We start from the raw sequence: 51,464 nt of genomic DNA on the forward strand, positions 1-51,464 counted from the left end.
TTGCACTCGACAACCTAGCTGCGATCCCGTATCGCCCAAGTACTCTTTGACCTTCGAGTGTGTCCTACAGATCCACTCAGACATTCTACAGACCCTCAGTGAGGCTCATGCAGATGTCAAGACAACTGACATGCTCCGCATGTTTGCCTTTGGCTTCACCAAGAACCGCCAAACATAAACACGAGCCAAACTCGTCTCAGCAACTCTTTGGCAAAAGAAGAGCAAAAGATTCGATTCAAATTCAAATTTCAAACAAAGATAGTCGGCTCGGTGTGGATCAAGCTTACCCACACCGAACCAAGAATGTGACGGCCAACAGCAGTGGCCAAAGTTCCTTACAAATCAACACTCGGCATACCGAGGATAAAGTTTTCTTAAGCATCGTCCGGATTAGCGCCAGGACTGGAGGGCTCCACGAATGTGTCCAGATCGATCCCGTCGGCGATGCGGGTGGCACTCTCAAGGAAGGTTTCCATGAAGTCTTCGAATCGAAGTTTCTTCGTGTTGGCGAACTTCAACGCTTTCAGCTTCTCTTCGCGCACCTCCTTGCAATGCACTCGGACCAGGGACAGAGCAACGTCTGCACCACAGCGAGCCGCAGATTTCTTCCATGACTGCACTCGGTTTGGAACCTCCTCCAGCCGAGTCATCAAGCCTTCCATTTCATGCAGCGACTCATCTTCAGGCCAAAGTTCCTTATCGATCCGGCCGACGACTTCTCTCAGTCGACCGATGAAAGGACCAACTTTGCCCAGGCGAATGTGCGCTCGGAGCAGATCTCGATTGGCGTCCTCCCCGAGTGGAATGTTCTCACGCATCGACCGCTCCACGTCAGCTGCTTCAGCCTCAGCGTCCATGCAAAAATCTGCAAACACAGGACAAGCAAACAATAAGCGCCGAGTGAAATGCTCATACTAACAGCACTCGGAAAAACAGGACTTACCACCCAGACGCGTTATCATCTGCCGAGCCCAGTCAGTGGCGTATTTCTCCTGCGCTATACACCGTTTGTTCAGCACATCCATTTGTCCCATCAGCGCGGACCTTTGTTTCCCCATTTTCTCCACCTCAGCAGTCAAAGCCTTGTTCGCTTCACGGGCCTGCTCCAAATACTTTTCTCGTTCCGCCAGAACATCCTTCATACCAGCCATGGCAACCAGTGCCGCATCCAGCCCACCAGCAAACTGAACCTTTTCAGCCGTGAGAGTCTCATACGCTGTCCCCATCTCGCAAGTTTTCTGCCAGCCAGCGCCAAGAGACGATCATACATATCCAACAATAACAAGTCTAAGTTCTTCAGACCCCTGCCGACACAAGCAGTCGACAGCGGTCTCGGGGACTACACCCAGTGGGTTCACTGAGAGTGACCCCACTGGCATGCAACTCAAACAGGTCCGCCCTATTGAGATACATGACAACACCTACGCCTACGAGGCTAATACTACCCGACCTGAGTAAAATTACTCTCGGGGACTCTTACAGTAGGTGCACTCCGAGTGCCCCAACTGTTAGCAGTCGACCATATTATTTACGGATCTTACCAAGTCAAAGACAATATGCATAAAGACAACTGCCGGTGCAAGCACTCGACAGAAGTCTCGGGGACTACACCCACTGGGTTCACTCAGAGTGAACCCATTGTAAACATCATACGTTATCCGAGCACACCCAGTGGGTTACAAGAGAAAAATAAATACTTACTAGCCCACTTACTCGGATATCGTCCCGCAGCTCCAAGCTTCGCTGGTACACGGATGCGATGGAGTCGTACGCTTTCTTGGCTTCTCCCGCCATCAGCTCCGCCTGCACCATGGCCCCCTTGGCCGCTCCCACCTGATCCTCCGGGAGGCGCTGGACGTTGAACTCGACATTTGACGGGCCTCGCATTGTTGGAAGCTCCTTGGGCATCCCAAGGCCCGCTCCAGTCGGTTCAGCAGCCACCGGCACCGTTTCAGTCGGCGGCACGTTTGCGGCGAGAGCAGTAACTGGTGGAACAACCTCAAGGACAGGCTCCGCAGCTTGCTCAGGTCTCACCTGGTCACCCTCATCGACATAAATCGCCCCTGCTAGACCGAACGACGTGAGATCTCAGAAAAAGAAAGGGGCAAGACCGAAGACAGAATTCGCGATGCGATAATATAAAGCTCTCGGAATCGCTACAACGCACCTGGCTGGGACGAGATGACGTTGTCCGCGTCCATGGGATCATCCTCTTGGCGCGCCGGAGAGGTGACAGAGGTGGCAACCCTGTCGAGTGAAATTCATTCGACCATCAAACATGAGTTCAATCGAATATCAGAAGAAGAACAATGCACTTACGTTGAGGTGACGGGAACAGTGACCCTCATCCGCGGCAAAGCCTTCCGAGGTTTAGATCCGCTCGGTTTGGCCACCTTGGAAGGCTGACCCGCAGGCTCAGCAGCAACGTCCCTGGTCCTCTTGGTGCTCCGAGCACTTGGGACCATGGGAGCAGTGGGCGGAGTAATCGAGGATGCTGGAGGGGCCGAGGAAACTGCAGGTTCATGTCGGCGTTTGGTTCGGTGCTCTGGCAGCGGGGGCGGCGAGTCCTGCTCTTCGTCTTCCTCCTCTTCCTCACTAGACTCTTCCTCCGTTTCCCCACTGTCGGAGACATACTCGGCGCTCTCCACGATGCCCTCCTGGCTGCCCTTCTCCTCCTCCTCGTCCGGGTTCCCGTTCGAGACAGGGGAAAACCAGTTGGTCCACTTCTGCATAGAATACAGTCGGCGACATCAGACGCCAGGCAGAGATTCAAGAAAGCAATAAAACTAAGACAGATACGTGCACTCGACAAATGGTACTCACCTGGTTCGGAGGAGGATTGTCCGCACAGAAAGCCCTCACTCGCCGAGACCCTCTGGGGTTCTCACAGGCGCCTGTGATCTGGAGCACCCACGAAGCCACCTTCTCCTCGGTCACGCCCAAGACGTTGGTCCGAGTGGAGTCTTCGGGCCACGTGTAGTGCCACATGGCGTGGTCGCGAGCCTGCAGTGGTTGTATGCGCCGACCGAGGAAAATCTCCAGCAAAGCTATGCCGGTGACTCCCCTTCTGACGACATCTACGAGTGCGTCGACCAGAGGCTGGATGTCGATCTTCTCCGCCTTCGTGAGCGCGAGCTGCTTAGGCGGAGCGTGTCGATCTAAGCTAAATGGAGGCAACCCTATCGTGGCATTCGGGAAGGCAACGTCCTGGCAGTAGAACCACGTCGACTGCCAGTTCCTAACCGACTCACTCAGCTGAAGGGCAGGATAACTACTCCTACTCTTCTTCTGGAAACCTAAGCCTCCGCAGAGCTAGAGGAGGTGTGTCTTATCATCCGACTGGTGAAGTCGTTTGATAGTTTGGGATCTAGCAGAGAAAATATGTTTGAACAACCCCCAATGGGGAGGACAGCTGATGAAGCACTCGCACACGACTATGAAAGCAGAGAGATGGGCTATAGCATTCGGGGGAAAGTGGTGAAGCTGCGCCCCGAAGTGGTTCATTATGCCTTTGAAGAAAGGATGCGGGGGCAGAGAGAAACCTCGATATACGTGGCTGAGCAGCAGGACGCGCTCCCCCTCCCGAGGCGCCGGCTCGATCTCATTCTCCGCCGGCAGGCTCCACGACTTGTGCACGATCATCCCGTGCTCCACCAGCTACATCAGACCCCCCTCCGTCACCGTGGAGGGGAGGAAGTCCCCCTGGATCCACCCCGCCGGCAACGCTCGCTGCCGCCGCTGAGCAGAAGCCGCCGCCTTCCCCTTCTTCTTCTTCACCTCCAGCTTGCTAGTCTGTCCCTTGGTCATGGCGGAAGCTGCGGGTCCGTGAAGGAGAAGGAAAAGGAGGAAGCTTGGGTGAGCAGGAGAAGGCGAGAGGAGCGGAGCAAGGAAAGGCAAGAGATCCGGCGAGCGTAACGAGAAAACCCTCGCTGTTGAGGTTTAAGTAAGGTTCCGACTGCATCACTGACAGGTGGCCCCGAAATCTTATCCCCCGACCAACCACGGCGATATCAGTGGAGAAGATGAAGGCGCGAGAATCGAGGCGTCAGGCGCTACTCGAGCGCGATGTCGTCATCCCCGCTGAGCGTGCGGTAACCGAAATTTGAGGATCCCGGGAAATCCGCCGCTGTTAGTTGACTGGTCACGTCAGGAGATACCCTGGAAGCACTCGCTTTCCGACAGTTTGTTCCACAAAAACTTCCACTCGGATCGTCGGTCAGAAAAGATAAAATGGATCGAGGCAAGCAACGCCAAAGTCACATCCGTTCCAGTCGGATCCAAACTTCAAGCATCGCTTCGTCGTTCCAACCCCAATCCATTCGGGGACTAATGATGGGGTCATAGTCCTAGGGTAGGGTCATAGGCCTGCCCTGTAGATCCAACCCAAGGACTACCCCTCATAAGGGACAAGGCCCTTAGTCAGTTCCGACTAAACTAAGGAGTTCCCTTAATCCATTCGGTAACAGATCCTCGACCATCCAGTCGGAGATTAGCATTCGGAGCTTATCAAACTAACCAACTGGATTCCACTCTGTGCATCGTAACCCCCCTGGAGGGAAACGGTCATACGTTTCCATGTGCCTTTATTAGCATTTAAGACGTACGTTACCTGTAACGTAGGCATTTATTCGCCACTACTCCACCCCTGTGCACCGAACCGTTGTGGAGGGCAGCGCACTCTATATAGGCCACCCTCCCCCACTGGTGCAGGGGTTAGCAATTCATTGTATTCCATATTCCACTCGACAACAAGCTCCCAGAGCACTGAGACGTAGGGCTATTACCTCCACCGCAGAGGGGCCTGAACTCATACAACCTCGCCGTAGCTAAGGCTCTGCCCATCCTTTCGTACCCTACACATCTACTGTCAGGCTTATACCCACGACAATCACCCTCGCACAAAACATATTGATATTAGGTATCATTTCTTGAGAGACCATGTGCAAAAGGGTGACATTGATATTACCCATGTGGGTACGGACATGCAGCTCGCCGACATTTTCACCAAGCCACTTAGCGTAGCTAGGTTCGGTCAACTTAGGCGTGAACTTGGTATCTTGGAGCTTGATAACATAACTTGAAACCTTGCACACATACACACATTCACATTATGTTTGTGTCTTGATGTGGGCATGCATTTAGGGGGAGTGGGTCATAATTTTGTGTTTTGAGCTTACAAAGTATGCATAAATCCACTTCTATCCACAAGTAGTATATGTAATGCTTGTAGGCAACTATGTTCGTGCTCTTTGTGAGAAACCATGAAAAATCATCATCTCATCATAAAAAATTCCAGAATCAGCCTCTGCCTCCTCCTCTCTCTCGGTCGTCCGACGTGTCTCGGACTTCCGGCGGCTTACCTCATTCCGGACGTCCGACCAGTGTCGGTCGTCCGACGGTAAAATCCTCTCCGGACGTCCGACGCCTGTCGGAGGCCCGACGCATCGGGGCCTATAAATAGCTGGGCGCGAGGCTGGGCTTTGCCCTAGCCCTCATGCGCCCCCTTTTTCCCCTGCAGCCGCCGCCGCCTGCTCCAGGAGCGCTCGCCCGCGCCGCCACTCCCGAGATGTGCCTGATCTCCTCCGCGGATCCTTCTCTTCTTCTTCTTCTTCCTCCGCGGGATCCGTCTACAGGTATCTCCTCCGTTCCCCTCGCGTTTGGTTCCCTCTCTCCCAAGTCCACGTGTTCGTTCGTAAGGTTTGACCATGTTCGTTCCTCATTTGGGGTTTCCATCCGTGTAGGTTGTTGTGCACCATGCCCAAGGTTAAGCATGCCGCCTGGAAGGACGTTGCTGGCTCATCCGCTCGTGCCCCTACTAGCACGGGGTCGGACTCAGAAGGGCAACGTCGTCCCTTCAAATGGACTGTCCGGCGTCCTCCGTCTCCATAGCTCCCCTCGTCGTCTGATGGTGATGGCTCTGACTTCGAGGATGAGCTTGCCGCCGAGGACCTTGCTGACCAGCCCGCCGATCGGAGGTCCATGCCAAAGCCCGGGACTCCAGGGCGTCCTATATGCCACCACCTCCTCCTTCTCAACCCGCAGGTGAAGCTCGTCGCATCTCACTTGAACCCCCTGCTACCTTAGGTCGTGAAGTCACGAACTTCACCACACTTGCCAAGTATTCATACCTCACTTTCCGCCGCGACATTGATCAATTCTCTGTCATACGTGACTCTACGGACTCACGTTTCTGCACACATGTCCAGGCGGACATTTTTACTACAGTCATAGTTCCTAAGGGTCTCTCTGTTCATCACTTCATAGATCTTGAGCATATTCGCATGCACCCGGCGAAATACCCGGGTGCCATTGAGCTTATTGAGGCATCGGGCCTTGCCTCCCCGTTTGCTTTTCATCGCGATTTTAGCGCTGCTGCCATTCACCAGTTCTATGCCACATGCTTCTTTTCTCCAAACCACACTGTTAGCTGGATCACCTCTGACGTTCGCTTCACAGCTTCTTATGATATCTTTGTTGCCGCACTTGGTTTCCCCAACTCCGGCTTCAAAATACATAGGAATGATCCTAACCATGCACCTAAGTCCATTGAGGCGTGTGGGTATCTTGTCAAACCACTCCATGAGCTAGATGCGGATGAACGCATGAAGGATCTTAACCAGGTATACATCCGGCGTTCACCTTACATTATCATCTTTCAGTGTCTTATTCGTACCATCTATCCCAAGATGGGTGATAAGGGCTCTTGCAGTGGGTACTGTATTGACATCATGTCACACTTGTACGAGCACCCCAAAAGCAAAATTAATGTGCCTCACTTTCTCTGGCATGAGATTCGGCTTGCTAGTTTTCAATACAAGCGAGCTTTTCCTCATGCCCCCTTCATCCAGGCTCTAATTAATCATGTTGCTGATTTCTCTGTTGTTGTCACTCACACACATCGCATGTGGGTCATTCCCGCTCACATGGCGGATAACTATGCTCCCAAGAAAACCCCATCCACCACCTCCACTCGCCGCACTGCTGCTCGGTCAGCAACCCCCTCATCTAGTTCCGCTCCTCTCGGTCGCTTTGCCAAATTCATTGGCAAGGCACATTCTCCTATGATGAAGGCCGTCTCTTTCCAGTGTGGTCAAACCCATGATGTGGTTTCTCGCCTAATCTCCTCCAAGAATGCCCTCAAGGCTCGCCTGAGAGACTCGGGCGCTCTTGGTGTGAGTGATGATGAGGCCCTTCCTGATGCTCCTCCTTCTGACTTTGGCTTCCCATATGGTCCTGAGTGGGCTGATTTCCTTGACGAGGCTGGTGGCAGTGGCTTGCCTGACGATGAGGATGATGCTGATGATGATGCCGATGAGCTGTGAGCTTGGTTGATGCTGTTGGTGCCTCCCTTTTTGGTACTTGGTGCCAAAGGCGGAGTAATGTATCGTAGTTTTTAGTCTTTGGAGATTTAGTCTAAATTTTCATGGTTGAGTAATGTAATGGATAAACTCATGTATGGCTACTTATGAATGTTGTGATTGCTATGGATTGCTACGATATCATCATAGGCTATTATGTTTTTGCTCCACTACTTCTATGATGATCTATTGTCTTTCTACGATGATCTATTATCTTTACATGATGATCCATTATATGTTCGATACACACATTAAAAGGGAGCTCCGATATTTTATCATGCACATACTAAGGGGGAGCTCCGTACTAAATCTCTCCAAGGCTATAATGTATGTTAAATATTTTTGAGACCTATGTATATGTTGTCATCAACTACCAAAAAGGGGGAGATTGAAAGTGCATGCTATGCCCCTAATCGACTTTTGGTGTTAAGGACAACACATACATAGGAAACTAATCCTATTTGTTGAGTGTATCTCAGGATGGCAAGTACTTTAGTAGATTGATAATTATGTGCCAAAGGTGGTCTGAGAAGATCGGGATTTATATGTCAAGAAGGCTCGGGATGGAGAAAAGATGATGTAGACTATCCTTTTGAATTTACTATTCTTGAGTATAGGGATCCCGCACTATTAAGAGGGGATCACAGGTTTTGCGGTGAACTTGCTCATACCACACCTTCACTATTCTGCTCAATACCACATATTCTCTACTCTGCTCCTATCTCAAAACAGGTCTAATGCCTCGGATTTCCAGCTCCCTCCGGACATCCGAGGGTCGGTCGACCGACGAGCTTCGGAAATCCGGAGCCCTGCACCAGAAGAACGTGACCTCTATAACTCGGATTTCCGGCTCCCTCCGGACGTCCGAGGACCGGACGTCCGACCCCTTCGGAAATCCGGAGCCCTGCACCAGAAGAACGTGAGCTCTATAACTCGGATTTTCGGCTCCCTCCGGACGTCCGAGGGCCGGACGTCCGCCCCCTTCGGAAATCCGGAACCTTGCACCAGAAGTAGTTGAGTCGAATAACTCGGATTTCCGGCCTTCTCCGGACGTCCGGTCCCTGTTCAACCCATAGTGTTTCCAGACATATCTACAGCTCTGAGACGGCCGACCCCTGTCGGACGTCCGACCCCTTGCGGACGCCCGGACTTCCGTAAACTGCGGGACGTCCGAGCCCTTTGTGACTTAAAGTGTCCCCAACGGCTGTTTTACACTCCCCACTATATATACCCCCCTCCCACTTCGTGAGAGGGTGTCCAACACAGCTAGAACACATCCAAGAACACCTTTCTTCTCACTCACTCTTGTACACCAAATCTTAGATCCCAAGAGCATTTGTGAGTCCCTTTGAGTGTTGTTCCAATCAAAAGATAGATCGTCTCCTTCTCCTCCTTCCTACCAAAGTGATTTGTGATTTGAGCAAGTTTTGAGCAATCCCCGTGATCTTGTTACTCTTGGAGGTTGGAGACTCCTAGGCGGTAGGAGTCTTCGGAGAGGAATCAAACCATTGTGATTTCCCCTGGAAAGTTTGTGAAGGTTTGGAAGCCACCTCAAGGCTTACCACTAGTGGTTGAGAAACGCCTTCGTGGAGTTATCTCAAAGGGAGAATAGGGTGAGCCTTCGTGGCGTTGGTGTGCCTTCGTGGTAACATCCGCCCCTCTAACGGTGACGTAGCTTCCCTCCAAGGAAGTGAACATCGAGATACATCCTTGTCTCTCTTGGAGTTTTGGTTATTCCTAACCCTAACTCTCTACTTGTGTTAATCCTTATTACGTACTTGTATTTGATTATTGTTTACCGCTTGCCTTACTTCACTCTAAATAGCTTACTCCTTGTTGTAGCAATTATTAGGCCTACACTCATATTCCGCACTTTTGCCTAAAATTGCTAAGTAATTATTAAAATTTGGAACTGTACCTATTCACCCCCTCTAGGTCCATCTCGGTCCTTTTCAACTAAAGAGTTGGTCACGGGATCTTGTATTACGGAACGAGTAAAGAGACTTGCTGGTAATGAGATTGAACTAGGTATGGAGATACCGACGATCTAATCTCGGGCAAGTAACATACCGATGGACAAAGGGAACAACATACGGGATTAACTGAATCCTTGGCATAGAGGTTCAACCGATAAAGATCTTCGTAGAATATGTAGGAGTCAATATGGGCATCCAGGTCTCGCTATTGGTTATTGACCGGAGAGTGTCTCAAGCCATGTCTACATAGTTCTCAAACCCGCAGGGTCTGCACACTTAAGGTTCGGTGACTTTTCAGTATAGTTGAGTTATGTGTGTTGGTGATCGAAGGTTTTTCGGAGTCCCGGATGAGATCCCAGACGTCACGAGGAGTTCCGGAATGGTTCGGAGACGAAGATTGATATATAGGAAAGAGGTATACGGGTGCCGGAAAGGTTTGGGGCACTATCGGTAGAGTACCCGGAGTGACAAATGGGTTCCGGGGGTTCATTGGGATGGCCCACCCACACGGGGAGGGGGGCACATAGGACTAAGAGGTGGCGCACCATCCCTGGTGGGCTGGGAGGCCAGGCCCTATGGGCCTATGCGCCCAAAGTGAGGAGGTGGAGAGGAGTCTGAATAGGAGAAGGACTCCTCCTAGCACCGCAACCCCAATTTGGTCATGGCGTGCGGGCCGCACCCCCGCACCCGATTTGGTCATTATGCGTGGCCCCACCCCAATTAGGTCATAGCGCCACCCTTCCCCTCCCTCCTATATACAGTGGGTATAAGCCTGACAGTAGATGTGTAGGGTACGAAAGGATGGGCAGAGCCTTAGCTATGGCGAGGTTGTATGAGTTCAGGCCCCTCTGCGGTGGAGGTAATAGCCCTACGTCTCAGTGCTCTAGGAGCTTGTTGTCGAGTGGAACATGGAATACAATGAATTGCTAACCCCTGCACCAGTGGGGGAGGGTGGCTTATATAGAGTGCGCTGCCCTCCATAACGGTTCGGTGCACAGGGGTGGAGTAGTGGCGAATAAATGCCTACGTTACAGGTAACGTACGTCTTAAATGCTAATAAAGGCACATGGAAACGTATGACCGTTTCCCTCCACGGGGGTTACGATGCACAGAGTGGAATCCAGTCGGTTAGTTTGATAAGCTCCGAATGCTAATCTCCGACTGGATGGTCGAGGATCTGTTACCGACTAGATTAAGGGAACTCCTTAGTTCAGTCGGAACTGACTAAAGGCCTTGTCCCTTATGAGGGGTAGTCCTTGGGTTGGATCTACAAGGCAGGCCAATGGCCCTACCCTAGGACTATGACCCCATCATTAGTCCCCGAATGGATTGGGGTTGGAACGACGAAGCGATGCTTGAAGTTTGGGTCCAACTGGAACGGATGTGACTTTGGCGTTGCTTGCCTCGATCCATTTTATCTTTTCTGACCGGCGATCCGAGTGGAAGTTTTTGTGGAACAAACTATCGGAAACCGAGTGCTTCCAGGGTATCTCCTGACGTGACCAGTCAACTGACAGCGGCGGATTTTCCGGGATCCTCAAATTTCGGTTACCGCGCGCTCAGCGGGGATGACGACATCGCGCTCGAGTAGCGCCTGACGCCTCGATTCTCGCGCCTTCATCTTCTCCACTGATATCGCCGTGGTTGGTCAGGGGATAAGGTTTCGGGGCCACCTGCTAGTGACGCGGTCAGAACCTTACTTAAACCTCAGCGACGAGGGTTTTCTTGTTACGCTCGCCGGATCTCTTGCATTTGCTTTCTCCGCTCCTCTCGCCTTCTCCTACGCACCCATGCTTCCTCCTTTTCCTTCTCCTTCGCGGACCCGCAGCTTCCGCCATGACCAAGGGACAGACTAGCAAGCTGGAGGCGAAGAAGAAGAAGGGGAAGGCGGCGGCTCCTGCTCAGCGGCGGCAGCGAGCGTTGCCGGCGGGGTGGATCCAGGGGGACTTCCTCCCCTCCACGGTGACGGAGGGGGATCTGCTGCAGCTGGTGGAACACGGGATGATCGTGCACAAGTCGTGGAGGCTGACGGCGGAGAATGAGATCGAGCCGGCGCCCCGGGAGGGGGAGCGCGTCCTGCTGCTCAGCCACGTATATCGAGGTTTCTCTCTGCCCCCGCATCCTTTCTTCAAAGGCATAATGAACCACTTCGGGGCGTAGCTTCACCATTTTCCCCCGAATGCTATAGCCCATCTCTCTGCTTTCATAGTCCTGTGCGAGTGCTTCAACGGCTGTCCTCCCCATTGGGGGCTGTTCAAACATATTTTCTCTGCTAGATCCCAAACTATCAAACGACTTCACCAGTCGGATGATAAGACACACCTGCTCCAGCTCTGCGGAGGCTTAGGTTTCCAGAAGAAGAGTAGGAGCAGTTATCCTGCCCTTCAGCTGAGTGAGTCGGTGAGGAACTGGCAGTCGACGTGGTTCTACTGCCATGACGTTGCCTGCCCGAATGCCACGACAGGGTTGCCTCCCTTTAGCTTAGCTCGACCCGCTCCGCCTAAGCAGCTCGCGCTCACGAAGGCGGAGAAGATCGACATCCAGCCTCTGGTCGACGCACTCGTAGATGTCGTCAGAAGGGGAGTCACCGGTATAGATTTGCTGGAGACTTTCCTCGGTCGGCGCATACAACCACTGCAGGCTCGCGACCACGCCATGTGGCACTACACGTGGCCCGAAGACTCCACTCGGACCAATGTCCTGGGTGTGACCGAGGAGAAGGTGGCGTCGTGGGTGCTCCAGATCACAGGCGCCTGTGAGAACCCCAGAGGGTCTCGGCGAGTGAGGGCTTTCTACGCCGACAATCCTCCTCCGAACCAGGTGAGTACCATTTGTCGAGTGCATGTATCTGTCTTAGTTTTATTGCTTTCTTGAATCTCTGCCTGGCGTCTGATGTCGCCGACTGTATTCTATGCAGAAGTGGACCAACTGGTTTTCCCCTGTCTCGAACGGGAACCCGACCGAGGAGGAGGAGGAGGGTAGCCAGGAGGGCAGCGTGGAGAGCGCCGAGTATGTCTCCGACAGTGGGGAAACGGAGGAAGAGTCTAGTGAGGAAGAGGAGGAAGACGAAGAGCAGGACTCGCCGCCCCTGTTGCCAGAGCACCGAACCAAACGCCGACATGAACTTGCAGTTCCCTCGGCCCCTCTAGCATCCTCGAGTGCTCCGCCCACTGCTCCCGTGGTCCCGAGTGCTCGGAGCACCAAGAGGACCAGGGATGTTGTTGCTGAGCCTGCGGGTCAGCCTTCCAAGGTGGCCAAACCGAGCGGATCTAAACCTCGGAAGGCTTTTCCGCGGATGAGGGTCACTATTCCCGTCACCTCAACGTAAGTGCATTGTTCTTCTTCTGATATTCGATTAAACTCCTGTTTGATGGTTGAATGAATTTCACTCGACAGGGTTGCCACCTCTGCCACCTCTCCGGCGCGCCAGGAGGATGATCCCATGGACGCGGACAATGTCGTCTCGTCCCAGCCAGGTGCGTTGTAGCGATTCCGAGAGTTTTATATTATCGCATCGCGAATTCTGTCTTCGGTCTTGCCCCTTTCTTTTTCTGAGATCTCGCGTCGTTCGGTCTGGCAGGGGCGATTTATGTGGATGAGGGTGACCAGGGGAGACCTGAGAAAGCTGCGGAGCCTGTCCTTGAGGTTGTTCCGCGAGTTACTGCTCTCGCCACGGACGTGTCCCCGACTGAGGCGATGCCGCCGACTGAAACGGCGCCGGTGGCTGCTGAACCGACTGGAGCGGGCCTTGGGATGCCCAAGGAGCTTCCAACGATGCCAGGCCCGTCAAATGTCGAGTTCAACGTCCAGCGCCTCCCAGAGGATCAGGTGGGAGCGGCCAAGGGGGCCATGGTGCACGCGGAGCTGATGGCGGGAGAAGCCAAGAAAGCGTACGACTCCATCGCATCCATGTACGAGCGAAGCTTGGAGCTGTGGGACGATATCCGAGTAAGTGGGCTAGTAAGTATTTACTTTTCTCTTGTAACCCACTGGGTGTGCTCGGATACTGTATGATGTTTACAATGGGTTCACTCTGAGTGAACCCAGTGGGTGTAGTCCCCGAGACTTCTGTCGAGTGCTTGCACCGGCAGTTGTCTTTATGCATATTGTCTTTGACTTGGTCAGATCCGTAAATAATATGGTCGACTGCTAACAGTTGGGGCACTCGGAGTGCACCTACTGTAAGAGTCCCCGAGAGTAATTTTACTTAGGTCGGGTAGTATTAGCCTCGTAGGCGTAGGTGTTGTCGTGTATCTCAATAGGGCGGACCTGTTTGAGTTGCATGCCAGTGGGGTCACTCTCAGTGAACCCACTGGGTGTAGTCCCCGAGACCGCTGTCGACTGCTTGCGTCGGCAGGGGTCTGAAGAACTTAGACTTGTTATTGTTGGATATGTCTGATCGTCTCTTGGCGCTGGCTGGCAGAAAACTTGTGAGATGGGGACGGCGTACGAGACTCTCATGGCTGAAAAGGTTCAGTTTGCTCGTGAGCTGAATGCGGCACTGGTTGCCATGGCTGGTATGAAGGATGTTCTGGCGGAACGAGAAAAGTCTTTGGAGCAGGCCCGTGAAGCGAACAAGGCTTTGACTGCTGAGGTAGAGAAAATGGGGAAACAAAGGTCCGCGCTGATGGGACAAATGGATGTGCTAAACAAACGGTGTATAGCACAGGAGAAATACGTCAGTGACTGGGCTCGGCAGATGATAACGCGTCTGGGTGGTAAGTCCTGTTTTTCCGAGTGCTGTTAGTATGAGCATTTCACTCGGCGCTTATTGTTTGCTTGTCCTGTGTTTGCAGATTTTTGCATGGACGCTGAGGCTGAAGCAGCTGACGTGGAGCGGTCGATGCGTGAGAACATTCCACTCGCGGAGGACGCCAATCGAGATCTGCTCCGAGCGCACATTCGCCTGGGCAAAGTTGGTCCTTTCATCGGTCGACTGAGAGAAGTCGTCGGCCGGATCGATAAGGAACTTTGGCCTGAAGATGAGTCGCTGCATGAAATGGAAGGCTTGATGACTCGGCAGGAGGAGGTTCCAAACCGAGTGCGGTCATGGAAGAAATCTGCGGCTCGCTGTGGTGCAGACGTTGCTCTGTCCCTGGTCCGAGTGCATTGCAAGGAGGTGCGCGAAGAGAAGCTGAAAGCGTTGAAGTTCGCCAACACAAAGAAACTTCGATTCAAAGACTTCATGGAAACCTTCCTTGAGAGTGCCACCCGCATCGCCGACGGGATCGATCTGGACACATTCGTGGAGCCCTCCAGTCCTGGCGCTAATCCGGACGACGCTTAAGAAAACTTTATCCTCGGTATGCCGAGTGTTGATTTGTAAGGAACTTTGGCCACTGCTGTTGGCTGTCACATTCTTGGTTCGGTGTGGGTAAGCTTGATCCACACCGAGCCGACTATCTTTGTTTGAAATTTGAATTTGAATCGAATCTTTTGCTCTTCTTTTGCCAAAGAGTTGCTGAGACGAGTTTGGCTCGTGTTTCTGTTTGGCGGTTCTTGGTGAAGCCAAAGGCAAACATGCGGAGCATGTCAGTTGTCTTGACATCTACATGAGCCTCACTGAGGGTCTGTAGAATGTCCGAGTGGATCTATAGGACACACTCGAAGGTCAAAGAGTACTTGGGCGATACGGGATCGCAGCTAGGTTGTCGAGTGCGACTATTATGTCGCACTCGGGGCGAGTTGTTACTCGTGTAGTTGTCAGTTGTTTTGACATCCACATGAGCCTCAATGAGGGTCTGCTACTCATGTAGTTGTCACTTGTTTTGACATCCACATGAGCCTCAATGGGGGTCTGCTACTCATGTAGTTGTCAGTTGTTTCGACATCCACATGAGCCTCAATGAGGTTCTGTTGGGTCCCCGAGTGTATCTGTAGGATACAGCCGAAGGCATCTGAGTGCTTAGGCGATTCGTTATCGCGGCTAAGCCCGTGAGTGTGACGTTAAGTGCACACTCAGAGAAAGTTGATACTTAGGCGATTCTTGATCGCAGCTAAGTCCCTGAGTGCGACGTTTAGTGCACACTCGGAGGAAGTTATTATTTAGGCGATTCTTGATCGCAGCTAAGTCCCCGAGTGCGACGTTTAGTGCACACTCGGAGAAAGTTATTACTTAGGCGATTCTTGATCGCAGCTAAGTCCCCGAGTGCGACGTTTAGTGCACACTCGGAGAAAGGTAGTGCTTAGGCGATTCGTGATCGCAGCTAAGTCCCCGAGTGCGACGTTTTAGTGCACACTCGGAGAAAGTTAGTACTTAGGCGATTCGTGATCGCAGCGAAGTCCCCGAGTGCGATGTTTAGTGCACGCTCGGAGAAAGTTATTACTTAGGCGATTCTTGATCGCAGCTAAGTCCCTGAGTGCGACGTTTAGTGCACACTCGGAGGAAGTTAGAACTTAGGCAATTCTAGATCGCAGCTAAGTTTTTTTTTTGTGACCGGAGTCGGCGACCGCGGAAGAATTTTGAATCTGCAAAAACTCAATCTGCTTTATATTTTTTCACCAATACTTGTTCTTTACATTGCTTCAGTCGACGGTCACGTGTAGAAGCGCTTGAGGAGATCTCCGTTCCATGCTCGCGGCTCGTATGTCTCCCTGACGATGTTGTAGAGTCTGTATGCTCCGTTGTCCATCACCTTGGAGATGATGAAGGGTCCTTCCCAGGCAGGAGCCAACTTGTGAGGTCTTTGCTGATCCACTCGGAGCACCAGGTCTCCTGCTTGGAACGTGCGACTCCTGACTGTCGTGCATGAAAACGCCGTAGATCTTGTTGATAAATGGTTGAGTGAGTCAATGCCATCTCGCGCTCCTCCTCTAGAAGGTCCACTCTGTCTTGCCTTGCTTGTTCTGCTTTAGCTTCGGAGAAGAGTTCGACTCGTGGAGCATTGTGAAGCAAGTCACTCGGAAGGACTGCTTCTGCTCCGTAAACGAGGAAGAACGGTGATCGCCCCGTAGATCTGTTCGGGGTTGTGCGGAGACCCCAAAGCACCGAAGGTAGCTCGGTGACCCATGCGCCAACAGCATGTCCCACCTCTTGCAGGAGTCGGGGCTTCAAACCTTGCAGAATAAGTCCATTCGCCCGCTCTGCTTGTCCATTGGATTGAGGATGCGCCACGGAAGCAAAATCCACTCGGATACCTTGGCTTGCACAGAAACCTTTGAATCTGTCCGAGTCAAAGTTTGTCCCGTTGTCCGTGATTATGCTGTGAGGTACACCGAATCTGGAGATGATGTCCCTGACAAACTTGATGGCTGTTAGGGCGTCGAGCTTCTTGATGGGCTTGGTTTCAATCCATTTCGTGAACTTGTCGACTGCCACCAACAGATGTGTATATCCTCCTTGGCCTGTCCTGAATGGACCGACTGTATCTAATCCCCATACTGCAAACGGCCACACAAGAGGGATTGTCTTCAACGCAGATGTTGGCTTGTGGGACTTGTTGGAGTAGAACTGACAGCCCTCACAACGGTCGACCATATCTTTAGCCATTTCGTTTGCCTGCAGCCAGAAGAAACCAACTCTGAATGCTTTGGCGACGATTCTTCTCGAAGAGGCGTGATGACCGTAGGTTCCCGAGTGAATTTCTTCCAGGATTAGCTGCCCCTCCTCTGGGAGATGCATCGTTCAAGAACGCCTGAAATGCTTTCCTTGTACAACTGGCCATCAACGATAGTGAACGACTTCGACTTGTGGACTATCTGCCTGGCCTGGACTTCGTCTTCTGGCAATTCCTGCCTCAGGATATATGCAATGATCGGCACAGTCCAATCGGGGATGACAGCAAGAATCTCCATGATCAGATCAACCACAGCAGGTACGTCGACTTCAGTCGGATCTGCCGAACTCTTTGGTTGTACTGGTTCCTCTGTGAAAGGATCTTCTATGACTGAGGGAAGGTGGAGGTGCTCGAGGCAGACGTCACTCGGGACTGGTCTCCGAGTGGATCCGAGTTTTGCCAACTCATCAGCTGCTTGGTTCTTCATTCGCGCAACATGGTGGAGTTCTAGACCTTCAAACTTCTTCTCGAGCTTCCTCACTGCATTGTAGTACGTGGTCATGGTGGGGTTCCTGACGTCCCACTCTTTCATCACTTGATTAACCACCAAATCCAAATCGCCCTAGACCATCAGGCGACGGACGCCGAGTGCGATGGCCATACGCAGTCCATAAAGGAGAGCTTCATACTCTGCCTCATTGTTGGAGGAATCAAAGTGTATCTGCAGCACATATTTGAGTTTGTCGCCCTTTGGCGATACGATCACAACGCCAGCGCCGGAGCCATTCAACATCTTGGACCCATGAAAGAACATTGTCCAATGAGCCGAGTAGATGTGGGTCGGTTGCTGTTGCTCTACCCATTCTGCTATGAAGTCAGCCAGGGCTTGAGACTTTATAGCTTTCTTGGCCTCGAACTTGATATTGCAGTACAACATCTCCATTGCCCACTTCGCCACTCGGCCTGATGCATCCCGATTGTGGAGGATTTCCGACAACGGGGCATCGGAAACAACAGACACCGAGTGGTCTTGGAAATAATGGGCTACCTTCTTCGCAGTCATATAAATCCCGTAGATAAGTTTTTGATAGTGGGGATACCTCTGCTTGGAAGGAGTCAGGACTTCGGAGACGTAATACACTGGCCGCTGAACTTTGTATGCTTTGCCTTCTTCTTCTCGTTCGACTTTAAGAATAGTGCCGACGACTTGATTTGTAGCCGCGATATACAGAAGAAGGGGCTCTTTACTGAGCGGAGCAGTAAGAACCGGTTGGGTGGAAAGTAGGACTTTGAGGTCGTCGAATGCGACTTGGGCTTTGTCTGTCCACTCGAAAGTATCTGATTTCTTCATGAGTCGGTACAGAGGAAGTGCTTTCTCGCCGAGTCGACTGATGAACCTGCTCAAAGCCGCTAGGCAACCTGTGAGCCGTTGAACATCGTGTATTCTGACCGGCCTCTCCATTCGGACGATGGTCCCGATCTTTTCGGGGTTGACATCGATCCCTCGTTCGGAAACGAAGAAACCGAGTAACTTTCCGCTGGGAACGCCGAATGAACATTTGGCGGGGTTGAGCTTGATATCGTACCTACGAAAGTTGGCGAATGTTTCTGCCAAGTCAGTCAGCAGGTCGGAACCTTTGCGTGACTTGACTACGATATCATCCATATACGCCTCCACATTCCGACCGATCTGGTCGAGGAGGCATTTTTGGATCATGCGCATAAAGGTAGCTCCTGCATTCTTCAAACCGAATGGCATAGTGATGTAGTAGAAGCACCCGAATGGGGGTGATGAAGGCTGTTTTTAATTCATCGGGGCCATACAAACGGATCTGATGATAGCCCGAGTAGGCATCAAGAAATGACAAACGCTCGCAACTCGCAGTCGAATCGACAATTTGATCGATGCGGGGGAGCGGAAAATGGTCTTTTGGGCAGACCTTATTGAGATGCTTGAAGTCGATGCACATTCGGAGCGACTTGTCCTTCTTGGGCACCATGACAACATTGGCGAGCCACTCGGAGTGGTGAACCTCGCGAATGAAGTTGGCTGCCAGAAGCTTGGCTACCTCTTCTCCGATTGCCTTCCTCTTGTGCGCGGCGGACCGTCGCAGGCGTTCTCGGACAGGCCGAGCGGTGGGATCCACATGCAGTCGTGCTCAGCCAACTCCCTGGGTACACCTGACATGTCAGAGGGTTTCCATGCGAAGATGTCCCAGTTCAAACGGAGGAATTGGGTGAGCTCGGCTTCCTATTTAGGATCGAGGGTGGTGGAGATGTTCGTCGGGGCAGCAGTGTCGTCCGTCGGGTGGATGCTGACCTTCTTCGTCTCTCCCGCCGACTGGAATGCAGACTCCGAAGCTGGCTTCTTCGAGTGCATCAAGTCAGCGGGGTCGACTGTTTTCTTGTACTCGAGCTCGAGGACGGCCATCTGCTGGTCGGCGATTCTTGATCCCTGCTGCAGACACTCTTCGGCCCGCTGTCGATTGCCCGTGATGGTGATCACACCTTTCAGGCATGGCATTTTCAGCTTCAGGTATACGTAACACGGACGGGCCATGAAACGCGCATACGTTGGGCGGCCCAGAATTGCGTGGTAAGTGCTCTGGAAGTCCACCTCTTCGAATGTAAGCTTTTCCTTGCGGAAGTTCTTGTCAGAGCCGAAAACGACGTCCAACGCGATCTGGCCGAGTGACTTGGCCTTCCGTCCAGGGACGACTCCATGGAACTGCATGCTGCTCTCACTGAGTTTGGACATCAGAATGCCCATCCCCTTGAGAGTGTCGGCGTACATGATTTTCAAGCCGTTGCCGCCGTCCATGAGGACTTTGCGCAGTCGGACTCCTTCCACCACCGGGTCGACGACCAGAGCCTGTCTCCCTGGGGTAGGTACGTGTGCTGGATGATCCAACTGGTCAAAGGTGATCGCAGTCTGAGACCATTTGAGGAACTTGGGGTTGGTAGGGGTGGCCATGTTCACCTCCCTGTTCACCAGCTTCAGTCGACTCTTGCTCTCAACGTCAGCAAAAATCATCAGTGTTGCATGGACTTGGGGGAACGGATCCTCCTTATCCTCCTCATCCTGTTCATTGTCCTTTTCACTCGGTTGCCCTTCGCTAAACCCCTGGATCAGGAGGCGACACTGTCGAGTGGTATGCTTCGGATGTATGGGGTTGCCCTCTTCATCCATCTTCGTATGAACCGGACATGGCTGGTCCATGATGGGATTATTGAACTGCTTCTTCTTGGGGGTAAACTGAGCCTTCCCTTTGCCCTTGAACTTGGCATTGGTTACGGCTGCAGCTTCTGCCTGCGGAGTGGACGGAGCTTTCTGCTTCTGCTTCCGAGTGTTACTCCCATCTCCATCGCCGACTGTCTTGTGCTTGCCGCTTCGGATGCGGTCCTCTTCTTCACCATTTGCATAGCGTGCTGCTATCTCCATCATCTTGCTCATGGAGATGTCACCTGTTCGGCCGAACTTTAGGTACAGATCCCTGTACCGCACGCGTGCCTTGAAGGTGCAGACTGCTTGATGCTATGTGACGTTCTCCACCATGTGGTAGAGAGTTGTCCAATGCTGAATGAAATCACGCAGGGGCTCATTCTGCTTCTGGACGCAATGCTGGAGCTCCACGAGGCCCGCAGGGCGCTTGCACGTCCCTTCGAAGGTCCTGATGAACACTCGGGCCAGATCTGCCCAACTGTAGATGCTTGAGGGGGCCAACTGATTCAGCCACGCTCGCGCCGAGCCATCGACCATCAGAGGGAGGTGCTTTATGGCGACATATGGTCGTCTCCTCCTCCGATCTGGACTGCTACTCGGTAATCATCCAGCCACATTTCTGGCTTGGACTCTCCTGTAAACTTGCTGATTCCCGTTGCCAATCGGAAGTTGGGAGGGATGTCAGCCGAACGGATGGCTCGACTGAAACACTTGGGACCAGAAACGATGGTCCTGCTTCCACTCGGACGGTCAATATCGTAACCATCGCGGTGGGCTCGGCCCCTGTCGACCCTCCGCTGGGCGATACGCCCTCTCGCGTGGGGCCTTGGGTCATAAGTGTCACCGACTGAACACCGATCATCATGATGTCGGGGCCGTAGGGCCCACCCCGCGGAGGGGTGCGTGAACAGCGACGATCTTCGGGATTTATGGAACGGCTGCCTCCCCTGTGTCGCTGATGAGAACCAGGGCTGTGAACCGACCGATGCGTATTCACATGAACAGAACTATTGTGGATCCTGTTGTGCGACTGGGAAACAGCCGAATTTTGCTGCTGCGCCGTGTGCAACAGGGCGCGGATTTGCTCGATCCCCCTGCTAGCCTCTGAGTCAGTCGGCTGAAGGGAATCGGCTATCTTGGCAGCCGCAGCCAAGTTGAGGAGGGGTGTGCGGAACAACTCCACGTTGCTCCGCCGAGTGTGTCGGCTGGCAGAACGGCGAGGCGGACGACGCGCGCCGGACGTTTCGCCAATCTCGTGCTCGTTCCGGCCAGCTTGACGGGGATCTTCATGGGAGTTGGCCATGTGTACTTCTGCTGGAGGCCCGCGACCCGTGTACTCGGAAGGAAACTCAGTCGGAACCGAGTCCGAGCGCTCGGACGGCGGGGCAACCACAACTGACTCTAGAACCGCCACTTGTGAAGACGCGTTCTGGCGCGCCTGGGCGTGTTGCACCCAACGCTGGAGCCGCGGACGGCGGGACCGCTTGTTGCGGCACGTGACGGCGGTGTAGGTCGACACCGGAGCCGACTGCTGGAGAAGGAGAATGCCGTGGGCGCCGGCACGGAAGTGCGTAGCCCCGCGGCGGGGAAGTGCCTCGATGTCGAGAGGGGCGTCCCGAAGCCATGCCGAATCATCGACGATGAAGGAGAGAGCGCCGAAGAAGATCTCGTGACCCATGCTCGAATCTCCACCGGACGACATGACGGAATGAAGTAGTCGCAAACTCGCCGGAAGTCGCTTAGACGCCTGCCCCACGGTGGGCGCCAACTGTCGTGGGTATAAGCCTGACAGTAGATGTGTAGGGTACGAAAGGATGGGCAGAGCCTTAGCTACAGCGAGGTTGTATGAGTTCAGGCCCCTCCGCGGTGGAGGTAATAGCCCTACGTCTCAGTGCTCTGGGAGCTTGTTGTCGAGTGGAATATGGAATACAATGAATTGCTAACCCCTGCACCAGTGGGGGAGGGTGGCTTATATAGAGTGCGCTGCCCTCCATAACGGTTCGGTGCACAGGGGTGGAGTAGTGGCGAATAAATGCCTACGTTACAGGTAACGTACGTCTTAAATGCTAATAAAGGCACATGGAAACGTATGACCGTTTCCCTCCAGGGGGTTACGATGCATAGAGTGGAATCTAGTCGGTTAGTTTGATAAGCTCTGAATGCTAATCTCCGAATGGATGGTCGAGGATCTGTTACCGACTGGATGAAGGGAACTCCTTAGTTCAGTCGGAACTGACTAAAGGCCTTGTCCCTTATGAGGGGTAGTCCTTGGGTTGGATCTATAGGGCAGGCCTATGACCCTACCCTAGGACTATGACCCCATCAGTCATGGCATGCAGCCGGCCCCAATTAGGTAATGGCGCGTGGCCGCACCGAATTAGGTCATGGCGCAGCTTTCTCTCCCTCCTCTAGTTCGTTCCACCTCTAGATCGGTTCGGCAGTACACGACAAAGCCCTGCCGGATCAGCTCCACCACCATCGCCGCCACACCGTCATGCTGGCGAAGAACTCATCTACCTCTCCATCCTTGCTTGCTGGATCAAGGAGGTGGAGATCGTCATTGAGCTATACGTGTGCTAAACGCGGAGGTGTCATCCGTTCGGCACTAGATTGGGAAGGATCGTGATGGGTTCACGGGACGGATCGTGATGGGATCGCGGGACGAATCATGACGAGATCGCGGGACGGATCATGACGAGATCGCGGGACAGATCATGACGAGATCGCGAGACGGATCATGACGAGATCGCGGGACAGATCTTGATTGTATCGCAAAGACGTTCAACTACAACAAGCACGTTATATACGCTTCCGCTTAGCGATCTACAAGGGTATGTAGATACAATCTCTCCTCTCGTAGATGGTCATCACTATGGATAGATCTTGTGTGCGCGTAGGATTTTTTTTGTTTCCCATGCAATGTTCCACAATAGTGGCATCATGAGCTAGGTCTATGCTAGATGACATCTCGAGGAGAACACAAAGGAGTTTGCGGGCGTTGATATTCATATTGCGTCCCTCCTTAGTCTTTTCTTGATTCGATGGTATTGTTGGATGAAGCTTCCCGGACCAACCTTACTTGTACGCTTACGAGAGACCGGTTCCATCGACTGACATGCAACTTGTTGCATAAAGATGGATGGCGGATGTCTGTCTCTCCTACTTAAGTTGAATCGGATTCGACAAAGGCAGTCCTTGGAGAAGGTTAAATAGCAACCTATGTATCACCGTTGTGGTTTTGCGTAGGTAAGAATCGTTCTTGCTAGATACCCATAGCAGACACTGAGTCATTCATAGCCTTGGGCCTTGGGCCTTCGTCATTCATAGATACTCGTAGGTTTTGAGATGGTTAAATAGCCTTGGGCCTTCGTCATTCATCTGAGTCGCCTTATGGGGCCAAATATGAGTCGTCCATCAGGTCATTGCTGAGTCGTCGGTGAGTCGCCACGTCTTTGACGGGTCAAACTTCAAGCCGGGTTACACCGTGAGGTAAATCCCCAACACATATGGTTCTCGAAAATGCCCGACATGCGGAGAAGCATTTCTCAATTTAAAAGGATCGACCAAGGATCATCGAGTGTTAAACTGGAAGAGAGCACACGGGCATATGATGCTGACGGATGACTACATTGTCCCCGATGCACTATCTGAGTCCTTTTTCCATCATCCATTTCAGATCAGCCAAACTGTGTTCGATCGATTACCTCTATTTTTCAGCGCGGCGCTTGTTTAGTGCGTGTGTTGAAGATGCTCTGAGTAAGAACAAAACTATGTACAAATACCAAAACCAGTGTACCTCAAATGGCTAGGATTGTCAGGTACTTTTCGACAAACTTTATTCAAGGGCTGCAATAAGCCTACTACTAGATGGAAAGTAGAGTCGACGGTCACCTTCACTGAGATCAACCCTAAACCAGCCTTTATCTCTCGAGTATCAACTCCATGCCTGTGTGCCCTGAAGGAACAACAGCGCTCCGCTAAATCGGATGGCCCCGAGGCCACCTTGAACTTCATAACCAGAGTGGAACCATCCACTACAGCAACCACAGAGCTCCTTAAATGGCGTGACTCGCCAACTGTACCCTTGAAGAGACGAATTGCTTTGTACTGTAGTAACCACCGATGGAACAACGGATGCCCATAGCAAAACTGCTCTGCACTTCTGACACGGCAACTTCAACATTCGCCATGACTGCTTCATCAATACATGCTATGGTGAAGTCAACCGTGCCACAGTCGCCACGGATGCGGTTTCTCTGTGCACAATTCCATGGGCCCCACATGTGGTCTATGTCTGACACACCGTCGATCAGCTGGTAATCATCCCTTTCTTCCTTACCTACCTTGATCCTCATGTCATATTCCAGTAGAATAGTGGAAACCATATCTATCCCTCGCTTAGGGCCAACCATGTCGATGAGAGAACCCTGCAAATCTGTTATGCCCTGTTTGGTTGCATAGAATTGAGCATGGAATTAAGGAATCTAGAATTAGGCCCCTAATTCTTTTGTTTGGTTGTACTAGGAATTTGCATCTCGAAACCCAGGCCCAATTCCGAGCAGACCCGCCCCGCGTGCGAACCATTTCCGAGCTTTGGAGGTGGGAATCTCGCGGAATCTGGGGCGTCTCGCATTTCTTCCCCGACCTGCTGCCCACCTTCTCCTCGCCGCCTCCCTCGCGACCACAGACGAGGCGGGAGTCCTCGCCGGCGGCCCGAGCAGGTGAGCCTCCATCTCCAGCCCTTCCTCCTCTTCCCCGCCCACCTTCTCCTCGCCGCCTCCCTCGCCCATCTCGCCCCTACCCCTGGCCGGCCCCTCCCCGCATAGGCCGAACCCTAGATCGGGGATTGACGGGGGGATGGTGACCGACGGCAGCCATGGATGCTGCGGCGTGGCGGGTCCACATCCCTTCCCCCCTCGCTGACCCGCGGCCACCCCGCGCTCTGACCCCGCCGACGCCGCACGGCCGCACCGCACCCCTGCTCTGCTTCCTCCTCCCTCGCCTCGCGCCGTCGGCCCCTCCACCGTGCTCTGCTTCCTCCTCCCTCGCCTCGCGCCGTCGGCCCCTCCACCGTGCTCTGCTTCCTCCTCCCTCGCCTCGCGCCAGCAGGGCTTGAATGAGTGGTCTGGTTATTGTTTTGGGCTTGGGCATGTATGCCTATTTTGTGCTATTGCTAGTTCATTAGTAGTGAATATGAGAACGAAAATGCAATAGAAATCTGAGAATAAAATTGGGTATTGGCTAGTTATACCCTGCTAGTTCATTTATGCATGTATGCCTATTTTGTGCTATTGCTAGTTCATTAGTAGGTGAATATGAGAACGAAAATGCAATAGAAATCTGAGAATAAAATTGGGTATTGGCTAGTTATACCCTGCTAGTTCATTTATGCATGTATGCCTATTTTGTGCTTAGGTTGTGTTTGATGAATGTTTGATTTAAAATGTATGTGCTATGCTTGCTTATATGCTTGTTCATCATGTAGCATCATCATGTCTAATCAAGAGTTGGTCGATTATGTTACCGAAGAGAACAGAAGAAGAAAAAGAGCGCACCTTTGAGTCACTCATGGCACTACCTCGGGACTTGAGGAAGCCGTGGCTCTTGACCTTGCCTCGATGATTGCTACCCTTGTGGTTGTTCTTATGAACTATTATTTATGTACTTTGTAAGACTTAAACTACCCCCTTTCTGCTACTTGTAAGACATAAACTACGCACTTTGTCCTATTTGTAAGACAAAAACTACCCGCTTTATGCTATGTGTTGGAGACATATTTATCATCCATGTTATATTGTTCAAAGTCTAAAAAAATTCAATTCCACATGATGTACATCCAAACAGGATTTGGAATTTCATTTCAGCCTTGATTCTAGGGACGAATACCATGGCATCCAAACAGCAAAACTGGAATTCCATTGAAATCGTTGATTTGGAATTCCATTGCCAATTCAATTCCGCGGCGAATTCTGCGCAACCAAACAGGGCATTACTGTTTAGTAAGTAGCTCTTCACATAGAAGTAAGTAAGAAACAACTACCTAAAGCTTTATGCTACCTTTGTTTTGTAAATGTAAGACATTCTGGCAATTCAAATTGAACTACCAGAACACATCTTACATTTAGGAACAGAGGGTGTACTTCTCTAAGCTGTTTTACTTGCAACAACATTAGTTTTGTGATAGTTCACAATTGCTGACCAACATCTTTGCCACATATCAAACTGACTGGTTACATAGTGTACACCAATCTTTGGGAGGGGAAATTGTCCCTCGGTATTTATTTGATATTGTCCGGATCCCAATTTTTACATAAGCACGTCGAAATGAGAAGAGAAAACAAAATGACTTATAGTGATGCAATGATTCATGCTGGTGTGTTAAGTAGAAACTAAGAGCCCGAACTATTCAGTTTGATTTTGTTTGGAATACATGATCTACTCACTCAGTTCAATAATTTATAAGTTTCTCACAATAAATCACCATTCCTCAATATAAACTTGGTGTAATGGTGGCCTAAACAATCCAAACTACAATTCTGGTACGTTTGTACAGATAAATCACAAGACTTGAGAGTGCTTGCTGTTCCATGCATACACTAGGTTTGGCCTTACAATGTGAAATGAATAGATTTGACATAAATCAGGTATTCGACCCCCCCCCCAACACACACAATTCCATACAGTATAAATCATGGGCCCTCGGGTGGTTTCGCCTACGCTGCAACATCCACCTAATGTGAGAACTTCCCCAGTGGGGTACCTTATACCATATGGAATGCTTAAAGGGGCCAAATACCTTGTTTTATATTTGAGGGGGGTAAGTAGACTGCTTGAAATAATCACAGGTAAGTATGGATTTGCACCTGCTTCACAATGATGGGATCATCCCTGCTGATATTGACAACATAATTACGCAATGGATCCAGATAATCCCGCACTGCTATGTATCCATACAACTCTACTGGGCCAAGATCCACAGTAAGTTCAGCCAACTTGAATGAGAAAATTTGTAACACGCGATCAGGTACATGCCTATAGCATTCTCCGTTGTAGAAGGTGCAATCTGTGGGATCTGGTAGCCGAGCTTCATAAATAAAAAAGTAAAGAAATAAGTTACTTGTAATTTTTTATTTTTTAAAAAATGGAGGAAGACCTCCGACCTCTGCATTTGAGCGATGCATGCAGCCATTTTATTAACTATTTACAAAGACCTTATAAAGTAATACATCAGTAAGACTGAAGCCACCGTCTAGACAACATATGTCGCTATTTCTATACAGTTGATGAAGGGATGCTGATAGCCTGGGCCTAATACCAAACAGACCTCGCAGCCAAACCTAACATCTAAAACCTGAAGCCCCAACCAAGCCACGTGCCGGGTATGGGGCACCCACCGGTCTGCGCGCACACTCAGAGGTCTCCGCCGCCAACTGCCATCAATCCATCTTCAGAACTGTACTGACGCATCCACCTTGCCCGGTCTAGCTGCCGTCGACGCCACCACGACGCCAGACAACGTGGCCCTCCTGCGCGAGTCCATCCTCGCACATCAGACGCCTAATCACCAGGGTGCCACGCCATCGAGATCCGTCGCCTTCAATGTGCAGGGTGAAGCACCGCTCCTTCGGAGAAAACATCCACTGGTCCCCCGAACCCGCGTACACCTCCAAGAATGACGCCCCCAAGGGGGAGACGACACAAGCGTGTCGCCGTCTTCTGATCTATCGATCTAGGGATTCCCCCGGAGGTAGCAGATACTGGTCTAGAACTTCTCCTCGGCGATGCCTTCAAGAAGGGAACGACGCGTCGTCCTCGCCGGCCTTGGCATCTACCCAAGAGCAGGTTTTCACCCAGATCTGTTCGGAGAACTCCATCCAGCTTCTTGTGCACGGGTCGCCACCTTCTCTGCTGGAGACTACATCAAAGGATCCAGCCGCCGCCGCTTGAACGGCCGAAGCACCACCACGGTGACAAAGCAGCCCGACACTGACTGGACTGCGAGTGGGAAGACGGAGACTGCAAAGGTGACGCCTCCAAGAAGGTAACGACGCGTAGGCGCCGTCGTCATCCGCCACGACCGAAGTCGGATCACGGATTTCACCGACAGCCGTCCGTCCCCACTCCATCCACACCCAGCTGGCCGACCACCTCCGATGAAGAAGAAGGCCACCACCACCAAGCCTAGTGCCGGCGCCCCAGACATCCTCGTGTTGCAGATCAAGTCCATGAGCAGTGCACCGCTGACGGCAATTGAAATCAGTAGCACACCGAATCAGCCCGACTGAGTCAAGGCCAGATCCGTCGCTGCTGGTGCCGTCCTCCTACGCCGCCGCCGCACCACAGCCATGCCGCCGTCGATCTGCGTCACTGCTGTTGGAATTATGCCCTAGAGGCAATAATAAATATAGTTATTATTATAATTCATGTATCAAGATAATCGTTTATTATCCATGCTATAATTGTATTGAATGAAGACTCATTTACATGTGTGGATACATAGACAAAACACTGTCCCTAGCAAGCCTCTAGTTGGCTAGCCAGTTGATCAAAGATAGTCAGTGTCTTCTGATTATGAACAAGGTGTTGTTGCTTGATAACTGGATCACGTCATTAGGAGAATCACGTGATGGACTAGAACCAAACTAATAGACGTAGCATGTTGATCGTGTCATTTTGTTGCTACTGTTTTCTGCGTGTCAAGTATTTGTTCCTATGACCGGGAGATCATATAACTCACTGACACCGGAGGAATACTTTGTGTGTATCAAACGTCGCAACGTAACTGGGTGACTATAAAGATGCTCTACAGGTATCTCCGAAGGTGTTAGTTGAGTTAGTATGGATCAAGACTGGGATTTGTCACTCCGTGTGACGGAGAGGTATCTCGGGGCCCACTCGGTAATACAACATCACACACAACCCTTGCAAGCAATGTGACTTAGTGTAAGTTGCGGGATCTTGTATTACGGAACGAGTAAAGAGACTTGCCGGTAAACGAGGTTGAAATAGGTATGCGGATACTGACGATCGAATCTCGGGCAAGTAACATACCGAAGGACAAAGGGAATGACATACGGGATTATATGAATCCTTGGCACTGAGGTTCAAACGATAAGATCTTCATAGAATATGTAGGATCCAATATGGGCATCCAGGTCCCGCTATTGGATATTGACCGAGGAGTCTCTCGGGTCATGTCTACATAGTTCTCGAACCCGCAGGGTCTGCACACCTAAGGTTCGACGTTGTTTTATGCGTATTTGAGTTATATGGTTGGTTACCGAATATTGTTCGGAGTCCCGGATGAGATCACGGACGTCACGAGGGTTTCCGGAATGGTCCAGAAACAAAGATTGATATATAGGATGACCTCATTTGATTACCGGAAGGTTTTCGGAGTTACCGGGAATGTACCGGGAATGACGAATGGGTTCCGGGAGTTCACCGGGGGGGCAACCCATCCCGGCGAAGCCCATAGGCCTTGAGGGTGGCGCACCATCCCTTAGTGGGCTGGTGGGACAGCCCAAAAGGGCCCTATGTGCGTTGGAAGAAAAATCAAAGAGAAAGAAAAAAAAGGAGGAGGTGGGAAGGGAAGGAAGGACTCCCACCCACCAAACCAAGTCCAACTCGGTTTGGGGGGGGGAGACCTTCCCCCCCTTGGCTCGGCCGACCCCCTTGGGGCTCCTTGAGCCCCAAGGCAAGCCCCCCCCCTCTCCCACCTATATATACGGAGGTTTTAGGGCTGATTTGAGACGACTTTTCCACGGCAGCCCGACCACATACCTCCACGGTTTTTCCTCTAGATCGCGTTTCTGCGGAGCTCGGGCGGAGCCCTGCTGAGACAAGGTCATCACCAACCTCCGGAGCGCCGTCATGCTGCCGGAGAACTCTTCTACCTCTCCATCTCTCTTGCTGGATCAAGAAAGCCGAGATCATCGTCGAGCTGTACGTGTGCTGAACGCGGAGGTGCCGTCTGTTCGGCACTAGATCGTGGGACTGATCGCGGGACGGTTCGCGGGGCGGATCGAGGGACGTGAGGACGTTCCACTACATCAACCGCGTTCACTAACGCTTCTGCTGTGCGGTCTACAAGGGTACGTAGATCGAATATCCCCTCTCGTAGATGGACATCACCATGATAGGTCTTCGTGCGCGTAGGAAAATTTTTGTTTCCCATGCGACGTTTCCCAACAGTGGCATCATGAGCTAGGTTCATGCGTAGATGTCTTCTCGAGTAGAACACAAAAGTTTTTGTGGGCGGTGATGTGCGTTTTGTTGCCCTCCTTAGTCTTTTCTTGATTCCGCGGTATTGTTGGATCGAAGCGGCTCGGACCGACATTACTCTTACGCTTACGAGAGACTGGTTTCATCGCTACGAGTAACTCCGTTGCTCAAAGATGACTGGCGGGTGTCAGTTTCTCCAAATTTAGTTGAATCGGATTTGACCAAGGAGGTCCTTGGATGAGGTTAAATAGCAACTCATATATCTCCATTGTGGTGTTTGCGTAAGTAAGATGCGGTCCTACTAGATACCCATGGTCACCACGTAAAACATGCAACAACAAAATTAGAGGACGTCTAACTTGTTTTTGCAGGGTATGCTTGTGATGTGATATGGCCAACGATGTGATGTGATATATTGGATGTATGAGATGATCATGTTGTAATGGAAAATATCGACTTGCACGTCGATGGTACGGCAACCGGCAGGAGCCATAGGGTTGTCTTTATAACTAAAGTTTGTGCTTGCAGATGCGTTTACTATTTTGCTAGGATGTAGCTTTAGTAGTAATAGCATGAGTAGCACGACAACCCCGATGGCGACACGTTGATGGAGATCATGGTGTGGCGCCGGTGACAAGAAGATCGTGTGGTGCTTTGGTGATGGAGATCAAGGAGCACGTGATGATGGCCATATCATGTCACTTATGAATTGCATGTGATGTTAATCCTTTTATGCACCTTATTTTGCTTAGAACGACGGTAGCATTATGAGGTGATCTCTCACTAAAATTTCAAGACGAAATTGTGTTCTCCCCGACTGTGCACCGTTGCTACAGTTCGTCGTTTCGAGACACCACGTGATGATCGGGTGTGATAGACTCAACGTTCACATACAACGGGTGCAAAACAGTTGCGCACGCGGAACACTCGGGTTAAGCTTGACGAGCCTAGCATGTGCAGACATGGCCCCGGAACACATGAGACCGAAAGGTCGATCATGAATCATATAGATGATATGATTAGCATAGGGATGCTTACCACTGAAACTATACTCAACTCACGTGATGATCGGACTTGAGCTAGTGTAAGTGGATCATGAACCACTCAAATGACTAGAGAGATGTACTTTTTGAGTGGGAGTTTAGCGAATAATTTTATTAAGTTAAACTCTAATTATCTTGAACATAGTCTAAGTCCACTTTGAATATATTTGTGTTGTAGATCATGGCTCACGCGACAGTCACCCTAAATTTTAATACGTTCCTAGAGAAAGCTAAGTTGAAAGATGATGGAAGCAACTTTGTAGACTGGGCTCGTAATCTTAAGCTAATCTTACAAGCTGGGAAGAAGGATTATGTCCTTAATGCTGCGCTAGGAGATGAACCACCCGCTACGGCTGATCAGGATGTTAAGAACGCTTGGTTAGCACGTAAGGAGGACTACTCAGTAGTTCAATGTGCAGTCTTGTATGGCTTAGAACCGGGAGTTCAACGTCGCTTTGAGCGTCATGGAGCATTTGAGATGTTCCAGGAGTTGAAGTTTATCTTTCAGAAGAACGCCCGGATCGAGAGGTATGAGACCTCCGATAAATTCTATGCTTGCAAGATGGAGGAGAACTCGTCTGTCAGTGAACATGTGCTCAAAATGTCTGGGTACTCAAACCGTCTAGCTGAGCTGGGGATTGAACTCCCGCAAGAGGCTATCACTGACAGAATCCTTCAATCACTGCCGCCAAGCTATAAAGGCTTTGTGTTGAACTACAACATGCAAGGGATGAACAAGTCACCCGGCGAGTTGTTTGCGATGCTGAAAGTTTCAGAGTCTGAACTCCGTAAAGAGCATCAAGTGTTGATGGTGAATAAGACCACTAGTTTCAAGAGAAACGGCAAAGGCAAGAAGGGTAATTCAAAGAAGAGTGGCAAGCCTGTTGCCAATCCGACGAAGAAACCCAAAGCTGGACCTAAGCCTGAAACAGAGTGTTACTATTGCAAGGGTATGGGTCACTGGAAGCGCAATTTCCCCAAGTATCTGGCAGATAAGAAGGCGGCCAAAGAAAAATCAGGTATATTTGATATACATGTTATTGATGTGTACTTAACCGGCTCTCGTAGTAGTGCCTGGGTATTCGATATCGGTTCTGTTGCTCATATTTGCAACTCAAAACAGGAACTGCGGAATAGACGAAGGCTGGCGAAAGATGAAGTGACGATGCGCGTAGGAAATGGTTCCAAGGTTGATGCAATCGCCGTCGGCACAGTTTCACTTCAGTTACCATCAGGATTAGTTATGAACTTAAATCATTGTTATTTAGTGCCTGCGTTGAGCATGAACATTATATCTGGATCTTGTTTATTGCGAGACGGTTACTCTTTTAAGTTTGAGAATAATGGTTGTTCTATTTCTATGAGTAACATCTTTTATGGTCATGCACCCAATGTGAGAGGATTGTTCATATTGAATCTTGATAGCGATACACACATACATAACATTGAGACCAAAAGAGTTAGAGTTAACAATGATAGCGCCATATTTTTGTGGCACTGCCGCTTAGGTCATATTGGTGTAAAGCGCATGAAGAAACTCCATGCCGATGGACTTTTGGAGTCACTTGACTTTGATTCACTTGACACGTGCGAACCATGCCTCATGGGCAAGATGACTAAAACTCCGTTCTCCGGAACAATGGAGCGTGCAAATGACTTGTTGGAAATCGTACATACCGATGTGTGTGGTCCGATGAGCATGGAGGCACGCGGCGGATATCGTTATTTTCTCACCTTCACTGACGATTTGAGTAGATATGGTTATGTGTACTTGATGAAGCACAAGTCTGAAACATTTGAAAAGTTCAAGCAATTTCAGAGTGAAGTTGAAAATCATCGTAACAAGAAGATCAAGTTCCTACAGTCTGATCGTGGGGGTGAATATCTGAGTTTCGAGTTTGGTGCTCACTTAAGACAATGTGGAATTGTTTCACAGTTGATACCGTCTGGAACACCACAGCGTAATTGTGTGTCCGAACGTCGTAATCGTACTTTATTAGAGATGGTGCGATCTATGATGTCTCTTACCAATTTGCCGTTACCGTTTTGGGGTTATGCATTAGAAACAGCTGCATTCACTTTAAATAGGGCACCATCAAAATCCGTTGAGACGACACCATACGAACTGTGGTATGGCAAAAGGCCAAAGTTGTCGTTTCTTAAAGTTTGGGGATGTGATGCTTATGTCAAAAAGCTTCAGCCTGAAAAGCTGGAACCCAAAGTGGAAAAGTGCGTCTTCATAGGTTACCCAAAAGAGACAGTTGGGTACACCTTCTATCTCAAATCCGAGGGCAAAGTGTTTGTTGCTGAAAACAGAGCTTTTCTCGAGAAGGAGTTTCTCTCGAGAGAATTGAGTGGGAGGAAGATAGAACTTGACGAGGTTGTCGAACCTCTCATCCCTCTGGATGGTGGCGCAGGGCAAGGGGAAACCTTTCTCGTTGCAACGCCGGTTGAGGAGGAAGGTAATGATGATGATCATGAAACTCCGGTTCAAGTTTCTGTCGAACCACGCAGGTCGACGAGACCACGTGCTGCTCCAGAGTGGTACGGTAATCCCGTCTTGTCAATCATGTTGTTGGACAACAATGAACCTGCAAATTATGAAGAAGCAATGGTGGGCCCAGATTCCAACAAATGTCTAGAAGCCATGAAGTCCGAGATAGGATCCATGTATGAGAACAAAGTGTGGACTTTGGAGGTACTGCCTGAGGGCCGCAAGGCTATTAAGAACAAATGGATCTTTAAGAGGAAGACGGACGCTGACGGCAATGTGACCGTTTATAAAGCTCGACTTGTGGCAAAGGGTTTTTCACAAGTTCAAGGAGTTGACTACGATGAGACATTCTCACCCGTAGCGATGCTTAAGTCCGTCAGAATCATGTTAGCAATAGCTGCATTTTTCGATTATGAAATCTGGCAGATGGATGTCAAAACGGCGTTCCTTAACGGTTTCCTCAAGGAAGAATTGTATATGACGCAACCCGAAGGTTTTGTCGATCCTAAGAATGCTAACAAGGTGTGCAAGCTCCAGTGATCCATTTATGGACTGGTGCAAGCATCTCGGAGTTGGAACAAACGTTTTGATGAGGTGATCAAAGCATTTGGGTTTATACAAGTGGTTGGAGAATCTTGTATTTGCAAGAAAGTGAGTGGGAGCTCTATGGCGTTTCTAATATTATATGTGGATGACATATTGCTGATTGGAAACAACGTAGAGTTTTTGGAGAGCATAAAGAATTACTTGAATAAAAGTTTCTCTATGAAGGACCTAGGAGAAGCTGCTTACATTCTAGGCATTAAGATCAATAGGGATAGATCAAAACGCCTGATAGGAATTTCACAAAGCACATACCTTGATAAAGTTTTGAAGAGGTTCAAAATGGAACAGTCCAAGAAAGGGTTCTTGCCAATTTTACAAGGTACGAAATTGAGTAAGACTCAGTGCCCAACAACTGATGAAGATAGAGAGCATATGCGCTCCGTCCCCTATGCTTCAGCCATAGGTTCTATCATGTATGCAATGCTGTGCACTAGACCGGAAGTTAGCCTGGCCATAAGTATGGCAGGTAGGTTCCAGAGTAATCCAGAAGTGGATCACTGGACGGCGGTCAAGAATATCCTGAAGTACCTGAAAAGGACTAAGGAGATGTTTCTCGTATATGGAGGTGACGAAGAGCTCGTCGTAAAAGGTTACGTCGATGCAAGCTTTGACACAGATCCGGACGACTCTAAGTCGCAAACCGGATACGTATTTATTCTTAATGGGGGTGCGGTAAGCTGGTGCAGTTCCAAGCAAAGCGTCGTAGCAGATTCTACATGTGAAGCGGAGTACATGGCTGCCTCGGAGGCGGCTAAGGAGGGTGTCTGGATGAAGCAATTCATGACGGATCTTGGAGTGGTGCCAAGCGCAGTGAATCCAATAACCTTGTTCTGTGACAACACGGGTGCCATTGCCTTAGCAAAGGAACCACGGTTTCACAAGAAGTCCAGACACATCAAACGACGCTTCAACCTCATCCGCGACTACGTCGAAGGGGAGGACGTGAATATATGCAAAGTGCACACGGATCTGAATGTAGCAGACCCGCTGACTAAACCTCTTCCACGGGCTAAGCATGATCAACACCAGAACTGTAAGGGTGTTAGATTTATTACAATGTAATTCGCATGATGATGTGAGGACTAGATTATTGACTCTAGTGCAAGTGGGAGACTGTTGGAATTATGCCCTAGAGGCAATAATAAATATAGTTATTATTATAATTCCTGTATCAAGATAATCGTTTATTATCCATGCTATAATTGTATTGAATGAAGACTCATTTACATGTGTGGATACATAGACAAAACACTGTCCCTAGCAAGCCTCGAGTTGGCTAGCCAGTTGATCAAAGATAGTCAGTGTCTTCTGATTATGAACAAGGTGTTGTTGCTTGATAACTGGATCACGTCATTAGGAGAATCACGTGATGGACTAGACCCAAACTAATAGACGTAGCATGTTGATCGTGTCATTTTGTTGCTACTGTTTTCTGCGTGTCAAGTATTTGTTCCTATGACCATGAGATCATATAACTCACTGACACCGGAGGAATACTTTGTGTGTATCAAACGTCGCAACGTAACTGGGTGACTATAAAGATGCTCTACAGGTATCTCCGAAGGTGTTAGTTGAGTTAGTATGGATCAAGACTGGGATTTGTCACTCCGTGTGACGGAGAGGTATCCCGGGGCCCACTCGGTAATACAACATCACACACAAGCCTTGCAAGCAATGTGACTTAGTGTAAGTTGCGGGATCTTGTATTACGGAACGAGTAAAGAGACTTGCCGGTAAACGAGGTTGAAATAGGTATGCGGATACTGACGATCGAATCTCGGGCAAGTAACATACCGAAGGACAAAGGGAATGACATACGAGATTATATGAATCCTTGGCACTGAGGTTCAAACGATAAGATCTTCGTAGAATATGTAGGATACAATATGGGCGTCCAGGTCCCGCTATTGGATATTGACCGAGGAGTCTCTCGGGTCATGTCTACATAGTTCTCGAACCCGCAGGGTCTGCACACTTAAGGTTCGACGTTGTTTTATGCGTATTTGAGTTATATGGTTGGTTACCGAATGTTGTTCGGAGTCCCGGATGAGATCACGGACGTCACGAGGGTTTCCGGAATGGTCCGGAAACGAAGATTGATATATAGGATGACCTCATTTGATTACCGGAAGGTTTTCGGAGTTACCGGGATGTACCGGGAATGACGAATGGGTTCCGGGAGTTCACCGGGGGGGCAACCCATCCCGGGGAAGCCCATAGGCCTTGAGGGTGGCGCACCAGCCCTTAGTGGGCTGGTGGGACAGCCCAAAAGGGCCCTATGCGCATTGGAAGAAAAATCAAAGAGAAAGAAAAAAAAGGAGGAGGTGGGAAGGGAAGGAAGGACTCCCACCCACCAAACCAAGTCCAACTCGGTTTGGGGGGGAGACCTTCCCCCCTTGGCTCGGCCGACCCCCTTGGGGCTCCTTGAGCCCCAAGGCAAGGCCCCCCCTCTCCCACCTATATATACGGAGGTTTTAGGGCTGATTTGAGACGACTTTTCCACGGCAGCCCGACCACATACCTCCACGGTTTTTCCTCTAGATCGCGTTTCTGCGGAGCTCGGGCGGAGCCCTGCTGAGATAAGGTCATCACCAACCTCCGGAGCACCGTCACGCTGCCGGAGAACTCTTCTACCTCTCCATCTCTCTTGCTGGATCAAGAAGGCCGAGATCATCGTCGAGCTGTACGTGTGCTGAACGCGGAGGTGCCGTCCGTTCGGCACTAGATCGTGGGACTGATCGCGGGATAGCTCGCGGGGCGGATCGAGGGACGTGAGGACGTTCCACTACATCAACCGCGTTCACTAACGCTTCTGATGTACGGTCTACAAGGGTACGTAGATCACTCATCCCCTCTCGTAGATGGACATCACCATGATAGGTCTTCGTGCGCGTAGGAAAATTTTTGTTTCCCATGCGACGTTCCCCAACAACTGCCGCCGATCTGGCCGGAAAGGAGCACCGCCTCCCAACCAGATCGAGATCCGAGGAGAAAACCGCCGCCGCCACGCCACAAGGGCTTTGCCCTATGACGCCCCGGACGAAGGCGACGGAGGGGAGAGGAGGTGGGGGCGGCTGTAAGAGGAGGGCGGGGGCTCCCCGGTGTGGGGCGGCGCTGCCGCATGGGGGAGGGGGGGCTACATGAAAAAATAGTCGTCATACAAAAAGTAAGCGCTCACTAGAGGAGGAATCCATGGCCCTATTGGAAGTTTTCCTTTTTCATCCAAATGAAAATTACCGATGTTCCTTTTACTATGAATTTCACTCCATCAAAGGTTTTTGTTTTAGGAAACCCAAAGAAAAAGCAGGTAACATTTCATCATGTCAGCAAGTAAAGGTGCATTTTACCCTCAGAGATTATTTCATAACCCCCCTAAACTTATTTATTGGTTATGTCTACCCCAAGAATTACTAAAACAAGTAAATTCAGCCCTTGATGAAATTATTCTATTGTTTCCCTTTCTAGAAGTCTTATTGTAAGTTGATTTTTTATTTTGATGGTAGATAACATCACAGTCTATATAATAATAAAAAATCATAATTTTCCATCTTGCATACTTGGGAGCAACTAAACCTACTTCAACGCTCATGGTACAAAACTATGTGCTAAAAATGCAAGTTTATGAACATATTTCTGTACGGTACATGGTGACAACAAAGCTGAAGAATTTCCTTTCCTACCTTTGCAAAACCTAACAGATGCAACCCCTGAATGCCAATGCATCTACATTTTAACTTGCAGAAGTAATAAGGAAAGCAAAGAAAAACAGCCAGATGATTTCAACAGAGAACACATCAGTTGACACTATAGCTCGAAAAAGGTGCTCGTAACAAATTGAAATAGGTAAAGAGAGATTATTCACTTACTCTCACTACAGTCATGAATATTATAATCCCTTTTCCACGAATCAATGTCCCTGTATAAAGAACCATCACCGTGTGTGCTTTTCGGAAGAGTTCCCAGGTCAAGTACATCATCTTCTTCGTCATCGCTTGGCATCAATGCGCTCTTTGTATTAGTTGCACTCCTTCTGTTTTCATCACAACCAGAGATGTCCACAATTTTCGAAGATGCATCGTGTGCCGGCTATAGCATTCGTATCTTGCAAGGTTGTCCCACTCGTCATGCTCCGAGATCCATCACCAAACAGAACAAATGGCAAATCTAAGCACCCGAGAATTTTTTTTAATTCTTTTTCGGTTCCCCTTTTATTTCGTGGGATTAATTATAAGACCCCACGCCCCCTGCCTTATTTACAAAAAAATTCAACACATGAAGGATACTAGCAAAATGGCCCATGCGTTGTCACGGAAGAAAAAAAATATAATATCTAATGATGATGACCACATTATGTTCACATATCATCGCTTGATTTTAAAATTTTATGCACAAATGCAGGAAAATGTTTCTTCTTTTAAATTAATTCACAAGTTGAAGCAATCTTTACATTTACAAAAAATATATATCATGGTTGTCAAAAATCTTGGTAACTCAAAGATTTATTCTGAATATCAAGATTTTTTTTAGAAAACATAAAATAATAATCCGATCCATCCAACAGTTAATTCTTCAAAATTCACAAAGGTATATTGTCACAAAGACTTAGAAGCATTAATGTTTAACTACATACATTAGATCTTTCGTGAACAATTTTACAAATATGGGAACGATTTTAAAATCGAGAACATTTTTTACAATTTACAAACATTTACTACAAATCGTGAATATTTTTTATATTTCGAACGGGTTTAAATATTTTCGTTTGAATTGGCCACCAATTCAAGAAAAGACGAACATAATTTTTTATATTGGAGGATTTATTTTAAATTCACAAACATTTTTTGAAATGCATGAAGTTTTTCTGAATAAACAAACATTTTTATAAATCAGTAATATATTTATTAAATTCATGGACATTGTTTTGGAATTTGCAAAAAAATATAAAAACCGCCATAAATCAGTAATATATTTATTAAATCCATGGACATTGTTTTGGAATTTGCAAAAAAAAATATAAAAAACCGGTGCTTTTTTTAATCCACAAACATTTTATGTTTTCATCAGCATTTTAATTCAAAATTCCTATTTTTTAATATGCAAAAGTTTTTGTAATTATAAATTATTTAAATTAGAAATAAAATAAAATGGAATGGAAATTTTAAATAAAAAAATAGAAACTATCAAGACACGCATTAGCTATTTTTAAAATTTTAGGATATTTTTTAAATGCATTAACATATTTTAAATTAGAGAGCACTTTGTTAAATGCCTTTAATAATTTTTAATACATGGAATTGTACTTGAAATGATGGACTTTTATTATTGTACAAACATTTTTCTAAAATTGCAAACATTTTATTGTATATGCGAGCATTTTTTACAAAACCCCGAGCAGTTTTTGAAGTCACAAACATTTTATTTTTTAAATATGTTGATTTATAATTTTCAGTTTATTAAAAATTTAAAGATTATTTGAAGTTGTAAATTATGTAAAATAAAAAAATAAAACGGAACTGAAAATAAATAAATAAACGGAAATAAAAGCAAACGCCTGTGCATGGACCAGCCCATACGTTGTGCTGGATATTCTTCCAGCATGCAGAGCGTAAGAGCATCTCCAACAGCGCGCGGGACGGAAACGCGCGCTCCAGCTGCGGCGGGAAAACCGCGCGCGCGGGAACCGCTAGCTCGCGCGCGAAAAGGCGGCAGCCCGAGCGCCATTTTTGCGGCGCCGCGTCCCGCGCGCGTCATAAAAGGCAGCGCGCTGCCCCTGCCTCTCGCGCCGCGTTCTCTCTTCTCTCCTCCTCTGCCGCTCGCCCCGCCGCCGCGTTCTCCCTGCCTCTCGCGCCGCGCTCTCTCTCCCTTCTCGCGTCGCTGCCGCCGCCGACGAGCCACCATGCCGCCGCGCCGTCGGTCTGCGTCGGGCTACCGCGGCGTTCGCGAGTGCCCCAACGGCGGGTTCTACGCCGAGATACGCTCCGGCGATCTCCGGCTGAGCCTCGGCACGTACGACACGGCGCACGAGGCCGCCCGCGCGTTCGACGCGGCGGCGTGGCGCCTAGGCAGGCCGCGACTGCAGATGAACTTCCCCGACGTCCGCACGCTCCAGCAGGCATTAGACCTGGCCCCGCCGCCTCGTCTTAACTCCGCACAAGACCGTGCGGAGCACACTGCGATGCAGCGCCGCCTCCTCGTCGCCCAGGAGGACGAGCGGCTCATGGGGGAGTGGCGCCGACGCCACCCGGAAGACGTCGCCTACGAGCAGGAGTACTGGGAACGGCGTCGCGAGGAGGACACGCGCCGGCGCCGCGAGGAGCGGTTGGATAGACGTCGTCGGAAGGCTTTGGCGTGTGCGCAGGCCGACCTCGTCAATGCAGGCGGGAGTTCCTTCTTCGCTGAAGAAGATGAACGATGGTTTGACATTTGGATGTCAACCTCCGACGACACCGACGACGATGGTGGTGCAGATGACTGGAGCGACTAGGATTTTTTTTTATCGAACTATCTAGCACCGAACTATCTATCTATGTTTTCGAACTACCTATCTATTTGCTATCTATGTAAAATAACTTTGTATCTTTTTTATTTAAATGCAATCTATTTATTAAAAAAAATTGTGCGCGCTCCATTTTCGCGCGCTGCAAACCAGCGCTGCGCGACCCGCAAAACCAGTCGCCCAGCACGCTGCAAACTTGTTTTTTAGGCGCGGCGCGAAGCGCGCCTGTTGGAGATGCTAGAAGGTTTTTACATGGGTCGGCCCGGTCCAGGATTTTTGGCTTTGCGAAACGTTTTCTATTACTTACCGGTGGCATGGTGGGTAATTTATGCAAACTTTAGTGGTAATTTTCATGACGGATGACCAGGAACCGTATTTGCTTTATTATTAGGGAGAGATTTAAAAGGGATTTTTCTCAAATACCCGCAGATAATTAAAAGGGATAAAACCCCACAGTTGGTCAGAATCCAGATCCAAAACTATAGCAAGAAACTAAAGGCGCAAAATTTGGCATCAGATGAAGAGAACATACGTACCGGGAAACGAGTAAATTGGCTATTTGCCACTTTTAATATTGGGCTTCTTAAAATTGCCACTCTCAAGATTGGTTTCGTAAAAATGCCATCCAACCCGTGTGTACTTTGATTACAATGACATTTCCTCTTTTTCAATGCTTTTCTTTCTCTTTTCCCATTTCCTAGCATCCGAAGGGACCAAAATACCCCTAGCCTATGCACACGTACTAGTTTTTTTGCATCCAACTTGAAACAACGCCGTTCAGCGCGCGCCACTGGCCGAGATCACCGCACACAGTTTGCCAAGCCCTCCTCCGGTCCTCCCCCATGATTCATCAGCTCTTCTACCTGCACATTGTAGGGCTACTCCTGCTTGCCGATTGCTTGGAAGTGGGCTGCCGATTGGTTGGACATCGCGTGTCGCAGATTGCCTGGACGCCGCGCTTCTTATCTACACTCTGCGCCATCGATCTCTAGGTACCGCAGCGGCGGAATGGAACCCAATCCTTCTACACAGTATTGTTCTATCTATACCTTCGAATATGTCATTACTTGTGTTAACCTGCACATCAGAGACAACTAGTAGAAGTATACAAGGGAAATTTTAGAATATGTAAATTCTATTCTGCATGGTTCATTTAGAATGATGTCATGTTCTCCTACAACTTAATGATTTGTTCTACCTTGATGGTGTTATGTATAGGCCATTGATACCGCATTACATTCAGGCAAACTGTAGCGAATCTTCTGAATATATGTTCAACAATATGAAAATGAGAAGCAACATATTCATTTCATTGTATAACACACATACATGCGGACGCCTTGCTTTCTTGTTGGGAGAGGATACGTCTTCATAAGTAACAACAACTACAGAGGATGTCCACTACAGCTGCAACAAAGAAGTTGACTCCAAAGAGGAAGCTACAAATTAAAATTGGATGAACGATCTCTACGAAATTGATGCTATAGTTATTTGAGGAAGTTGAATACTCCCTTCGTTACTAATTACAAGTCTTTTTAGAGTTTTCACTAGAAAACTACATACGGATGTATATAGACATACATTAGCGTATATTCCTAGTAGAATCTTTAAAAAGATTTATATTTAGAAATGGAGGGAGTACAAGCTACAAGTGTTTTCATTCTATATGAACTCAGTTTCTCCAATATCCTTGAGCCATGAGCTACATTTTTTGAGCTGTGAACTCATTTCAGTTTTATCTATGAACTCGTTGTTTTATTTTGTGAGATGTGAATGCTGTTCAGATTAATCTATGATGTAAGGAAGGTAATCAGTAAGTTAATAAACTTGAACACCTCTCTAGCATGTCACACGGTGAGCTGCGCTAGCGTACATGCGCGGGTGAGCTGCGGTTGCTCGCGGGCATGGCCGGCAAGCTAGGGCGGCTCGTGCAGATGTGGACGAGCACCAGCGGCGAGCTCCGCCGTCGCGCACAGGCTTAGGTGAGCAACAGTGGGCGGTGGCGAACTGCAGTTGCTGGTGCAGGCGTTGGCAAGCTAGGGCGGCGAGTTGCGATGCCTCGCACTGGCATGCGAGCTACGGCGACGGGCTTTGGTGGAGAACTTAGCACCTCACAGACCCAAGCAATCCACACAGGCGTGAGATAAGGTTGAATTATCCAGGGGTATTTTGGTCCCTTCAGGTGCCAGGAAATGGAAAAAAGAGAAGAAAATCAATAAAAAAGAGAAAATGGCATGCTAATCAAAGTGCACACAATCTGAGTGACACTTTTACAAAGCCAATCTTGAGGGTGGCAATTTTGAGAAGCCCAATATTGAAAGTGGTAAAGCTCGTCGTGCAAGCGGTGGTGGCGGGGCAGAGGCCATGGAAGAGAGGAGAGGTCGCGAGGTAGAGGAGATGGCGACGCCAGGTCGCCGGAGGAGACGAAAACTCTGGCGGAGGATTGGCATCTCAGCGCGCGCGGCGGCGGGAGAGGAGAGGTGGGAGCGCGCGTAAGAAGAACACGGATCGGTTTCCTAGCCCGGCCGACTCGGTTGACCACATCCAAGCCCACGGCCATGTATGCCTATGTACTAGACCACCCTGTCGACTCGCACACACACACGACACGATCCCGTCGAACCAACAAGAGATCGATCGAAGCACAAGCATAGGTGCATTAGCATCGCCATGTTCAAAATTACAGGTGTTACTGAAAAGGACTGAAACTTATTGGCAGAGTGTCCCATGTTCAGAATCCGATCTTTGTGAACACAGTCACAAATTCAGTTTCTGCTGATAGACCGAAACTTTCAGCAAAATAACGAAACTCAAGTGCTCAACTCACTGCAAGAACCACCACATCTGTGCCAACCTCCAGATGCTCCATCCAAGAGAAATGCAGCTACCAACGTTGAAGTAGTGGCCACTGTCAACACATTACAGACTAATGCCGCCGCATCATTGTTCAAACAGTTTTGAAATATTAGAACCGTGGTGCCAACGCAAATAGGTCTGTTACTGTCAGGAAAACATTGACCAAGTTTAGCTAGCAGAAACACAACAAATTCTGGGTTTTCCTGAACCCATATCTCAACGGAAGGACCTGGGTTCGAATATCATCGTATCGGAGGCGGTGACGCTGTTGAAGGCGACTTCTAGCTAGGGGTCCTGGCTCTGCTACCTCTCTACTCTGCATCGACATCCGCGAACCGCAGCGCATCGTGACCTGAATTAGCAGAAAAATAGTTAAGCAGTTAGGCATGATGTGTCACAGCCTCACAGGTACTGCGACAAGTTTAAATGAGAAGATAAAAAAGAAAGCTGATGTACACAACCTCAAAACAATGTAATGTGTTGTGTGACAGAACCTGAATTTTGTCCACACATTACTCGAAACAGTCATAGTAGGCTAAAAAAAGCAGAAACCATTATCTTCTCTCTGAAGCTGAACTAGGCAAGACCGAACTGATTTGGGTTCTCAAGTTCAGAGGTTTTCCACAAGCAGCATATGGCATTAAATTGAATTACTGAATCGTCTGAGATTTTGAGTGGAAGCGCAGTGGCATTGAAACCAACTGTTTCCTCCATATCAAGGTTCAGTGTGGATTTTTGAATTATGAGATGATTTTCACCCCAACAAACAACTAGCTTCAGAGTTCAGACAACTTTCTAGATTAATGTCGTGCCTGCCTGTTGAACACCTATTGATTTGACTCAGCAACTCTTATTCATGTCTACTCCTAAAAGTTTTGAACACTGTTTTCCAAGCACGGGCAGATAACTGAAATGAAACCTAAAACATCCGGAGAAGATCAAGACTACTGCAAATAAGAGTTTGTTGCCAGAGGAGAAGAGCAGGAGGTTGAGGATGTGATGGAGGGGCTCTCACCAGGCGTCCTGGTGATGGCGACGGCGATGTGGAGGCTCTGGCGGCTGCTGGGCAGGTCCACGACGAGCGGGAAAAGCCGGCCGTCGCGTGTGGGGAGGCACATGATGATGTCGTCGACGCCCAAGATCGCAAGTGCGCCCAGCAGCCTGGCCAGCTCCTCCCTCAGGCGGAACACGGATCTCCCCCTGAACACGATCGAGCCGCTGGTGATGAGGTCCCCGCGGAAGCTCCTCCACGCGTACGTGATCACCCGCGACGGCGACATGGCGTCGGGGAAGGGAAGCTGCAGTTGAGTCGCAAAGAATACGAACTTGAGATGAGGAAGGCAAAGAACGCGCAAATTCGGCAAGAACAGAGCCAAGAATTGCTCCCATGCGAATGAAATTCGTGAAGAATCAAGAAGCGGGCATGGCGGGCTCGCTCACCCCAGTCGGACGTGGAAGGGGAGGCATGGCCTCCCTGGCGGGGATGGGCTCCACGACCCAGTGCGTCATCGTGCTGAGGTTGCCGGTGTCGTTGACGTCGGCGTCGTCGACGCTGGCGCCGTTGTTCCAGGGGAGGTACCTCCCGTTGGCGCGGAGGTAGCCGCGGTCGAAGTGTCGGAGCAGGACTTCGTCTCCGGATTCCGACCGGATGGCCAGCCAAAGGATGGCGGTCACCTCCGGGTGGTTGTAGTTGCGCTGCTCGACGCGGAGCCCGCGGTGGCCGAGCGGCGCCGGCACGGTCGTGGCGGCGAGGTAGCGGCCGTAGGCGGCGCTGTGGAGGTGCATGTACTGCGCGTGGGGAGGACCCTGGCGCAAATGAACCGCCCAGGCTACGTTCATCGAATCCCGGCGGCGGTGGAGGGAGACGCCATGGCCGTCCTCGTCGGCGTGCAGGTACGCGCCGCGCACGCGGCTGCGCAGGCGCACGTGGTGGCCGTGATGGAACTGCTCCATCGGTCGACGGCAGGCGCCGCTGGATAGAGAAATCGAGCAGGGGAGGAGAGGTGGGGACGGAGACGGTGATGGTGGGTTCTTGGTTTCTTGGCGCTCCGGCGACGGGGAGAAGATGAGAAGCGGAAGCTGTTGGTTGAGACGGTTATGTTCGGGCGCCAAGCCGGAGTATTTCAAGGCAGGGCAGGCACAAATGGGCCGGCTACTGGTTTTTACGGTTTTCATTTCGATTTTTTAGGTATGGTTTTTTCTTTTACATTATTTCCACTATTTCTTCATAAACTAAGTTTTCTGAAAAAAGTTCAGAATTTACAAATCTGCTTCCATTTAGAAAATATTTAAAATTCCAAGTTCTGTTCATGATTTCAAAAATGCTCACGTTTTTTAAACTGTGTTCCCGATTTAAAAATAATAATCATATTTCATAATTATGTTCATGATTTTTCAATTTTGTTCGCTGTTTCAAAAAAATTGTTGTCAATCCAAAATTTGTACTCAATTTCAAAAGAAGTTCACATTTTTCAATTGTTCATGTTCATCAAATTTCGTTCATGATTTGAAAATTGTTCATATTTTAAAAACAACTGTTCACTTCTTAGAATAAATTGTTACTAATTTGTTTAAAATTAAGAATTACTGGTTCACAATATAAAAAAGGAATTCAAACTTTGTTCATGATTTATTTATTTTTCATATTTTTGAAAAAAAAATCCTGATTTTAAATTTCTTCTTCGTGTTTTTTAAATTCTGTTGGACTTCAAAAAAGGTTCACAGTTTTTCAAAAACTTTCGAAATTCAAAAATTGCTCACAATTTTAAAAATGTGCCTAATTACAAAAATCACAATTTCAGAAAATGTCCATATGTTTTACTTTTTCTTGTTGTTCAAATCTTGTTCAAGATTTCGAAATTTGTTCATTATTGTAGGAAAAACTGTTCATGTTATGAAACTTTGTTCACAATTGCAAAACACCATTAGGAATTCAAAATTTGTTCACAATTTCGAAAATGTTTACATTTTTTAAAGAAAAAAGCATTTTGCCAAATATAGTTCATGTTTCAAATTTTGTTCAGTTTCTACAATTTATTCATGATTAAAAAAGTGGAATTCAAAAATTGTTCGCAATTTTAAAAAATATTTTTGCATAAGTTAAAAATTAAAAAAATCAAACATTGTACATGTTTTCCAAATTTTATCCCCTTTTGAAAAGTTTGCAAATATTTTAGAAAAATTGTTTGAAATTCAGGATTTGTTTGCCATTAAAAAATTGTTGTTCACTTTTCAGAACTGACTAGAAAACAACAACTATTTTGTTGGGTGAAAGACAAACTGAAAAACCATAGAGAAAATAATTAAAAAATAACTTCGCTCTCAAATTGGGCTGATCCATTTGGTGTAGGCTTCAACGAAGCCACTCCTATTTGACGCACACGAGCATGAATTTGGAGCTCTCATATGTCAAGGGGCCTGATAAGCCATCATCTTGCTCATCTTTCTGCAAAAGGTTGGTTTGCGGGCTTATGGGCCGTGGAAATCCATCTAGCGGTCCGCTCAAGTTAGATCCAGTACGTCTTATCGACCAAGTTGATTTGTTTTAATGGTAAAAGTCTGTTTTTTGTTGATAAAAAGGTTATCCATTTTTTTGTAAGAAAACTTTTGATCTATTCATGAGCAATCATAGCAGCACAAAGAACACGAGAACTGATAAAAATTACATCCAACGAATTCACTCCGACCTTGGCATAATAAGCACAAAAGATGGCTTGCAAATTCAGACATATGTGAGATATGTAGTATAGAATTGAAAGATACCTTTCATTGTCTTTGCATATCTCTCCTTGTTGTGCAATTATGGACGAAAATGTCACAATTGTGGAGTCTTCTAATACTTAGTAGTCTTCAAAACACGTGAACTAAATGGTTACTGCAAGTTATGGATCCACTCTTTGGTATGGAGTCTTCCAATACTTAGTAGTCTTCAAAACACATGAACTAAATGGTTACTTCAAGTTATGGATCCACTCTTCGGTATGGATCGTTGTATTCTCACGCATAAACCAACCCCATCATTGGAATCCTCTCAGAGTTTCTTGTGCAGCTACCTTGATTCTCTCATTGGCATCAAGTTGAATCCGACATTTGATCCTGCTAAAGGAAAAGAGGTTGTGTCCTATTGAAAGAGCATGTTGCTCTAATGGTTGGTTTTGGAAATTGATGACAATACCTATGTACTAACGGTTGCCTTGAGTTATATGTGAAGGAATTGTTCATAGACATTCCTTGAAGACCATTTGTTGGTTTCAAGATTATTCTAAGTACATTATTGCAAGCATGTCTTGAAGAAGAAGACTGTGTGAACATTCATGTTGACCTTCAAGACATTGTCTTAATGAAGAGTGTTAGAAAGACACAAGGTTGATCAAAACTGAGTACAAAGAGTGATTCAAGTTGATCAACACACAAAGCATAGAAGATGTACCAAGTGGGATCAAGTGATCTCATGGTATGGTAACCATTGTCCATTAGTGTACTAACCCCTGGTATTTGTGAGAGTTCTTTGTGATGTTAGGTATGTTTCCATGGACGTGCATCAAGAGAAAGATCTCATACAACCCATGGAGGATGTTATCAAGTGGGGATCGTCATCAAGGTTGTTGTGTGCAAGTTCAAGTGCATCATAACAAATAGATCACATGCTTGAAGTTTCCCGTCCATTATGGCAATAATGGACATGTGAAGATGTGCAGTAAAGAAGCTCACCAATAGTGGAGTATGGGGAGCCATTTACAAGTCTTCATCGAGCGTGCACAATCAAGAAAGGTGGCCCAAGTTGAGGAGGTCAAGATCGTCATCATCTAGCTTAACTGGACTATGCGTAAGGCAAATGTTTGTCCTTGATAGGTTTTCCATTTTACCGGTCTTATGGTATTAGTTGAGAGATCTGGTTATATGATCGATTGTCATACTATCAAGGGTGACTCTCGAGTGAGTAGCTTGATTGTATCGTTCGTAGAGAGCTCAAACTATTGCATCCTTGGCATCATCTTTCTTGGTTCTTGTTTGGCTCTTTTCCATGTGAGTTTTGAAGCTTATGGCCTTTGTCATGACAAGCTCAAGTTCATAAAAGCGGATTTCGTATGCATCATCTTTGTGTTTTCGGTGTTGGAGATTTTGTCGGCTCGTATTTGGGAAGGTTCTCTTCTGTATCATATCAATGTTTATTCTCCATTGCTAGTTCTTAATATAACAAGCTTGAGTTTGTTGTTTTCGGAGCGCGTATGCAAAAGTTATGGCAGTCGTGATCTTCTTTCTTCCATCTCTTATTCTACTTGGGCTAGTTTGAGATACCCAAGCGGTAGTACCACTGCGTCCATCGGTAGTACCACTCTGCCCAGCGGTAGTACCGCTCTGGTAGTGACACTACCGCCCTGGTTAGCGGTAGTACCGCTCCTGCCCTAGTGGTAGTACCGCGTGGCGCGGTACTTTTGGTTCTACTATCGCATGCACTTCCGTCATGTCTGTGTCTCGGCTTGCCCTTTGCGCTTTTCGTGGTAGTTGAGTGGAAGTAGGTCGCAGTAGTACTTCTTTGTTCGGTACTGTCGCCCTACTCTCACTACACTACCACTAGTTCTATGAACTACTGTGTCAAGAGGTAGTACCGCTCGCCTGAGTGGTAGTACCGATTGTGCACGATTAGTTGGCAGAATAATGGTTGGAATTTCCCCCACCTATAACAGGTTTTTTTTCTTCCTTAATAGATCTTATCCTTTGAGCTCGTGTCTTCCTCCATTGTTGACCCTTCTGGAGCTTGCTAACACGCAGTCCCTCCAACAATTCTTATTTATTTTTGAGGAAAAAGAGAGAGAAGATCTAGATCCACATTTGCACCTCTCACTTCTCTTTTAAGTGAGGGAAACCCGTTGGATCTAGATATTGGTGTTTCTTGTGTTCTCCTTGTTCTTCCTCTCATATTCCTCTATATTTTTTTTGTTATTGTGGGATGTGGGAGTGGGGAACTGCTGCTGGCTACGCCTATAGGGTCTTCCTTGGCAAATATGCCAAGAATCTCCTCGTGGCCTTCTGAGCTTGCGTTGGATTTTCCCTTGAAGAGGAAAGGGTCATGTAGCACAGATGCAGTAAGTATTTCCCTCAGTTTGAGAACCAAGGTATCAATCCAGTAGGAGGATCGCGTCAAGTCCAAAGTACCTGCACAAACACAAAAGAGCTTGCACCCAACGCTATAAAGGGGTTGTCAATCCCTTCTAGATTGTTTGCAAAGTGAGAACTGAAAGCGGAAAGCAAAACAAAGTAAAAGTGTAGGGCTGAAATTATGATGATGAATAGACCCCGGGGCCATAGTGTTCACTAGAGGCTTCTCTCATAATAGCAAGTAAAATGGTGGGTGAACAAATTACTGTCGAGCAATTGATAGAACCGCTCAAAGTCATGACGATATCTAAGGCAATGATCATACATATAGGCATCACGTCTGATACAAGTAGACCGATACTTTCTGCATCTACTACTATTACCCCACACATCGACCGCTATCCAGCATGCATCTAGTGTATTGAGTTCATGACGAACAGAGTAACGCCTTAAGCAAGATGACATGATGTAGAGGGATAAACTCAAACCAATGATGAAAATCCCATCTTTTTACCCTTGATGGCAACAACACGATGCGTGCCTCGCTACCCCTTCTGTCACTCGGTGAGGTCACCGCACGGTATGAACCCAAAACCAAGCACTTCTCCCATTGCAAGAATCATAGATCTAATTGGCCAAACAAAACCCACAACTCGAAGAGAATTACAAGGATATGAAATCATGCATATAAGAAATCAACAAAGACTCAAATAATATTCATAGATAATCTAATCATAAATCCACAATTCATTGGATCTCGACAAACACACCGCCAAAGAGGATTACATCGGATAGATATCCATGAAGATCATGGAGAACTTTGTATTGAAGATCCAAGAGAGAGAAGAAGCCATCTAGCTACTAGCTATGGACCCGTAGGTCTGAAGTGAACTACTCAAGCATCATCGGAGAGGCAATGGTGTTGATGAAGAGGCCCTCCGTCTCTGAAACCCCCTCCAGCAGGGCACCGGGAAGGTCTCCAGATGAGATCTCGCGGAAACGGAAGCTTGCAGCGGCGGAAAAGTGTTTTCGTGGCTCCCCTGATTTTTATGGGATTTTAGGGAATATATCGGCGCAAAACCTAGGGCGGAGGAGGCTCAGGGGGCCCACGAGCCAGGGAGGCGCGGCCTCCCCCCTGGCCACGCCTAGGGGGCTCGTGGGGCCCCTGAGGACCCCCTGCCTTGGCTCTCAAGTCTCCCGATCTTCTTCTGTTACGGAAAAAATCTTTTCGGGGATTTTATTCCGTTTGGACTCCGTTTCAAAATCAGATCTGAAAAGGGTCAAAAACACGGAAAAAACAGGAACTGGCACTTGGCACTGAGTTAATAAGTTAGTCCCAAAAAGATATAAAAGGCATATAAAACATCCAAAGATTGACAAGATAATAGCATGAAACCATCAAAAATTATAGATACGTTGGAGACGTATCAAGCATCCCCAAGCTTAATTCCTGCTCGTCCTCGAGTAGGGAAGTGATAAAGAATGAATTTTTGATGTTGCATGCTACCTGGCTTAGTTGTCCTTTGTAACTTCTCTTATGTGACATGAATGTTCAGATCCGTAAGATTCAAAACAATAGTTTGCTATTGACGT

The 51,464-nt window shown here is 48.7% G+C and overlaps 1 protein-coding gene and 1 pseudogene across 1 annotated transcript; both read right to left on the reverse strand.

Moving 5' to 3' along the window:
* Window positions 1-23,821: 23,821 nt before the first annotated feature.
* LOC123409357 lies at window positions 23,822-38,546 on the reverse strand (annotated as a pseudogene).
* A 5,537-nt stretch (window positions 38,547-44,083) lies between these two features.
* LOC123409359 lies at window positions 44,084-45,725 on the reverse strand. The gene is made up of 3 exons (XM_045102286.1): window positions 45,213-45,725; window positions 44,788-45,070; window positions 44,084-44,124 (listed from the first exon to the last, which is right to left on the reverse strand). The coding sequence occupies exons 1-3, from the start codon at window positions 45,723-45,725 to the stop codon at window positions 44,084-44,086; spliced, it is 837 nt and encodes a 278-aa protein (XP_044958221.1).
* Between the last annotated feature and the right edge of the window lie 5,739 nt (window positions 45,726-51,464).

Source organism: Hordeum vulgare, chromosome 7H, assembly GCF_904849725.1.
Source record: "Hordeum vulgare subsp. vulgare chromosome 7H, MorexV3_pseudomolecules_assembly, whole genome shotgun sequence".
NCBI classification, from domain to species: Eukaryota; Viridiplantae; Streptophyta; class Magnoliopsida; order Poales; family Poaceae; genus Hordeum; species Hordeum vulgare.

Coding starts and splice junctions, on each gene's coding strand:
- LOC123409359 (XM_045102286.1), bottom strand. CDS start 45,725: ATGGAGCAGTTCCATCACGGCCACCACGTGCGCCTGCGCAGCCGCGTG. Junction 45,071..45,212: donor CCCTTCCACGTCCGACTGGG/GTGAGCGAGCCC, acceptor ACTCAACTGCAG/CTTCCCTTCCCCGACGCCAT. Junction 44,125..44,787: donor CGCCATCACCAGGACGCCTG/GTGAGAGCCCCT, acceptor CTGCTAATTCAG/GTCACGATGCGCTGCGGTTC.